This window comes from Brachionichthys hirsutus, unplaced genomic scaffold (assembly GCF_040956055.1).
Source record: "Brachionichthys hirsutus isolate HB-005 unplaced genomic scaffold, CSIRO-AGI_Bhir_v1 contig_283, whole genome shotgun sequence".
NCBI classification, from domain to species: Eukaryota; Metazoa; Chordata; class Actinopteri; order Lophiiformes; family Brachionichthyidae; genus Brachionichthys; species Brachionichthys hirsutus.
The window spans coordinates 1-57,777 of record NW_027180371.1 but is presented as its reverse complement, the minus strand read 5'-3'; the positions used below and the strand labels follow the sequence as shown (position 1 = coordinate 57,777).

Sequence of the window (57,777 nt, the reverse complement as noted above, 5' to 3'; positions counted from 1 at the left end):
ATTTGTGATTGTGCTTGAATGACAGAGTGACAGACACACTGTTTGAGTGATATTTCTCTTGGAGAGTACCTACCGGTAATAGCCCATTCCCTCCCTGTACTACTGCAGTTTTAACACAGTCAGGCATGAAATAGTGAGGTCATAAAAACGAACACTTCCTCAAACACTGACACAACAGAAACACTTCGGGTTTGTGTAACCGCACATGGCATTGCCCTTCACCTGAGTCTCAGGGGTCACCACAGGCTTGTTTCAGAAGCTCGCAGACTATACTTTCCAGAGCACTGGTGGTCCTGTAAGTATAACAACAGATGCGTCTTCCCTTTTTCTCTAATTCTCTGCCTTCCTTTTGAAGGAGCTGGACTCATTTGGATTCTGACTAATGTTTGATATGGTTGTTTTATCATTTATGTGGATAAGCATCCTAACCTGCTTGCATGCCTGCCATGAATTTGACATCACACACTCTAGCTCTCTCTTTCTGTCTTTCTCTCTCTCTCTCTCTCTCTCCTGGGGCAGAGGGGGGGGGGACTCTAGGCATTTCTGAGGTTTGGAAAGCAGAGATCTCTGAGTCAGTCAGGTCACGCCGTCTAGCTAAACGACCTGTATCTGCTTCAGATGGATACTGATTGGAAAGTGGTGAAGGAGTTCTCTTGCCGACGTGTCAGTGAAGGCATCGTCTTGAGACTGTTGATTCAATGCTTCAATTAAAGTTAGGTAACGGTATTATGTACTATAATGTTTAATGTCTGCAGACATTTCTGTCCACGTTTTGATACTATCTGTTTAAGCGTTGTGTCTGGTTATTAAATTTCTGAAAGTCAAAAAGATATTTTCCTCTTTTCAGTCTTAGTTTATCTCAAAGAGTTAAACTTCTTACAGGGTGTTTAAATACACTCACGGGAGCGTTTGAATTTTCCATGATTAAAAAAAATCATGGCTGAATGGTTTGCTCTGTCAGTGATGTATTAAATAGACTTTAAATACTGTAACATGTGCTTGGTTCTTTTCATTTGGCACAATAAAAAGACTGCATTAACTTTATTAACTTTAGTGTTGCCTACAGCTTTTCAAATATGAATATTAATCTAATAAATTACTCCATGTTGACAGAAGACCACATTGCACAGTTTAATTTAATGATGTCTGCTTTTTTTAAACCCCAAAAAGCTTCATTGTTGGTGGTGACAAAGGAGAAATGATGGGTCTGGGTTTATGAGGATTTCAGTCAGACATTAGAACAGGGAACCGACACCTCTGGAGGATGAAGAGGAAGAGCATTGTCTCATACTTGCGGGGCAACACTGCCACCTGTTGATCAACAGTACATCATGCATCATCTTCAAATTCTTTGCAGTATTTTTCAAAGGGAATATCGATTTGTAATTTAAAACACCAATCAAAAATAACCGTTGTTTAGTCAACTACAACAATTCATTTATAAATAGCTATCAAGTTTCTGAATTGCGCGTGTTGATATGTCATGGGAGCCACTTTAACTACTTCGCTGTGTCGTTGTGACCCTCTACACTGTGTCAGAAATACAATGTTTTTTATTTTATTTGTTTGTTCCGCTCATGGTGACTTCGGAAAAGATGGACAAAATGTATTTATTTCCTTGGAGGTTTCCTCCTTGTATCAGTTGCACTCCTGCTCGATAGGTGGCGATATTTTCAGTGCTTTCATTCTTCCTTGGTGATTTTGGACAGGAGCGAATTAAAAATGGCGGCCATCAGGATAGCATGTTTAGGGTTAAATACATTTTACGCTACTTTATGCGTCCCAAAGCAGGTATTTCGGTTACTATAACGTCATATATTCTGTATTAAGAGAGTGTATTATGAGCATGTTTCCGACTCAGTAGAAAATACGTAATCGAGAGCAACGTTTTCAGTTTTAGTGTGTATTTACTAGCTTTGTAGCTATAGCTTGTCTGCAATGTCACAAACGCTGTTTCGTAGCTAAATAGCTTCCTTGTTATACGCCGTAATAGTTTACAGCAAATGCTGGAACACTGTATGCAGGTGCTGAGGAGCTGCTGGGGAACAGTGGAGCAGGTGAGGGGTAACTATGTTAACTGGAGGATGGTGAGGGACCTCAAAAGAAGACAGATGGCCTTTGACTACGCAGATGAGAGGCTACGGATCAATGCACTGAGGAAGAACACCGTCCTGCCCAAAGAGCTTCAGGTAATAAGTAGTTGTTTTTCCCTCAACCTCATGTTGTCCTTTGTTAAATTTATGTTGTTCCAATCAATAATTCAGAAGGAGTTTAGGATTAGGGTATTTTTTTCTTTGAAATACAGTATTATCTCATACTTATGGTCATAAATTACACAGCAGAGTAACACAGTTGGATGTTTTGAGTATTTAATGTGATTGTTCTTTCTACATGTCAATTTTGAGTTCATTATTAGTTGGTTTTTATTGAATCTCAATCTTTTTTGTAAGTCTCTATATGGCTCTATATTTAAAAAAATATTATCCCCCTTTGTGTGTAAAGAAGCATTGTGCGAAGTGTATTTATTGTCCAACTTTTTTCAAGAAAATACAAATAAATACTGAATTCCTAAACATTGGTTACTTTTACAGGAGGTCGCGGATCAGGAAATTGCTGCATTGCCCAGGGACAGTTGCCCTGTCAGAATACGCAACAGATGTGTGATGACTTCCCGGCCCCGGGGGGTGAAGCGGAGGTGGAGACTGAGCCGCATCGTCTTCCGCGATTTGGCTGACCACAGCCAGCTGTCTGGGATTATGAGGGCAAGGTGGTGACTGTGGATTCATTGGATGTTGCAGTCAAATTCAATCATAAAGTTTAAGAGGAGCAGGATGTATACAGACTTGTGTTTTGTCTTTCGCCGAGTGTATTAACTGCATTAAAAATATTTCGTCAGAAAAGTCTTGTAAATGTTGATGTTGCAGTCCATTTAAATAGGAAATGTTAAGGTCTCCTTATGGTTGACTCATTCAGAAATGGATGAATAATTATTTCACTTTACCTTCATAAATATCTTTGTTGTTGCGAAAAACAGTCCTGTATCATAGATATTACAAGGGAACCTATATAGAAGCTGTAAGTGTTTTCATAGCTTTGCACAAGAAATTAATATTCCAATTCAGCAACTTTCCTTTAAATCTTAATATGTGTAATAGTCAACAGAAGTGCATTCAAAATCTGGCATATCCAGGAAACTGAGTTGTGAGTTGTTACCTGCTGCTAATTACAGGATGAGATTTTGTTCTTAAATTTAAACACTAACCTCACCATAATTCAAAGATTTTAATCATCTACATTCAATTTATTTGATCCCAATCCATGTACGCATAAAATTCATAATAAAACTTACTAAGTACATTGCAGCAAAAAATAACCATTTTAAATATTCCGACACTCCAGTCCAGTAGGTGGCGACGGTTCACCCTGGCTATCCCTAAAGAAGAAGGAAGTTACGTTATTCTGTCACCACTGAGCGTGCACGCATTTTAGGGAAGACAAACCCGTAACCTTTCTGAAACTCGCAACTTTAAAAAGATTCGGGCTAAATGGATGAACAGGTAAACACACTTTTATTAATTTTATTGTCGAAAGAATTTGTTTTTGTTGTGGCATTAGCGAGCTGGAGGTTGCTAACCACATGGTGCCACACAGCAATGCTGCTTCGGCTAGCATTCGTTAAACTAGCTTGGTTTGGTTCGATTTTCAGAGCAGTGTTGTTATATTTTAGTTCACGAAGTGATTGGATTCGCTTAACCAAAAGTAACACGCCTATTTGTGGAAGTTTACATCAATGCTTAGTCATGCGAGGTGGCAGGAGTCAATTAGCTTAGTTAGCTGTAGCGAGAGGCTGCATTTACGCTATTGTTTAATTTACTAATTTAGCTAGCTAGGTAACTAATAATTTATCAATGTCCTCATATTGAAGGCATCGATCAACATATGTTGTAAACATATGTTGATCGATCAACATATGTTGTAAACATATGTTGATCGATGACCGCTCTATTTTTTTCTATTCCAAGAGTTGCAGCTCCCTTACAGCAGTAAACAGAAAGAATGTTTACAACAAAAAACAATTATAATGACATAATAATATCCTGTTATAAGTAGTTAAAGAAATATTGTGACCAATGAAAATAGAAATCATGTCCGAGCTGAGGTGAAATTACTCCTTTTGATGCATTGCATATTTTTAGTTAATACTTGCTCTCTGATCTTTCTAACTAACTCAATGATGGACATCCATTAGTGATCTAATCCTTGCCCCCCAAATACAGATCAAACAGCTGGAGGCAGATTTGCAGGAGCTGGGATCACTCGCGGAGAAAGCGGAGAGGAAGCGAGTGCAGGAGCTGTTAAAGCAGGAGCAGAAACAGGTGGAGAAGGAGCTTTCTGTCAAAAAACAACAGAAAGAGCAACAAGCTAGGAGAGAGGCAGACCCAGCTGCTGTCTCTAAAGCCACGTACACAGTCAAAATCACCAACTATGGTATGGTTCTATTATTTCTTAAGACTACAACGTATTCACACATGTGCTGGAATAAAGAAGGTATTTGCAAATTGCCCACACTTCTCTTCTTCTCTGCAGCATGGGATCAATCTGAGAAATTTGTCAAGATATATCTTACATTGAAGGACGTGCACAAAATTCCATCGGAAAATGTTGAGGTCAACTTCACAGATGGGTAAGATGGTAATCGTATATGAACACGATGTTGATTAGTAATGGTGGTAATATAATACAATTGTGGCAATTGTTCATTTTTCTGCAGGTCATTGTCTGTGCTGGTGAAGGAACTAAACGGGAAAAACCATAATTTGGCGATTTCCAACCTGTTGCATCCAATCAATCAAAATGACAGCTGTAAAAAGGTAAGTGAATATAAATATTGGTTAGAATATTGCTCAGGCACTTAACAAGTACTGGCATATTTACTCACCTGCCTTAATATGTGATAACTAATACAGAACATCTTGTGTGACACACATACAAATGTAACGGTTGTAAAAGCAAAACTGTAAAATTTCCTGCCATTTATTCCTTAGGAAAAATAAGACATCAAGCCGAGCAACCTACATTAGGAAAATGAAATCAAGCCTTCAGCAAAACACTGAAGGCTACATTTCTTCTAAGATTTAATTGTTCAGTATATTTACACTACACACCTTGTTGGCAAACTTCCCAGACACTGTTAATAAAGGCAAATCAAATAATTATTTATTAGCATTCCTCAGTATGTATATTGGTTTATTCATTTGATTATTTTGTAGTCATATGACCGGCCCTAAATCTAGATTTCCTGTTGTGTCTGTCTGAATTTCTGTTCAACTATTTTTTTTTTATAGATCCATCAGAATTTCCAAAGAAACATGGGCATCTAATATTAGTACAGTTCTAGTAGTGTGGTTGTCCATGGTGATGCTAAGACTGGTGTTGAGTCTACCAACTTGAATGGAAAAATAGCAGAAGGTTTGAAAGACCTAACAATCTGCTCCTTTCAACAGATAAAAACAGACATGGTCTTGGTCATGTGCAAGAAGCAGACCTCAAATAACTGGGACTGCCTGACAAAGGTGGAAAAGCAGTCCAAGGAGAAAGCGTAAGTTTAAAGAAGAGAGAGACTGTAACTCTCTGCTCTTTAAACTGTAGCCTGTGTGAATATCAGTTATGCGTACAAACGTTTGACCTCCTGTCCCTCAACAGAAAACCAAATGTAGACGAGAGTGCAGACCCCGGCGATGGGCTGATGAACATGCTGAAGAAGATTTACTCGGAGGGAGACGACGAGATAAAGAGAACCATCAACAAAGCCTGGTCGGAGTCCCAAGAGAAGAAGACGCGAGGAGAGGGCACGATGGACTTCTGAACTGCTTTCTCACCGCAAGGCAGCTAACTTAGCTTGAATCTATTAGTCATGGTCTGAAGTCCAATACGTAAATCACATTACCACGAAATCTTGACATTCAGCAGACAGCTCAGCAGTCAGGTGTGCCCTCTTTTATTTTTGTACCTTGCTAATCTGATATTCACTCTTCGTTGCGCATGCTTTTCTCAGTTCCTCAGCAAACATCTGCTCAAATTTAATTCTTCTATCCAGCTGTCGCAGAGCAAGAATTTGCAATGATTACATTTTTTTTGTCACATTTAAGGGTTGAAGTTATTGTCAGTAATTCATCCAGTCCAGTGTGATTTACGTTCCTGTATGGGTCTGTATTTTAGTCACTCTTGCTGCATGGTGTGTAAAACATTCTAATCCCTTAATGTTTCGCTTGCCTATTGTGATCTTTGTGCAGGTGCATTATACAAAAGCTACTTTCCTCCATTTGTGTACATGTTGGAACATTTTACTTTGCTGTATTGTCATTGTTCATAAAATCCTCACAAATACAGATTGAACTGAACTGTCCTCAGTTGTCTCGTTTTTAAACGCACCTCTTATTTTTACTGTTTTAAATATTGACTGAGCATAATGCTGATTTCTCAAGTCATTGCAAGGTGGGGATTTTACCTGTGATCAGAAAATGAGAATCCAGCTACATAACATTTACAGACTTACATTTCACATCTTGTTTCCAGAGCATTAAAATCCAGTAAACCTAAATAATAACTGAGCATAGCCACACTGTACTCTATATCTTGTTGCCAGTTGCTATACAATAATATAACTGGACTAAGAATCACACATTATACCTCATTAAAAGTAATATGAGGCCAGAAAGGGATTATTATAGAGCTCACTCATACAGGAACCAAACAATTGGTGTTAGGATTCAGCATTACATTCTAGACTCAAATCCAGCTTTGTTTTTTTGCCTTAATGGAACTGCTTAATTACTGACATGAATTACTATTCGGACACCATAACGTTGTCCTTTGTTATTCTATTATTTACCTGATTATATTCTGGTTTTACAATCGCGGCAAATAAGCTATTTTTTAAAAAAGCACTAAACGTGCATTCTATTATTATTATTATATACGCCGTTAGTTAAAGAGTAAAGTTAAAAAGTATTTAAAAGATTTCATCGTGTGCATTGGCTGTCTTGTATCTGGGACGTGAACCCAGAGTTTACGTCAGCAGCACAGCAACCAATGGGCATCTGATCCGTCACTGACGCGCTCAGCAGCCAATGGTCGTCTGATCCGTCACTGACGTCACTGACGGATCAGACGACCATTGGCTGCTGAGCGGAGTGACGGATCAGATGACCATTGGCTGCTTATCCGTCACTCCGCTCAGCAGCCAATGGTCGTCTGATCCGTGTATGACGCGTAGAAGACGCACATCTTTCGCGTTTCTGTATAGTTCTGCTAACAGTTAAGCTAAGTCAGCTGCTGACAGTGTCGGAGATCGTAGTGTTTTGTTTTATCGCCTTTATGCTGTATTTTGTCTCGGCTAATACGTTCAATGAGCTGTCCCGAAGTTACACAGGTGTGTCCTTTGCTTAAATAGCAGCTTGGAAAGTTAGCTACACGACAGCAATCCGTCAATAAGTTTGCGAGGGTTTCAGTACTCGGTTAAGTTGGAGCTAGTTAGCTGAAAGCAGGATCATAGAACACCGTGAAGTGTTGTTCTTCCACGCTGCGTGGAGCTGAGTGAAGCTGCTCGTGATTTTGGTGCACCGCTAGCTTGTTAAGACGCTGTTTAGCTTCAGAACCTGTGTTCGAGTTCATTGACTCACTCAACAGTCCTAATAACCTTCACATTGTAAATGTGTTAGTCAAGGCTGAACGTTTTCAGAGCAGGTGAACACAAATAAATATAACTTAAATGAAGTTACCCAAATTTGTCTTCAATTTGCTGCTATTATGGTGTTGGGAAATGTATTAATGTTTGTGTTTGATTGTTGTTGTTGTGTTTTACTTTTGCAGTGTTGATGTTGCAGACGGTGTTTCCCAGAGTGACCCGGTGGAGGTGAAAAGATGCAGAAGGGGTTTGTTTAAAAAAAAAATAAAAAAAAATGTTGCTGTTAATTCCAAATAAAGACAGCCGTTGACATTTGTCTCCTGTGTTTCAGATGTAGTTCTAAGCTTTGTAAAGAAGACTGCGGTTGAGGTAGCAGCTCTGCTCATGCTCCGGAAACCGCTGACGACGATATCTGAAAAGCTCAGACATTATGAAGAGATGCAGGTTTATGCGCCATTCATAAATATATTGATTTTTACTCGCTTATGCCGTTAATCTGCCTGCAAAACAAACACGTTTTTGAATCCTATGTGTAAAACAAGACATATCAATTATTAATGGTGTTCATTTGCATTTTAGACTCATGATAACATGAGCAGTGACCAAGTGGATCAACATGTTTATCAGGACACGTCAATGTCACAGTCTGAATTGCAATCTTAAAGCAGCTTTGTCACGTTGATTGGGCATCTCATTTATTTTTGTATTTAACTTTCAGATCGTAGTATTTAGTTTTACCACTGTTGAAATAGTCCTGGCCCACGTCAAAGAGTTCGGTAGAATTTTATCGTGTGTGTCTGGGGATGTACGGATGGATAATTGACGGAATTTCGTCGCTATTTGAGCCCGTTCATGGGCAAAATCCCACCGAGTGGCCCAGGAAAGGTAACAGTAGCGACCTGGCGTGTTAGCGGGGGAACAGCAGCAACAGAACCACAACAGACCGGCTAAACAGAACTAGCAGAGGTCGGTTAATGCTTCAATCGGTCCCTGTGCTGTATTATGTTTAGGTTAATGGCTAACACGTTCAATGAACTGTCCCTAACCACCAGATGGCAGCTGCGATCAAACATTTATTTCACTTGAGCTTATCTCACACACTTGGATGAGCGAAATCTACCAGAATGCTTTATGGTAAAATCTTCATTTGAAAGAGTTTCCAGGATGTCATAGTAGACTTAACTCACGCGTGCCCATTCTAATTACGAGACCTGTAAGGATGCCAGACTAATTTATCCTGTAACTATTCTGGTCAAATGATAATACTTAAATATATTTCCATGTGAACGTGTCTGATTTCACTGAAATCAATATGTTCTCTAGTTTCCATCACAAGCTCGGGAGGTGATCATTTAATTTAACTTTATTTGCAACACGTGTTGATACCAGAGTCTCCTTCAACAACCTGGAAAAAAAAAAAAACATGACTGGAAGCTGGAAACTCGCCCCGGCGTGTCCGCGCAGCCACGCCGGGGCGAGTTCACCATCTTCACCATCCATTCATTCATATGTCTTCATCAGCTTTTGATTGCGTGTCCGTGCCCCCCCCCCCCCCAAACACACACACACACACACACACACACCAGTGCGCCGCCTCCCTCTCGCTCCGTCCTCCGTGACGTCGCCCACCGCCTATAAAGCCTCCGAGAGCAATGCCCAGACACGACAAATGGGTACGGGCGCTTGAGTGGACGCGTCGGTACAAGACTGACTACTGAGAATATAAACGAGGAGGATATATACGTATATTTAGGCTCCGCGAACTGACCGTTTACCCCGCCGTGCCCGATGGATACCGGCTGTTTCACCGCGGCGCAGCGTCTTTCCTGCCACACCATGAATGCGGATTTCTTTAAAGCTGCTCCGGAGCGTGGAACGTCCTTCGCCCCGGTGAAAAACGGCAGGAATAAACCCGAACAAGCCAAACCAGAACTGGCCCAAGTGGTGACGGACTCCAAGACGGGGAGATCCTACTGCAAAGGAAAGCTTTTGGGAAAGGTACGCTTTTTAATATAATGTGCGTCTGCTTCCGCTACGTGGATATTTCCAGGTGTTTCCGGGTCTTTTAGTCAAAGACTCGCTGGTTTTTAGGTCGATCCGGACATTGGCAGTGTTTTAATTAAAGATGCCCATTAGCTGATCTCCAGGTGTGTTAATGCGGCGCGTCTGTAATGACCTCATGGTGGCCAAACCGGCGCGTCGTTGAATGAATGGATCAGGCGCAAGGTGCGTCACGGCTCTCACGCGCGCACACGCAATTGACAACACCTTTATAAAACCCGGGGTGCGTATTTACAACGATCATCCCACGCGCTCACCCCCCGAGACGGCTGCTCTGTGGCTGTGAATCCCCGCTCCATGAAACGCGTATGAATGGAGCGGCTGCGTCAACGTGTTGCGCGTCACCGAGCAGCTTTGCTTTTGGGCAGCCGCCCAAGTCTCGTGGCTCTCTGTCTGTTGCCTGCCGCAGAGCTGGAAGCGTCTGTCCCCCCCCGTTCCGGTTCATGAATGCAGCAGCTCGGCCTGTCATGTCGTCAAGCCCGTGTGGCCCTGAATGCGTCTCGACTTGTGTCGCGATTGCACCAAAAAAACACGCTCGATGAGGTTTAATGCTAGATCCTGATGGATTATTACAAGGTATATTCAAAGATGGGTTTAAAACATATATATATATATATATATCCCCGTCCACACCAGCCTTTCAGTGTCGGCTGATTCAGTATAATGTTCATTGCTGTTCAGATGTTGATGGGATCAAATATCTGTCCTTGAGACCAGTTTTGTTAACCGGCTGTCTTGTTGGTTTCCCCCATAAGGGTGGCTTTGCTCGATGCTACGAGATGACGGACCTCTCCAGTAACAAAATGTATGCCGTGAAGGTGATTCCACAGAGCAGGGTGTCCAAGCCGCACCAGAGGGACAAGGTACGCAGTCCCCGGAGAGACGCTTCAGCATGGCCGTGTGTCGGTATCTGTGTTTTTAGGATTGCAGCATAATGCACACGCATACATTGACTTGTCTTTCTTTATTCTTCTTCCAGATAACAAATGAGATAGAACTCCACAAAACCATGTCCCACAAGCATGTGGTGAAATTCTCTCATTATTTTGAAGACCAAGAAAACATCTACATATTCCTCGAGCTCTGCAGTCGAAAGGTGAGACTGGAGGAATTGTCTAGAACAGTTTGTGCAGATTTCATTTCTCCGGGGCGGCGTCTTTTCAGCTTGCTTCGCCTCGTTGACGAAGTGGCTCAATCGAGACTCCACACACGGGGCTGATGGTTCATTCGTTGTCTTTGCAGTCCCTGGCGCACATTTGGAAGGCGAGAAACACGCTCACAGAACCAGAAGTGCGATATTACCTCAGACAGATCATATCCGGCCTCAAGTACCTCCACAACCGAGGGATCCTGCACAGAGATCTCAAACTAGGTATGAGGCATTCCCAGGAATCTGCCGTGACTATTGCCAGGCTCGCGCCTCCTGTGGAATGCTGACGGAAGCAAATGCTTTTCTCTTTCAGGCAACTTCTTTGTCAATGAGAACATGGAGGTACGGCTGGGAGACTTCGGCCTCGCTGCCAAGCTGGAGACGGTTGAGCAAAGGAAAAAGTGCGTATTCTTTTTTTTTTTTAGACTGGCGATCCAAAAATGTTAGATCAGAAGGGAACTATTATTTGAAACTTCCCCCCAAATGTCAACATTTATTATATAGGCTCATTTAAAAAAAAGAAATGTTTTTGCTTTTACAATTGCACAAGTCTCGAAGCACATACTTCCTCCCACATCTTTCCTTCAGCAAGCACCCAACTAAACGGGTTTCCAAGTGGCAGTTGAGTGTAGAGCGTAGTTTCAGTACCTGTTTGACACCTTCCTGTGGAATACCTGAAGGCTGACTGTCCCAGAAAGAGCTCTAACCGCTACTTCTTTGTTTGCAGACTTGCAGAGCATAACCTACTTTGACTAGGACTTGTCATTAACTCTGCTCTGTACTTGAACTTGTCTTTAGAACCATCTGTGGGACTCCAAACTACTTGGCCCCTGAGGTGCTCAACAGACAGGGCCACGGCACAGAGTCTGACATCTGGTCCCTCGGATGTGTCATGTGAGTAGGATTTCTGATTTCAACGACAGAATTGCTCTTTTACTCATGTCTTGGCATTAATTTGACTCATTATACTGAATCATGTTTTTTTTTTTTTTTTGTCTCTCGAAATAAATGGTTGTCTGTTTTTTCCATCCCATTCAGGTATACACTGATGTGTGGCAACCCTCCTTTTGAGACTCTTGACCTGAAGGAGACCTACAAGTGTATAAAGGAAGTTAGGTACCATTTGCCTTCCACACTGTCCCCCGCTGCCCAGAAACTCATCTCTGGCATCCTGCAGAAGAATCCCAGCGACAGACTCACACTGGATCAAATCCTCAACCATGATTTCTTCAGCAAAGTACGCAACAGTTCCGATTCATTCAGTTTAAAGTTGCAATGATAGTTCATCAATTTTTCACTCTGTAGCACAAGAAATACGCCTCAAAGTCTAAGAAAAATCAAGAAATGTGTGCATATAAATATATACATTCACACTTATTTGACTAAAATGAGAGAAATAAATGCTTTTGCCTTGTGGCTCAGAATGAGATGTGTGTAGGCTTCATTCCTCTCCCGTCTTTGTCACGCCCTTGTCTTTATTTTGCTCTAGGGCTTCACCCCGGATAAACTTCCCCCTAGCAGCTGTGTGATGGTGCCAGAGCTCCGTCCCCCCAGCCCTGCCAAGAAATTCTTCAGCAAGATGGCAAAGAGTCTCTTCGGTAAAAAGAAACCGAAAGGTTAGTGAGGCTGTCTTGACACAGTTCTTATGTGTTATGAAATATATTCAGCTAGCAACTATCTTTTTGTGTGTGTATTCAGCATTTGTCTGAAATATTTCAAATTAAGGTAATACTAAAAAGGATTCCTGTTTTTGCAGCGGAGAAGATTCCCTGTGAGGAAAAAGATGACAAAGACATTTCCAAACTGGTGTCGGGCATCGTTAAATGCTCCATCAACCGGCAAATCAGCTACAAGACAGTGGGACCAAATGAGGTGTGTGTGTGTGTGTTTGTCCTATTTATACAAGAAGGAGAATGTTAACCTTGTTTACTTGAAACAAAATGGGGGCATTCCAAGGGCTTAACACGTTTTTCAGCATGCTCGTTTAAACAGTAAGACAGTCTTCTAAATGGCACCGCGCTCGGGTTTGAGTGGATGGATTACTCATCATGAAGGAGCGTTGGTTTCCCCCCCACAGAACAGGATTGTGAATGACAGTCTTGGACTTTCTCTGGCAATGTAATGCTTGATGTATAAGATTCTTGTCGGCAGCTTGGCTCTGATTTTACTACAGATTCATTAAAGCAGGGCTACATCTACGTGTGACTGCAGTATTCAAAGAATTCCACTCATCCGACCGGTCCCATTGCTATTTATAGAGGCCGACGGTTATTGCATTCCACCATGATATGCACAAGAAATGTTCACTCTTTGTTGTGCATATCTTCATATTTTACATACTCAGAAACAAGGTTTTATTTGAGAGGCATTAGTTGTTGTTGTTTCCACCCCCCCCCCAGTGAGGAGAATGTTTTTTTTGAAATGCTAGCTTTCGATCAGTTTTGTCAAATGAAATCGGAGCACATTTGCAGAATGACTCATATTGCGCGTCTTTGTTTATGATTTGGCCGCTTGTCCTCACTTTTCAACGTGTTTAGATCATGTCTGTTTTGTTGCTGCTCAGGTGTCGTCTCCAGCTGGTCAGCTGGTCAACTCTGTGCCTCTGGAACAGACTCCCGCTGAGGACGAATCCAGGAAGTCAATCTCACGGTCCTTCAAGGGCACCATGGCCAGCAGCACTGAACGTAGGAACAATGATTCTTCCTCTGTCGATGTCTCTCTGCGTTCCATTTTCAGTTTGGTCTTTTGGACTAATTGAATTTTTTGCTTTTTCCGTCCAGCATGTGAGGATATCCTTACCCCTGCAGCTATTGCGGAATTATCCGTGAAAGTACTCAACAGCTGCCTGGCGGCCATGCCTGCAGGTACGAGATCATAAACTTGCACATTATAACTGTGGATTCCAAATCCTTTATCGTTGTTATTAGATTGACTAGACGCCCCTGGGATCTGCGTAAATCTCCCGTAGTCCAAAGCCTTCATAACATTTGGAGGATTTTACTATCATTTGTTTTTTATTTTACTGTATTCATGAGACCAGTATGTTCTTCGTCGAAATTGTTCCCTTATTAATAAAACCTTTTATCTCCAGCGACAAGAAACCCACCATGCCTGTCCAGGCCACGGTCCTTCCTGTGGGTGACTAAATGGGTCGACTACTCTAACAAATACGGGTTTGGCTACCAGCTCTCCAACCAAAGCATTGGCGTGCTCTTCAACGAGGGAACACATCTCAGTCTGTGTAACCAGCGCAAGTAAGTCGTTATAGAACCGCAATGCTCACTATCATGTAAACACTTGTAATGCTTAAGGATGAAACTCTGCAACGTTACTCATTTTTTCCTTCCAAACAGGACGGTCCATTACTGCTTGACCAACAACAAACATTTCACTTTCCCTGCCGCCTCCCTGCCTGAGCAGCTTCGCAGCCAGAAACAAATTGTAGAGCTTATGGCCAACTACATGGAGCAGAACCTCATGGAGGTAGGAGCGAGCTTTGAGCACCAACAACGCAGCGTTTCGTTTCGTTGAACACTCGGATTGCATTTTTATTTTACTTTGAAAAAAGGTTCCCTTTTTTACGAACTTTTCGTAGATTTTCCGAGTTTATTTAAATTAAGGGCACAATTACCAAAGGTGACATGCTGTTGCTGAAGCAAAATGTTCTGACCTTGACCCCTCAGGGCGGAGATCTGGTTTGTGAGGATCAATTTTCCGGCACCCCTCCTCTGCTGCTTCAGTGGGTCAAGACTGACCACGCTCTTGTTATGCTTTTCAACAATGGCACGCTACAGGTTTGTTGCCATCAATGTGATTTGTGTTGCCGCAGCACTTCAAACAAACCTGAAGTTGACCATATCCTATATACCCGTTTTATTAATACTAGTATTTGATCCATTCCAGGTGAACTTTTACACCGACCACACAAAGATCATCTTGTGCAAGTCGTCTGACGATTCCTACCTGCTCACCTACATCAGCCGCGATCGTGTCTCGTGCACTTACCTCCTTAGCATGCTGATCGAAATGGGCTGCACCGCCGAGCTAAGGCACCGACTGCGATATGTGGTGCAGCTGCTCCAACACCATACAGATTCCTGAGAGCACGGCTCTGTGCCTCCCAGGCTGGCTAACCTCTCCACTCAGGCAGCCTGAGTTGTTTGGTGTGATTTCTCAACTGTGTGGTGAGGAGCTGACTGCTTCCCCATTGCCAGATGGAAGGCTGCTCAGAGGAGTTTAGTAAATATTCTTGTCTGGACTGGTACTTATGCAGCTGATTTTCAAATAGATTGACCTTGATAAACATTAAGGTGTCAGGAAAGTTGCCCAATGCAGCATCGGCCCCAAGGGTGTGTGCCTGTCCAGCTTCAGCCTCAAATGTATCCACCTGGAAGGTATTGATGCCTGAAACTGGAGACTCCTTCTTGGCCGGGACCCCCCCCCCCCCACACACAAGTTGATGCTAAATTAACACCAAAACCTGCTTCATACCTTCCTTTCCTGAAAACCTCTGCTTCTTTGGCGGGATCATTCAGTCACCAACCCAGCCCTGCAGCTCACAGCCTTCTCCTGAAAGCCAATAACCCTGGCATGGTTTCTCAAAGGTACCTAAACACTACAATTGCAATTTTTGTGCTCGCAACAAGAATTATCTTGCAGCTGGAATCCTTTTTTTAGGCTCTATTTCAGCAGCAAGATATTTTGTGGTGTTGACTTGCACTTGTACTGTGATCTTGCAACAGATGTTTTGGGGAAGAACTATGATTTGATTAGAGAGAGAGAGACCCTCCTACCCTCGGTTGGTTTCTGTCCTCTTTGGACTACGGTGCGCACAGTCATTTATATATGTATTTTCCTTTAAGAAAAAAGTGAACCAGCCATAGGATCACACTACGATCTTGACCACACATGCACAAACAACATTCCAGGCCCTATTTGATGATGGTGGTGCTGTGGATTGGAGCGACTCATGGCTGCATCATTTCAGTCACATAAATTTCATTTCATTTTTTTCTTGGACATTAGAAACAAATCTCACTGGAAAACAACAGCAAAAATGGGCTATGGGAGCAACACGGTTCTGCACATGACTTTTTTGTAAATTCATCTGGAAAGCAATGTTTTACTGCCACTTGTTTTTTTATTTAGTTTTTAGCTCGATACCAAAAGGCATTTTTCCTTTTGTTGGTTTTAAATTGTTTTAAAGTCACATGCAGTAGGTGAATGTGTGTACCACAGTTTTACCGTAAGTTGGGGGGGGGGGGGGAAAGAGTAGGGATCAAAGTGCCTTTCTGAGGGATGTCTTCATAGTGCAATAACAGCCCTTTGTGAATGTCAAGCTGGATACAAACAAGAGTTGAGATGGATTTTACAGATGGAATTTACTTTTGTACTTGTAGCCAAGTTTAGAAGTAAGTCCAAAAGCACTACACTCACTACTTGGTGTAAGCATTTAGCGTATCCTATATATCCCATTAGTACCTACTATGGAGAACCATTGTACTCTGTTGTACTGTAATCTGTATATCAGTTTACATTGCTTTCTTTTCCAGACCCAGAGTTGTATCCTAAAAACTTTGACATGGAATGCAAGTATTACATGTTTTCAGAAAACCCAACATTGTGAAAGCCATCTGCCAAATCAGAAGAGTCTTGAATTTTCTTTTTTTGGCACATAATGTCCTGTTTATTTATTTATCTTTATTTATACATGTTTTTTATTTATTGTTTAAATGTTATGGTCTTGACAGAATGAAATGTTTAATTCCAATCACCTTTTTGTATGTAACTTTTTTGGGGGGGAAATGGGGTAAAAATAAAGATTATTCAAAACTGACTTCCCATATGCATTTGTTTCATCAGAAAATCAAAATTAAGCATTTCGTTATTTTTCTGACTAACTCCTGATTAATGGCAGCAGTGTGAAGATAAAACATTGCACCACATCAGCAATATATTCAGTTAGACATTTGGCAGAGGGTAAAACTTTAGAAAAGTTAACATATTTTTTTATTATGCAGATTGCCTTGCTTATCTCAGACATCTTTAAAATACATTGTCTATGATCATGTGTCATCTGAAACAGTCTCAGACTAATTCTAAAACTCTAAATTAATCATTAACACACTGATGCCTATTTCATGAAACTGGTACAAATAAATGAATATATTAGACAGAATGTTAAAGCAGTACGTACAGTCAGTCAGTACAAGCAGTCAAACAACCTGTCTGAGGAGTATTTAAAAAAAAAAAAAAAAAAAAAAAAAGCCCTTGCTGTCCCGTTTCCGTTGAAAGTCGTTCGTACGTAACTCAACTGAGGGACTCCTGCTGTCTTTTGATTGTATTCACCACATTTGCCTCAGTATTTCCATTTTAACTGTGCACTGCTGCTCTTCAGAGCTCTAACAGTCCCCATGTGATTCAATTAATCCTAAGATAAAGAAAACAGTACAGCGTGGCTGATATTGACGCTTTGTTCCTCCACTGAGCTGGGGCTGGGGTCATACCTTTGTAGCTGTTGGTTATTGTAGTCACCAATGGCAATGCTGAATAACAACCACCGTGGCTGGAACGACAGGCACCCGGACGATCACACAGGTTTGCATGGCCTGTAGTACACTGCTTATTCAAAGCTTTGGATTGCAAGTGAATGGAACAAAAGTCTTTGGATAATTTATCATCACGTGGGATAACATTCAAATTAAATGACTCAATTTGCTACAGAATTGAAAAATCTGCATTATAAGTTCTCTTTGTGCTTCTTTCATTTTGCATAATGTTACAATGGATTTTGCAGTGCAAATTATATTCATTTTCATATTCAGTCACAATATGTGGAAAAATAGTTATGTGACCTATCCCAGAGTGATGTTTTTGATTCTGACGTGAAAGCAGCATCATTGGCGATACAGTACTCGGCACTGTCACCCCACAGACAAAGGCTTTGGGTTCAAACCCGACTTTTGGCCTTCATGTGTTGAGTTTCCATGTTGTCTCCATATCAGAGTGGACTTTGGCTTCCTTCCACTCACTTGTTAGTTTCTCTATCGTTCCGATGATGACCCCAGAAGGAATCTGTGTCTTCAGTGTCAGTTTGAATAATGCCCCCCCACCCCCTCCCTGCCCTTACCCCTACTCCTACCCTGCCAAGAGTAGAAGCTTATAGATGTTAGATGGATGGATTTATAGAGCTAAACACCGTTATCAGCAATAAATATGTTGAGCATTCTTAAAGATAAGAGTCTATTTGAATTCTATTTTCTGAAGTGAGCTATTTGTAACTAGATTAGAATGTCCTTGTAACTTTTTCAGATGGTCAAACCTGGAAAGAGTTCACACCATATTGATTAACAGACTTAGGAGTGTCATCAATGATCACTGATGATTCACATTTCCAAATGTGCTTATTAAACAATGAGTTTGCTTTGTCACTGAAGAGGAATGCAGTTTCTTGGGGGGAGAGGCCTGTTCGGACATGTCCGGATGTGGCAACTGCTTCCCACAGATGCAAAGGTCGCCTACGCTGGGTGTTTCATAAGGTGTTAGTAGAGGTTAAATGCAGGGAATCCATTCAGCGCTGGACTGCTTTAAATGCAGTGTGAAGATATAAGATGATATTATGTTCTATATGAGCTCATTGTCTGGTGGTGAGGTCACCCACCCACTCCCTAAATTTGAAATAATTTCATGTGAAATGACCCGCCTGTGACGGCGGGGTTTGAAGTGCATAAATTCCAAACACAAGTCTCGATAAATGTCAACTCTTTCGCCTTCAGATTTTTACTGATTTTCTGCATTCCAAAACTGTCAATGGAAACCGACTCGGCAGTAATTTGATATCAAATCTTTGTAATAGGGGAAAAGAAAGCAAGGAAGAGTTGATATGAGATGAATAGAAGGAGGGGACATCCTTCCCGCTCTCTGTTACTATTTCACCGACCCTTGGCTTCGTCTTTTTCTGGCTCTGATGTGTGTGTGTGAGTGTTTGTGTTGGCTGTGCCTAAGTGGGATCCCGCCTCTGATGTCACACCCCCTCCCTGCTGAGGCTGCAACGGGAGCACTGCACACCATTATGTACGTCACAAACCAGCCTTACAGGAAATGTGTGTTTCCTTTTACAATCTTCCTTCTGTTTCCCATTATGACCACAAATGCCAACGTCATCCACGTGAATGTTACCAGGCAGGATTTTCCATGTATATTTCAGTTTTATCAGCCACACAGACTACAGCATGTCGGAGATTAAAATACTTGTGGGCCGTCATCCGGATTGTTTTAAACAAAAACAATTAAATTAATATAGTCAAAGTGCAGATTTTGTGAGCGATAGCAATATAGCGCAAGCTAATGCAATGCAGCTTGGCTGACGCCTCTGTCTCAGGCTGACGTTTTGATGGTTTCAACTTTTAACTGGTAAAATGAGAAATCTTATACATGCATTTTGTGCCAAATATAAGATGTGCGTTTTTTATATATGGTATATATATATAATGTAGACAAATGCATCATATTCCAGGCAAAAAGAATGTTTACCAATTGATGATTCATGCAGATGACATGAAAATAAGGGTCAAGCTAGCGCCACATAGCCCCTGTGTCACATCTCAATAGAAAAAGTGATCTATATTACTAATCCTAATGTTGTATTTTGTTAACGACAGGCAGCCTGCCTAGCAACATAATGATTTGATTTAGATTTTATCCTGTAGGCACTTTTTTTCTTTTTTTTTTAACTTTATTTTATTTTACCATTCAGTTGCTATTGCCGGTTGCAGTCATGCTATAAATGTAATAAGCACAAAGTCCTATCAGGATAGTGTGGTCCTATTTGGAAGCATTTTACGCCGATGCCTTTGGAATCATGCATATCCTGTAACTCCTGCGCTTGTCGGATGTAATTTGTCCTTTTTCTTTTGCGGTGCCTTTCTTCTCATTCCTTTCCAGCTGTGCTCATTATTCATCCACACTAATGATCGGCCTCAATATATCCTGCTGTGACAGCGGAACATGAAACAGCACTGAAACAAAGTCGCTGCATCAGGAAGTCAAACATCTGGAGGAGACAGATGAAGGGAAAGAGAGAGGGTAGGAATTCAGCCAGACAGCCATGTGCTACAGGACAATTTGATCTAATTAGTAACTTCTGTTTTCTCAGCAGCTCAACTCTCTTTCCCTGGCTCCTCTGTGTATAAAAGGCTATTGTGGGGGTTCCACGGAAGTCCACAAGCCAAGCCATGTGAGAGTGTGTGGGTATTTTGAGGCGGGGGGCTTTTGAAGGCTATAGTTAACACTCATTTCCTTTCAGGAACAAACATTTGTGAGTCATTTGCATCCTTTTCATCAGACCCTTCCCCTTCCCACATCTCAGCGTTCATACCGAGCGCATCGTAACATCACACAGCTCAGATCTCCACATTAAGTTTCCAGTTATGGCTTTCCCATCCACTTCCACATGCAATGATATCTCCCTGAGGAGGAATACGTTCACGTGATAGTTCTCAGTTCTTTCACAGCATCTCGGGTGTCACCTATACAACCTGTTCCCCGGTTTCCTTCTGTTGTCCTCATTTTAGATTTTTTTTTTACATTTTATTTGACTTCTTTTCTTACTTATCCTAAACCTCTGGAATCCCTGTGGAAGTTTGTACAACCAGTAGATATATGGAGAAAAGCGTTCTCGGGAATATGCACTTACCATGCAAGTGAAATGATGTATATTTATCACACAATTCAAATGATAGTCCTGAATGTTGGCAAAAAAAAGTTGGAAAACTTTACACCTTTGGATCAAACAGTTTGGCGGCAACAGAATGCAAATCTTAAATGGCAGTTTATCTATTTAGCATGTGATACAAATATGCTGCTAATGACATCCTCACTGTCCACGTGGCTTTCATTCATTTTAGCACAGAGTGAAGTTAAAACTGCGATCTCACTTGTGTGTGTGTGTGTATGTGTGCCTATGCGTAAACTTGGTAGGAATACACACCTAGACGCACAATCAGCTCAAGCATACACAATAGATGCAGATTTGTTTTTTTTTTTATTCATAGTTGTTGAAATTGAAAAGTCATGGGTGACTTCAGCGGGTGTGTTGCACTGCATGGAAAAATCAACAATGATAATCTGACATCCTGTGGTTGACTTGACACACATGCACACACCCACAGACGCACACAGGCACACACACACACACACTGCATCCTGTTTGTCAGAGGTTCAGAAGAAGTCAGCCGTGGTTGCCCATGCAATAATAAACTGAACTTAAATGAGGGTATTTATTGGCTTGGGACAGTGAGGTTTTTCCATCTATCAAAGATAAATTCAGTTGTGTCCTAGTTGTAGTTGAATGCACAGGTGTGACTCACACTCTCTCTCTCTCTGTTTGTGTGTGGGTGTGGCAGATTCCTGGTAGTGTGCTTGGCACCAGCGACACCTCCACTTCCTTCTCCAATCAGGCTCCAACTGTATTTAACCGTGCTCTTTAACCTGCACTCATCACCATATCATTCTGTACTCTGGTGGATGCTGTGCACCAGCCGCCCACCACCTCCAGAGCCTTCACCACCAACGACTGTCAGTGCTTACTTTCAACTGCTAAAACGTTTTCTTGTGTCTGATTCGTGGTTTTGGGACCAGTCTGAAGGCAAACCTTCACAGAAAGCGATGCCTCAAAAATCCATCCTGCTTTCTGCGACTCACCGGTGACGGACTTTCTGATGACGTGTTGATTTCCACTGGCTAATCCTGTATCCCATGGAAAGTGATGATACAAGATGGGAAAAGAAGATGTGAGATGATGCGTCTGTCTATATGTAAATTTACCCCCTTCAGCTTCCAATGAGACAGCTTTTTTTTTTGGAAACCATCCACAACCTTGAATAATCTAAAGCCACGTCCTGTGAGACACTGCTAATCCGCGAATGGCTCTGACTGAAAGAGACTCTGCTGACATGACAGAAATACACAGAGCCTGGAAATGAATGGACAGCGAGGCAAAAGACAAAGCAGCAGTATCTCAAAAAGACTTGCAATCATGTGATTGGTTGTTCCGCTCCATGACCACCATCACTTTTCTATTGAAAGAACAACAGAGCAACAGCATCATGTGACAGGAAGTGTGATGGGACTGACAACTCATCCGTGTTCTGAATCACATAATTGAGGATGGACACATCAGCAGCTCCTCCACTCATGTGACAATGTCAGTCCTTCAGCACCAGGTCAGCTGGTCACGTGACGGATATTATAACCCCCCCTGCAAGGAGAAAACAAATGCATTTTAAAGATTAACTGGAATTCAATACAAAAAAATCCTTTGGTTGCAGTGGGTTCAGTTAGATGCCTGATTCAGAATGCATTTACCTCATTTATGTTAAACCTTTTTTTGACAAAGAAAGCCAAAGAAAGGATCTCTTGCGCGTTCAGTAGCCAATAGAATTTAAAAAAAAATTAAGAATAGACTGGACTGAACAGCTCTCTCGTGTTTTGTGTTTTTAATTCTGTTTCCAGCGTCAAAAATAAACTTTGTTTATTTGGCTCAAAATAGATACTCCTACATGGTTCCTGAGAAAAACTACACATGTGTACCATGTGGTGCATTCACATGGAAAACATAGATGAAAGGTTCAACATAAAATGAGGCTTTTGAGTATGAATTTTAACAAAATTGGATGGATGACAAACATCAGATGGGAATTTTTGCAAGGTAAAAACAATTGAAAATCTAATCTTTGTAAGTGTGACTTATTTTTATCTGAGTAAAAAAAATCTTCATGCAATCCTTAGAAGCTCTTTCTTTTTTTATATGTTCTCCAAGGGCTACATTCTCTGTTTTACAATCATAACTCTGAAACACCCCTGAAGTAATTTTAAGCTCCTGTCCTTCTGTTGTGGGAAAACGCCCCCGGGCCTTTTTGCTCATGTCAATGGGACACTTTGTGCTATGTCTACTCCGATGTGCGGGGTGGAGCCTCCACTAAGTGGTTTTAGCTGCTAATTCAAAGTCAAGACTTGATAGTAAGATAACTGACAAAAGAGGAAAGATATATTTTTTAACGTTTTGAAGTAACACTGCTGAATACATCAGTTAAGAGGAAAGGTCAGGGGTGTAAGGTGATTCGCGCATACAGCATTTTCACTGTCTCTCTGGATTTCTCTTCACTTCTCTCTTTTCTCTCAGTTTCTCTTTCTGCTCCCCACAAACCCAAACAAACACGAGCACTGATGACAGATTCCAGACCAGATCAACTGATAGGAGGGGAATTCCCACTGTGGATTATTTCACACACACACACACACACACACTGATTTACCACGGCACAAAGTTCAGCTCAGATGAAAAGTTTGGTAAAACTCAAAGTTCAGGAAAGATTTATCTCTGCATTTAGCTTTCATTTTGGAAAATGTTTGATTTACAACACGGGAAGTACCTGCGTGTGATTCCCGACTGTACGTACGCAAGTAGTCTGAGAAGAAAGAGACATGTTTACGAGATACTCCTGCACAAAGAAATCCCCATTTTTTCTGTGAAGCCATGTCGAACCAAAAGTGGCGCCGGGACTCTCTTTTCTTAAGCTAAAGTAACATGATGTGTGTTTGTATTAGAAGGATCAAAAACGGGGTGGACAGGACAGCATGCTGTTATAAATCCAAGACAAGTTGACAACGATACACATAAACATAAAGAATTTAATCTAATCCATGAGGAATAAGGGTGAAACCTCAATCTGACTGACCAGCAGCAAACTCCCTCACTGGGCTGCAATAATGAGGTTATTGTGCTGTATTTTCATCTCGTGCTCACAGCGAGATTAGTTTTATAACTAGGTTTGGTACAGCAGAAGTTGGATCACATGAGCCTCAAGGGCTGAAACAAAGACAAATGAGTTTTATATCTACTGCACAAATTTGACCTTTTTCCGAGATTTGATATTTAATTCAATATACTCATTTATTATGTGTGTAATTGAGAAGGTCCCAGGGGGGAACAGTAAAGGAATATACGTAAATAAGGTAGAGGACTTCAAGTAGGGTTAACTGTGCAGAGTGATGGAGAATGTGGAAAGGAAGTGAAGAATTGTGTGCAGGCGGGCTGGAACGGGTGGAGGAAAGTATCAGGTGTGCTCTGTGATAGGAGAGTGTCAGTGAAGATGAAGGGAAAGGTCTACAAGACAGTGGCGAGGCCATCCATGATTGTCGGCTTAGAGACACTAGCTCTGAGGAAAACACAGGAGGCGGAGCTAGAAGTGGCGGATATGAAGATGCTGATGTTTTCCTTGGGAGTGACCAGGTTGGATAGGATTAGAAATGAGACAATAAGAGGGACAGTGACGGTTAGACGTTTCGGAGACAAGGTCAGAGAGACCAGACTTTGATGGTTTGGACATGTCCAGAGGAGAGACGGGGCCGTAGTGAGGAAAGACATGAGAGTGCTTGGTGTTGGGGAGGACGATGCAAAGGACAGGGTGAAGTTCAAAAAGTTGATTTGCTGTGCCGAAAGAGGAAGGAGATTATAGAGTTACAATGGATGCACGTTGAAAAGTTTAAAGTGCTAAGGAGTTCCACAGGTGGCTTAAGGGTCACTCACCCTGGCATTTAAGGCTAGTTTATTAAGGGTAGCAGATTAGTAGATCCTTGTGGAGGACAGGCACAATGTGGTCCCTCACATTCATTGTGGTTGATGCAGCAGCATTTTGAACCAGCTTCAGGCATTGAATGGATGACTGGTCTAAGCCCACAAACAAAGCATTGCAGCAGTGAAGTCGAGGCTTTATGAATGCTCCCATCACCCTCTCAAAGGAAGCTATGCCTTTACTTTAAATATAAGGCTGAGCTAGACTTAACAATGGAAGAAATCTGCTTGTTCAATTGAAAACATTGTATTTTTTCCACCTGCATTCAGTTTCTGGAACTTCTCAGAACTTTTGTTAAACTCTAACAGTGAAATAGGGAGATTCTGTGAAGGAACTGGATATGTCACTTTGTCATTTATGCTAAACAGTTGTCAAATAAAAAAAGAAAATTGAAAAGGGTGTGGGGGAGGACCAACAATAGTTCTTTTAGTCAGCATAACACCAACTCTGGATCCCCCATCACAGCCTCCAGTGCTTTTCTTGGCAGCGTTTGATGTATTTCAGTAAACTATGGGGTTGCCCCATAGCTGCCACGCTCATCCAAACAACCCACAACGTGTATTCATAATCAATCTTTAAACAATCAGATCTGAATTGCATCTGCGTGTTTGTGGAGGTGTACGTAATTGTGTGTGGGTGAAACATAAATGAGAAGTGAATTATTTTATTTTGAAAGTCCCAGAGGTTTCTCTGATCGATGTTCAAGAGTTTACCTCTTTCTCCGTGATCTTTTTACGGTTTAGAAGGGTGCATTTTCCTGTTTATATGGGTGACATGGAAACTGCTGCTAGATCAATTGCTGGAAATACCATTTGAAGTGTAACATTTGCATCACCACAATGAAAAACCCAACCTAAAGGCAATCGAAGCCATTCAAAGTAATGACCTTCAGATAAAATGGCATATGCAGTTGGCCGGAAATCCTCTTGATAAATAGTTGGCGCTCATATGTTACTGTCAAATAAGGAACCTAAAAAAAATACTCTTCTTCAATTTCATTCTCTGATTCCATGGAAGGAGAAAAGGGAAGTAAATGGGCAAAAGAACATTGAATTGGTTACACATAAAAACCATGGAAATTTCATGGTAACATGGACACCAGAAATCAAATCAGTGATTTAATAAAAAAAAATACAATGTTAAACTCAACAGAACATAATTCTATAAAATACTCTAATACTCCAAATCCAATGAGGTAATAAAAGAAAAGTCCAGTATACAATATCAGAGTATTTTGTAGATATTCTAGACCCCTAATAAACTAATTTAAATAACCTTTGATGACATTGTATTCTGTTCATGTTGGCTTAAAAAAAAAAGAAAGAAATTCAGCCCCCAAGATTGTGTGGTGCAGCATAAATCCATTCTAGTCTACTTACTTGTATCAAAACTCTAATTATAGAAGTGAAATCATTGACTCCAAATTGACTGCAGGTGTGAATGTTTAATTAAATTAGGGTGGGGCTCCAGCTCCCTCAAGTCAATATAAGTCACAGAGAAGGAATGAACGGAAACAGAAAGGATCAATAGAATAAATTCCACCTAGTAGTATTTATCAGACTTCTGAAGAGTTGGACCACATGGTTTCTTGTTTGCGCTTCACTTATCACTCCCTCCCATAATAGTGTTATAAATTGAGCATGTAACCCCGGGGCAAAGATAAGACCATCATGAAACACTTCTGTATTCAGATTTTATGTTTTTATTTTTTTGCTACGCCATGAACATTTGCTAATCTAATTTTATCAGTGCTTTGTATGACTTTGTATGGTACGCACAGATTACCTGGGAAATTGTAGCACCTATAATATGAATATTGACAACATCCACGGTTTGTCTCTCCTGATGTCTCAATCACCACCAACGTCACAGTGTCGGGCCCTCTGAGAGCTGATAGAGGAAGAAGTGATTGATCACAGGCAGCGTTCGAAACGGAAGGGCCATGTATTTGCATAGCTATCGATCAATTTAGCTACAGAAAAATAAAACGTAAAAAGACAGACCAGCTGTCAGAGTACTTGTAAGTCACGTTAAAGATGTAATAAGTCTACTTAAATAAGTCTGAACAGGAAAATAAGAAAATCACTCCAGTGTCCAGTCATTTACAGCGACACACACACACACACACAGAAAGGATACATTAGCATATCACAGGAAGTGTTGCCATGGCAATAATACGACAGCCCACAATCACACTGATAAGTCATCCAGTGTTTAATCGTTCTCAGTTCCTCTGAGATTGTATATCTCCTTTGTTTGTTTTCATGTGTAATCTTCTGGACTTGTGTTTGTTCAAAATGTATGACCAAGAATAATATTTATTCCTATTTCAAAAATATATTTACTGTCATCCCTGATTGGTTGGGGGGGTGCATTGCTTCATTGATAAGTGTCTAATGTTTCTTCTTTCATGCTGTGTCACTTTCTTTTCTCTATCTGATGTATTTCCCAGAATCTAGGTCCTATTTCACCCTGAGGATTTCCCCCTCGCTCACTCTGGTATATCCATATAGTTCCAGGAGGGAGCAAAACTATAAAAAAAAAAACTATTTTTCTAGTGCAAATATAAAACCTGCTTTGTGAACGTGTTCTCGAAATGTGTCAACCTAACCTAATGTTTTGAACACGTTGAACTCAAGTTTGCATTGAATGAGAAGTTCTTTTCTCATCAGTCCATGCACAGAGGAGCAGGATGCAGAAAGCTGTCTGCCGTTACCCAGTGAATGTCCTGTGCAGGGAGAGTTGGGTTTGGAAGGATGACCTTTTATTTAGGGTCCGTCTCGCTGCGGGAACAGCTCAACAGCTGTAATAACAGCCCTCTTCACCATCCTGTCTGACCGTGTAGCCTCTGTCTGCCACCTCCCCGGCACACCACAGCAAATATGAGAAACCTGGTAATGATTACTGATTGGTAGGGCATCAGCAGTTTTTTTGTTTTACCCTATTTCTCAGGAAATAGTGTTGAGTCTACCCTTTCCCACGTGTTTGCTGATAGGTTCGGTGCAGTTGCACCGCCATACACTCCTGTTTGTCATTAATTTATCTTAGCTAATTTTGCCTTCTCTAAACTGTCGGATATTTAAAATCCCGCATGAAATTTTTAATCTTTGTAAGTATAAATGTGTTTGCACGATTTACAATCTAAATGAACAATGAGCATGGTATCAAAAGTGATTTATTTGAGACCTGAATGCCTGCAGCCTTCAGAATGCACCGTAACCCACACTGTTTGCTCATTAAGGGGCGGGGTTAGCCTATGTGTGTGTGTGTGTGTGCAGTGGAGTTTCTCTTATCTGTATGTTTGTGTTGAATCATGAGCCCTGCCTCATGTAGGGCCGGTGATCTATGGGCGGCTGGTGTGAACTGTTCACAGCTACCCTTTGATGTTGGCAGTGGCGGACAGACGTCACACAAGTTGTGGTTCGGTGTTATAAATGTCATTCCTGAGTCAACACAGTTTAAGGGGCCGTTCACACGGTGAGTATTTCACCCAAAAACAACTTATTTTGCTGCAATTCAGCTGCCGCTGTCGCTCCGATGACGTTACTTTGCCCGGTTTTCTGACTATTTTTTATTTTTATTTACTTTTTTTTACATAATACTAAGAAATCCTTACAAAAACTTCACAAACACACAATGTTAATGAGATCCAGGAAAACGTTTTCCAGAATTCACTGTGGGGCTTTTGCCACACACACATTTGATTTGAAGTTGAATTAACTCTTCCTTGCCAAATAAAAATAAAATAAAATATATATTTTTGTGACAGTGTGCTGGTTAACAGACTGATAAACAAGGACAATGTAAACAAACAAACAAACAAACAAGATTCCAGATTTGATGCAGGTGTGTAATGAAGTGCATCATGCCTCTCTTGTCAAAGGGTGATAGTCAGGTTAAAATGAATCACGACTAAGCATTCCAATGCTGGAGACAGTGCAGCACAGAACACCTTGCAAAACATTCTCCTTGTTTTAGACAGTATGATCGGGTATTATATTATTCAATGCTATGCTGTGCTATTATTTAATGGATTGCAGTGATGGCCAATGTTCCCTCTAATTTTTCATGCGTCTGCACAAACACAGAAACTCCCTGAGCAATCTCTTGGACAACTTTGAGCAACGTCATAATAATACACTTTATTTTAAACGCACTTTACATTTGAAAGCAAATCTCAAAGTGCACAATAGTCATAAGTTCATATTGAATAAATGTTATCACGGAGTGAATGTGTGAAATATTTTCATAGAAATATGTGATGAATTTTTGTGCCTTTTGAGCTGAACTGATATGAGCCTTTATACGAAGGTCAAATCGTGCATCGCTGTGGTTCTGGTGTGCAAATTACTTATGATGGGGGAGTGAGCAAAAAGAAATGCATGAGTGACGGCGCAGGGCGGTATGACAGGGCACTTCAATCCTCTGGCAGCACAGAGGCTCTCATTTGCCAACGAGGGAGAACGAGGGAGACGCTCGAGAGAAGGGAAACATAACGGATGCCTTTGCAGCCAGCTGACTATCAATGCATGCATACAAAGATGGGCCAAACATCAGAGGCCAGGCTGTACTATTCTCTCTCTCTCTCTCTCTATCCATTTGTCTCCCTCACTTCTGTGCTTTGCTTCCTGTCTCGTGTCTCCTGTGTCCACGGCCGTCTGCTTGTCTCCTTCAATCTACTTCCTTCATCATTTGAGTGCCTTTTCCCCATTCGCCTCTCTTGCTGTAACTTATGCATCCCCCCCCCCCCCCCCCCCACACACACACATTTTCTTTCATTTCCGGATTTCCGCTTATTCTCCCTTTCTCCGTACATCCCTCGTTACCACTTAAAAGTGAGCTGGGAATAGAACAGTATCTCTCAGGGCAGGCGCAGCAGCTGAATACGAAGCAGAGGGCAAGATACGGAGACAGGAAAAGAGAGAGAGAGAGAGCTGCAGTGATGTCACCGCTCAGACGTGGTCTGCCTACATAATAGAGTAGCCATCACGGCTGTCGTCCTCACTTTCATCATCTTTTCCGGTTCTTAAATCAGTGTGTTCTTATATAAAGGAGTTGACTCGTCCAGGCTTGCATCATTCATGACTTGCAGAAAATAAGCACGAATCAGTTCAGGGTGGTTGTACTGCAGTCAGCCTTATTGCGTTCATGTGTGCATCCGCGTTTACCTCAGGGTCTGTTGTCTCTAATATTGATACATATTGTTATTGCTCTGATCCGGACTGTACATTCAGTATATTGTCCACCCTTTTGCATTTAAGCACACACCGAGTGTTCCTCGTTTTTCAAGATATCACATACTGTCATCATTTACCAACTTTGCACCTTCTCCCAAAGACATTTTCAGTCGCCTGCTTGTTAGATCTTCTGGTAACAAGGCGGCACGAAGAAAACATAATCAAAATGTTGCATCCCTCTCCTTTGCTCATGTAGAATATAGACAGAAATGGAACCGGGATTGGCCCCACTCCTCACCTCTGTTGTGAGCTCAGAGACAAAAGAACAATTGTCCACCATTACACCTTTCTAACATTTATAGAGCATTGCCTGGAACAAACTGTGCAAGGGGGACTTCTGACACAATTGCGCTTAAAAGGAATTTAAATATTTCATATCTTTAATTAAACCCACTCTGTTGCATGATTCCTCTGCAGCTGTGCCTCAATTCTCTCAACTACCAACAGCAAGGACGTGACTCATGTAATGTGAATGATTTTGCTCAAATTCTATGGTTGAGGAAGGACAACTGGTGATTAAACAGCCTTGCGTGTGTGTGTGTGTGTGTGTGTGTGTGTGTGTGTGCATGAAACAGAGGGCAACAATCACCTTGCATTTGGGAGGAGTGAAGGGCCGACCAGGCCACACAAATGTACAGCTAGTTTCTCTGTCATTTCATAAGAAAGCTGCAGTTAAGCCTTTGGCCAAAGCGAGTTCAAGCGGTTGCAGTACAGGAGCAGTAGATTTTGTAAAGTGAGCTAGAAGAGACACTATACCTCCACGTAGTGTCAACACAGGACAGTTGTCACAAGTTTCATGTGGGGGCAAGCATGGTGCTGCAGCCTATCCCAGCCGCCAGTTCATCGCAGGGCCACACATAAACAATCACTCACACACACACACACATGCCTACGGGCAATTTAATGTAATTTCGCTTAATTTGCATGTTCTTGGAGGTGGGAGGAAACCGGGTTACCCGGAGAGAACCGGGTAACCCGGTCATGTATTTAAAAATTCCCGGATCCATCATCAAAAGGTCCTAAATTGTTCTTGGTATCTTTATACACAAACCATGAAAAGTAAACGTGAATCGGAGTTGCTGTGTATTTTCAACAGATTTGGCTCTGCTAAACCCACACAAGAGACATTCATAGTTTTATTTAAGCTACATGTCTTTCTTTTATTTTTATAACTTGTGCTAAAATACATGTAGGTTGCAACTGCAACAGCATTGACTCAACATTTCCTGACACATATTGGAGCTGCTATTGGCTTGAGCAGACTGACTGTCTATCTAAGCAGGTGTTGCTGCTTCAAACTGCAAAGGCTTTGCAAATCCACAATTGGTATTGTAATGGAGAATGCATGTATTAATATTAATATGACCCCAGACAGACTGTGGCTCATATGTGTATTTGTTATGGTCACAGCCAAAAGAAAGGAGGAGCCTCTATGGCAGCAGCTTTGAGGTATTATGGCAAAGCTTTGTATGGTCGTCAGCAGGTGGGATCGACTAGAGTGGACCCCCCCCCCCCCAACCTTAGTTGCTTTATGTAGAGTACCTCAGAGTGCTGGATGACATATGAACGGTGAAATAAAGAGATACAAACAGTTAACTGGATGCACAGCAGGAACAGACATTAAGCTGAAAATAAAACGCAGCAGACAAAACTTCCATCCGCAGTGAAGAAAGCAGCGAACGCTGACATGACACATGACCTTAAGCCTCGACGGCTGCCATTCTTTCAGAATAACCGTCGCCACTCCTACTTTCCCTCCTCCTCCTCTTCCTCTGCTCCAAAGACTCTGGTGGTTGCCACAGCTAAAACCTTCATAAAACCCCACCAAGCGTCTCCTCCACCTCCTCCTCCGTGCTGAGTGATCCGGGGGGCCCCTCGGCTCAACACAATAACACTGCTGCTCATCTGTCAACTGGGGGGGGGGGGGGCACGGGACAGAGCGGGGCCCCTACCGGCTCCTATTCAGCGCCGGCTCAATGACATTATTGAAATCCAGATCCTGCTGTGTGCGTGTGTGGAAGCAATGGACTCACACCTGTCCTCTTAGCATGGCTGCATGAGAAGACAAGATCGGGATGGGGGGGGGAGGAATGCATTTACTATCAAACCAGCTGCTTTCACTGAGCGTTTTGCAAAATCATGCTTGTGTGTTTGCTCCAAGTGTGGTGCCCGTGCATTCACTGCAGTGCTTTCTTTAAAACCTACACAGCAAATTACATATTGTTTGACTACTGCTGCAGTTAATCTTTATTTTTTTTGACTGATCCAACTCTAAAAGCATGGACAGTCTCATTTTATTTTTTGTGAACTTGACCTTTGTGATTGCACTCAAATGTGTGTACAAAATATTTTACAGTTGGCTTATTTATGAAAAAATGGGGCAATAGTCAGAGTATATAGAGGTCCGACAAGGAAAACAAAAAAAAAGGAACATTCTGTTTTTAATCACCCCCACCCTCAAGATTGTGATTGGGAGAATGTCAATGTTCAAACCAGGTGAAAAGCCACCCGGTCCCGGGCTGAAGAATGTGAACAGTCTTGTGCTTTTGGGCTAATATGTTCTATAATTTAATTTCAGTGAGAAAATGTGATTAGTGAAATGAGTGGATGTTTAGCAGGTGACAGTTAAAGGCGATCATGGATCGGTGTTTGTGCAGAGAGACACCGCTTGAGAGAGAGTGTCTAACATTTGCTCCTCTGTACTTCCATGCCGAGACATTTATGTGTAATCATTTCCTTTCTTTGTTGTGTAGGACTCATACGTCACCTCAAAGACTCAATTTGCTCAATAAGCTGGGCAAGAAACCACCCGTTTAAATAAAAGACATTCCTGGGGGAATTTTTTTTTTCTTTTTTCCCCCATCTGTGCTGTCAGAATTTGCAGATTTTCAAAAAGTCCCTCTAATCACACGTGTACTATATCTGAGCGCTCCAATGGTAAATTGAAAGTTTATTGATTTGCAGGTTGGGACAAGCTTCATGAGGTTTACAAAGGAGACCCAGGAGACAAAGGAAAGCAACCTTCGCATGATAAAAATGTGGCATTCTTTTCAAAGTGATGATAGCACTACTGGAATAACCGATGAGATAAATACATATATATACTGTATAGTAAGGCAAAAAAAAAGTGATCAAAAAAATGAAATGAGCAGCCACTGAATTACAAAAATTTGTGTTCAGTGTAACTCAAAATGTTCTTACTGTTACATAACAGCAACAGTTTCTTTAAAGACAAAGCTGCTGCTAATGACTAGAATAAATTTATAGTGGATAATTTTTAAGTGTCTCATTTCTTTTCTCAGAACTGTCACCTTTTTTTTGTGTTCTTAATGAATTTAAGCTCTCATTTGTCTCACCACCTTTTTTTTTTTAATTAATAGTTATCCTTGGTGTTTTCTGTCAAACCTTAAAATTAAATTACATTTCTTTGGAAAGACATGCCTACAAAACACACACACATTTCAGAGAACATCATTTTGCTGTACAGACACATGCAAAGTTTGACCTCATTTTTCATTAAACACAGAAAGTCGAATATGAAACAACAGTGAAACTCCCTCAGGCCAACGCTCAGCATGGCTGTGTGCACTTAGAGGTGTGTTAACCACACTTCTTAGACAATACCGTCCTTTAAAAGGGTTTGATTTTTGTGAGGATGCATACATGTACCAAAACCACGATGAAACAACCAATGATTTAAGGCTTTTGTTATGCTTAAATACTGTAGTTTAAAATAACTCTGGAAGGTTTACAGTAAAGTCTTCCGAACAATTTAATTTGAGCTTTTGCTTTGCCTACTCTTTCTGAATGTTGGCTTGCATGTGTCTGTGTGTCCAGGACAGTGTTGCCCGATCAGGACATTCCAGTAAAAGTCAAACTAGGTTAAGGTTTTCTGTCCAAGGTTGCATGCCAGTGCATCGCCACAGTGGTTTCATTGAGCCAGATTCTAATGTCAGGCTAACCTCCACATAATCACAACAGACTGCTATACAATACACATTTCTTAGATAACTGTGCAATTAGGTAAGCAATTTTCTTTCTTTTTTTTAGTGCGGCAGGAATTTTCTCCCAAGTAATTGATTCCATTCTCTTCAATTTATTATTGTAGCAAGAATTCCAATGTAGGACGTAAAAGTCCTATATTTAAAATCATATTTTAATAAAAAACAAGATAACCTGAAATATAACCTATTTTAGGGGTTTCTTTCTGGAAAAACCTTTACTATAGAAACTTCAATTAGGCTTTAAATAACAAATAGGCTACATTCCTTCATCTTTCCCTCTGTTTCTTTACCTTACTCCCAAATGCACACACATGTCCATACTGGGAAGAAGGGAAAGCCCTACTACTCACAGTGGGCAAACACTGTGGAAATTGAATTGCAGGCCTGAGTTACATAATAAAACAAAAAAAGCATTTATGATACGGGTTATTGGAGTTATATAGTTTCAGAATCTGGGATATGTTCTATTTTTTCTAAACAAATGAAAAGGAGGACAAAAAATGTCCTTATTAGATATATATATATATATTATATAATGTGGGGCAATTAGGCAGGCAGATGGACAAACAGAGTGGCAGACAGATATCTATGAATATGGATGTCTGCATGAATGCAGGACGAGGCATGAGCTCCAGTCTGCCCACAAGTGTGGCACTTTGAATATGTCCATAGAAATATGTGCGTGTTCCAATTCTTTCTTTGGAGAATGTTTGGCCTTTGACTGTCTCCTTGCAGCCCCCCCACACATAGACCCAACATCATGTCCTTATATTCTGGACAGCTGTCTGCTGGGACCTGGCCAAAGAAAAAAAGACCCATCTGTCCCCTTCCTACAAAGGTCAGTGGGTGTGTGATAGAGGCTTCTTTTACACTTTTAATCTCCTTTGTTGTTCTCTCTGGCACACTTCTGAGGCTGTTTTAAATGCAGACACCCCCTTGCATAGACATGTCTGGTGCATTTACTGTGCATCTGTGTGGCTTTGCCTGTTTGAAAGTGTCCTAAAGTGTTTGTGCAACATGAAGCTGATATACCGCTCTGCTCTGTCACATGAACAATACAGCACTGATGCATATTCATATTCACTCTGACTGTGATTATAGCCTCTCAGCAAAGGCTGCATATATTTGACATACTTATCACATTTCGTACCATGTCTTGATGTCTGTCTGTTTCGATGCATACATGTTTGGTGTTCATTCCTATTGAACATGCACAATATTCATAAGTAACATTTCTTATATTTGACAGGAACTCAATAATTCAGTTTGGTAGTAACTATGAATTTATAGAGGTCGATTTTACCTATTTTTATTTATATGTTTCAGGTCAAATTTTAAACTTTTAACTGTGTGAAAATAAAAAAAATATTGACATTTTTAATGACACAAAATGCATCAGCAACAGATTTCATCAAAAACCCACTATGATATAAACTTGAAACAAACTTGAAACCAACTCAGGCCTGACTCTGACCCTGATCTTCAGCTGTCACAGCGCCTCCTGTTGGTTCATGTTGAAATTAGCAATCATATATAGAATTATCTTGAATAGAATCATCATAGACTAATTTTCCTGGTAATTGCTATAGTTCATAAATGTGTCCCTCTGAGAGGCTGTTTGTTCTTACATTAAATTTCAGGATGTGTAATTTTGAGCGGCCATACAGCAGAGTCAAGATTTTATAAAGGCAACAGGTCATGCTTCGAATTTTCGAGGGGGGGCTGTAGGCCGATAAAGTATGCTGACTGAAACTAGTTTACGGTGTGATAACAGAAAAGAGAGAACAAGAGAGAAAGAGGTTTAGACTAAATAGGACTTTAAGAAGAAAACAAAGGCACCCTGTGTGATTACAGGGATCATACGTAAATACCTAATCTACTGTGGCCGGCTCTATTAGAATTCACAGTTTGAAATAAAGACAAGTAATTAAAATCGTAATAGGTAAGCCGTAGAACAGGAGCTCAGCCCAAAATAATAATCATTATGAAATCGTCTTTACTTTTAGTGTAGATGCCTCAAATCAAAAAAAATATGACCGTTTTGTCTTTGTTTGGGTGAACATGTGTTTCACATGGGTTATAACGAGATGTTTCAGCAGTGAGAATGCATTGCCTGTTAATATATTACAAAGACGAGAATGTTGCAATGAGCTTTGTGTCAAAATGTGATGTCTTTGAGGATGTCAGATGAACTTTTAAAAAAGCTCAAAGGCTTCTTCCTCACACTGCCTCTAAAACACGCCCTCTGCCTGAACTCTAGGTGGATGCAGAACTAAATGTCGCTGAAATGGAAACCTTAATATTTCTTTCTACAACAGAAAATGTGCTGATCTGTTCCGTACATGTTAATGAGAATGTGAGGCATGCCACACATTTAGCAGTCATCATTGACACACCCAGAAAAAGCAACAAGACACACAGTGTTCTAACGAAGAATATGTTGGTACACGTTGATTAACAAAAAAAGAAGAGAACGAGCAGCCTTCGCCATTACGCTGCCAAAGCTTCCAATTGCAAGTTAGATGTGGTGCGGCCAAAGCAACTAATCTCTGCAAAACCAAAATGTTCCAGCCTGATGCTTTTCATGCAGCAATCTTGAAAATGAACATGATAATGAACATGAATGCATGCAAGTGAACCCCAAACCTTTAAATCTGTGCAAGATGTTTATCAAAATAAGTCAAGAAATAATAACAATGACACACACACACACACACACACACACACACACAATTATGTTTGACCTGTTAAAGCCTTCCTTACAATCACTAAAGATAACATTCTCAGACTGTGTTTTCATGCAGGACTATGAAGGTACAACGGTATAACATTCACCTCCCATTTTATCAATGTTTCATCTACAACCTGAAGGAGTATCTCTTATGCTGAAACTAAATGCCCGTCCCAGGTTTTAAAAAAAAAAAGAGAAGGGGGTTGATGGTTGGATAATTGTTTTGCTGATGACTGACCTCAGTGATATCTTGTTTCGAGAATATTTTTGTCACTTATCTCACCTGGAAATACTAGTGAGAGAGAGAGAAACTGTGAAAGTGATAGAACCATTGTATGACCTTTTTAACATCCTGCCTCTTCAACCACAGTAATGCATTTCACCTTTTAACAAACCAGAGAGGAAACTACCATAACCTTTCTCTCTGGAAAATGTATGACGTGACAGTGGCATTTCGTTGCTCGTCATCAACTCCTTTATGCCGGGCTCATTTGCGTAGTGGTGAGTGGTGACCCATTAAAAGTGATTTTCATCTATTTTTTGTGCCTTTCCAGCTTCTGAATCCTCCCACAGACTTTTGCGGTCTTTTATGCAAAGAGAAAATATTTCTATCTATTGCAGTGACATAGTGACTTTCTGTTCGTCTGTCTGTCTTTCTTTCTTTCTTTATGGCTGAAGAGGAGCCAGGCAGAGGAATAGAAGCTACAGTTGCTGAAGTGAGATTATTCTAGCGCTATTGGGGTGCAGCCAGACAAATGAGAGACCAGCAAGATGGCTGGAATGTGGAAAAGATCAGAGACACAATGACATTAGAAGGAAATAGAGAGAAACCGCCCCAAACTGAGCAGCAGTCACATAATTTCATCCTCCAAATCAAGAGTCCTGCCAAGCCTGTAAAACCACGTCAAGTTTATTTCAGTGAATTGCCATAATTGCAATCACAGATCGAGAGGAGAGCTGAATCTCTAATCAAGAAATAGCAACATTTCATTTGAGGTAGTTTGCAACAACAACAAAAACTTGAGTTAGTTTTAAATCAACCCTGCATTTTTCAAACTATAGATTATACCTTGTATGGGTTTAGTTATAACAAAATAAAATTATATTCTCCGGCTGAGTGTGTGAGTGAAGGCCAACACACCGTTTAAGTGCCATGTGAATGCAGTATTACATAGATGTGATGTCATTTCCATTCATACAACAAGGCTATTTGTTTTATTGTTGAGACCGTGGCATCAACACAACTGATAGATGATAGATGGATGGAGAATGGCTTCGCTTCAGGGCAAATGGGCATCTGGTTTGTAGACCGGCAGAAGAGGCTCAAATTGATTATGTTTCATTATTTAACTTGCCAAAATGAGATTTTACAGCAGATTGCTGGATGCGTTATTTACGGACTTGTGTATTGTGTGTCAGTATACTGGTGTGTGTGTGTGTGTGGTTGTGTGAGGGCTTTATTACAAAAACAGTTTGAGAGGCTAATGGGTTTTTATATTATTTATAGCTTCAGCTGGATTAAAGCAACAGAGCTACCACAGACACAGTCACACCTTACACAAGCATTACAAGAACAGACGTCAAATCAGCGCGTTTGCATGTCATCACTGCCATAGAGCGTTTGTCTTCAGTGAAGAACTTCCCAGAAAAGGAATCTTGTAAAAGTAAATCACCACATTTGTTTCACAGCAAATTTTCTAATCCGTTTTATTTTGGATCGTAAGTCCCACCTTTTTTTCTTTTTCACCTCAGGGAAAGCGCCTTATGACCCGTGATGTCTTTATAGAGAGATGAAAGAATGAGGAAGAGGGGAATTTCCAAGGAGTGACATTTGTTTTTGGGAAGCACCGTGACATTATTTTTGATTACACTTTATAAACGGCATTTGGTTTAAGCACTACATGTGCTGTGAGGGAGATTGTCAATGTCAAACTATGCAACATTAAGAACTGATTTTACCACAAACAGAAAAGGACAGCAGATGGTTATGGCACATTGTCATGCTTACACAATTCTGGCAAGTTGGCCAACATGTCGATCCCAGGGAATTATACAAAAGTCCTTTAATAGACTGTGATAAAGGCCTCTAATAAAACAACATGATGCCATATTATATAATCACACTTTAGACTAGGAACAAAATGAAGTGAATTTCATGCATGGGACCAGTGCAGCCTGTTTTTTTTCTTCCTCTAGCAAAAATCCCATTGTCTCTGTTTAGTGTAATCCACAAATGTTACCCAATAAGGATTTGGATTTGGCAGTAATGTCTTCAAACAAGCAAATCGGAGATGTTGTAACCTCTCCTTCAGTAGATTCACCGCTGACGTTTTGTAAAAGCGTCCAGGACGTTGTTGTTTGACGATAGGAAAGCGTCACAATATGTTGATCTTCTGGATGAATGCGTTGAACAGTGAACAGCTCAATCACGCTGCGTTACGGTCCATCCCGAGAATTGTCACTGTTGCACCACTGCAGCTGATGGATGATAGAGAAGAGGGTGAGCTGGAGCCCAGCCGATCGAGAGATCAATCTATTACAACTGCAGCATGACTGCAGTGTGTGCTTGCTGCACAAAGAGAGCGCGTGTGTGTGTGTAGGGATGTTTAGTACGACACAGCCTACACCGCACACAGAGAAGCAGGTTTATTCTGGGAGGTAATGAAGGAAGATGCAGTGTTGTGCTATATAGGAGAGAAACATTTATTCATCTTTTATGCTCAAAAAGAAAGAGACAAAGAAGTGACGAAAACATGTGACTGCAGAGGAGGAATAAAATGCCTCAAAGGCACAAAGTAACCATGGCAGACAATAAATTGAAAGCCCTAAAGCAGGGAAACTTCCAGACAGCATATCACAGCGTTGACTTCCTGTTTGTTTTTGTACCATTTCATGCAGCAGCAGCTGCTGCATCCGGTTGATAGAGAACAAACAGATACTGGCTTCATGATACTTAGTTTAAACTACACTCTTCGTGTAATCGTTATTTATTTATGCTTCTTTATTCGTGCTTTGGTAATTTGTCAGAATTAACTCTCTTTGGCAGTACATAAAGCAAAATATGATCAAATGTTGTATGATTGAAACAGAAGTTATCTAAGCAATTCAAAATGTCTACTTTGTACCTGCATTCACCTGCTGCCATGTCTGCCCTTTGGCATGAACACAGGAGAATATACAAGCTTTGCCACGCCAACAGTGAGCTCCTGGTTCTAGTTCATAGCTCTGCCCTTATGACTTATCTAAAGGAGAAGTGACCTGCACTATTGAGATCCACTAAAATGTGCATTTAATCTGCATTTGAGAATTAAAAATGGTAAATTTGCACATGAGTCGATTGTTCAGAAACAGACAAACTTACAGCACATCCACGTTATTCTTCACGCAGCAACGCAATGAAGGAAAACGCACTTGTCTTTATTTAGAAGTCCAGCTTTGTGATGCTCACCTGAAAACAGTCCGTGAGCACCTGTGAAGAAAAGCCTCCCCAGCAATAAAGCATCCTCCCTCCCTTCCTTTTTTCTATTCTTGCCAGAAACCTCTTTTGTGCCGGCCTCTGCGAGTGTTGTTGCTTATCTCTGTTTGAATCCCTTGTCGGCTGAGTACCAGAATAGAGCAATTCATAACTAAAAGTAGGACGTAGACACAGGACATGACGACCTGAAAATAAATGCAAATTATGCACGCAAATATCTGATTAAAACTGTCAGAAACATGAGACCACATGACTCATGACGTCTCCGTGTGACACAGTTGGCTTTGCTTATCAATCTAGCACATCTGACCCAAAATTATTCCATTTTAATCTTCAGATGTTTCTAAATCTTCCCACACATCAGAATTTAGTTTGTGATAATGAGAACAACAAGGCTTTGTTTTCATCACTAACAAAGCTAGGCAGGCATATTCCTGCACCATGGCAGCTGAGAAAGAAAGTGTGTATGTCTGTGTCTGTGTTTGACAGACTGAATGCTGCTATTTTAGCTTTGCACTGCACTGCAGGTCACAATAATGAGAAGGACAAGGGTTATTACTGTATTTGCACGTGCAAAGAAAAGGTGCATTATACACCAGCGTGTGATTCTTCAGAGGTAAACCGAGCAAGAGAGAGAGAAAGAGGTCACGCGCTTGGCACAAGTGGATCTCATGTCGAGGGCAGAACAAACGAGGACTGAAATTGCTGCAACGATCTTTTTATCGCGCACTCGGTGTTTCACGCCACCTGTTTTGCTTCATTCTGTGTTATGATTACATGAAAAGCTTTGATTTAAAACCAGATTTTAACCATCTAATATATCATGTAGTCATAACCATGGATTTTTTTTCGTGTTTCACAATCTGCACAAAGAAAAGGCTTCATGTCTACGTGCATGTTTTGCTGTTTGTCAGTGAACTATTTAATATTAATATCCCGAGAGTGATTAAGCAAGCAGAGCAAACTGCATGTAGGCCAGTTTCCCCCAGCAATATCTGTTACGCGCGCATTAAAACAAGAAGAAGAAGAAGACAAATGAGAGTGATGGAGTAGGAATTTTAACTGATGATGTCATGCCATACTGTATGTGCTTCAAGGCTGGTTGTCTTTGAGTTGACTCAGGCTTTATGAGTAGGGCTGCGTACACACTTTGCATCAGGTCGGCTTACTCTCACTTCAACACAGAAGGAGTGAGACAGAAAGCAGATGGAGGGTGATGCCAAGGCAGCTCAGAGCTCAGAGGACTTGCTCAATGGTTCCCTCTAAATGGAGAGAAGCGGCGTGTTGTTCCATGCAGAGAGGATGGGCAGACAACATTTTCATGATCAACAAAAAAGCAAAAAGCCTGAAGCACAAGCCTTTCCTCTCGTAATAAATCAAACCTAAGTACATGTTGGTTTCCTCTGTACCGTCCCACTGTGCAGCCTTGTAGAATTTGGGTTTCACATCGAAGTCCACATTTAGAAGAGCGGGGCTGCTTGACCTAAATTCTTTCAGACAACACAGAAGATGTTTTATATCATGTGACTTTCATTTTTATAAAATGTGTGCATTTAAACAACTGATTCTAAGTCCTTTTTAAAGACAATGGAAATGTGTTTCTTCTGACCCTTGAGTTCATACAATATTCAAGGCAGACTTGGAATGTCATTTAGCAACTAAGAATCATTCAAGAGCTCCAGTTGTTGAGCTGTTTTGTTTTTTTGTGCTGAAGAGGAATATAATTACATGTGAATAAAACAATTTTATTACTATTTATAAAAACTGAATGTTGTTACTGAAATGTGACACGTTGGCTTTCACGGTAGAGGAACGTTTATCTCTTAGTAGATACCACGTCACCATATTATATGACGTGGTCAGCAGTGATCTGTGTGAAGAATGTTTCTTTATTGGTGTTTTGCTGACATCTACTGGACAAATGTAAAAATGCACATTGAAATTGGCCTTTATATTGTCTGGAGTTTCATCTTGGTTTGGTTTCAACTTTGAGCAAGATATGAATTGGTTAAATGGTTATAACCATGGTTTTAGTGTTCTTCATTTAATGTCATTTCTATTTAGAAATGAGACATTGCCTATGGCCATTTCTTGTCATGGTGAGCTGACCCAGCTGTGTGATCAACCCTCCCACAGCTGACCCACATTAAATAAAATGATGCCTCAGCAGGTTTATGACACATGACTATATGAACTATTTCAACAAAGTGACACACAACCCTTACAAACAAGGCAATCCCCTGGCAACACGATGCAAAATGAGTCATACTCAACTTCAATTAATGTCAGTCAGTAGGAAATGGGGTTGTAAGTAAAAGTAGCTAAGTATAATGAGAAAGTTTTAAGGCAGTAATGATAGTTGATTTAATCAAGAATGCCCCTCTTTTAGCGTGTCATCCAGAATCTGAAAGAATGCAGCAAACATTGGCTTGGAGAAAACGGCAGCCTATCAAATCATCACGGAAAAATCTTCACATTATTTAATTTAACTACAATTCTGGATACGAAGCTTCAAAAATATATTTTTCATGTAACAGATTAAGAAAGCGTATGCAATTTACACCTTGGGTTTGTAGCTCAGCTGAATACGATTATCTTTAATGTAGGCATTGGTTATAAATGTAGTGTTACTGTCATGATAAAAGAAACCCACGGCACTCTACAGAACCAAAAAAATAAAGAAACGCTTTGACGGTAACAATGTTTTGATGATACAGACACAACATTAATAACTGTAAGAAAATGAAAGAAAAACATTTTCTATAGTTTTGCTACCCGCCTCATTTGTCACTAAACTGTGGGCCCATACAAAGGCGCACGGCCACACACACAAACACACGCAAGGCACACACAAAGGAGGAGGCAAATGCTCGCTGAAAGCTAAATTGAAACATCTTGCAGTCATGATGCCATGACTTGCCATTGTTTCGCCGCCCAAAGAGTTGTAGCAGGAGAAAAGGAGAAGTGAGAGGAGATGAAGGAACAAGGAGAAGAAGGAGGACCTTGCCACCCATTGGCAGGAGAATGCGAGAGGAAAGCGATATTAGGCGGTCTGTTTTGAAACCCACCAGACACCCCTTTGCATACACAAACTCTCTCCCTCTCGGCCTCATTCTCTCCAGCACGCTCGCCCTCCTTCCACCAGCCGCCGCCCCCACTCCTCCGCCTCCCGCTCCTTCCTCCTGCATCCCCCCTCCCTGGGAAAACAGGGACAACAAATTAGCCTTCTTTTCTCTGCTGGGCTTGGGGAGGAGGACACTTGGACAGCCCTCAGAGTGTCCGCCTGGAGTTCCCATGGACCCTTCTTGCCCCTTCCCCTTTCAGCCAGCGAGGAAGCAGTCATTGTGCCAGCACCTGTCTCTGAGGAAATTGGTAAAAGTGATGGCTTTGTTAGCCATCTCCATGACAACCAGGAGAAAAGAGTGGGGCCAGCTAGCAGGGATTGGGCAGAGAAGAGAGAGTGGGAGAGGGAGGAATGGAGTTAAGGGGTTTGACAATGGCGGCGGGGCATGTTTGGCTTTGCCAGGGATCTATGCGAGGATGTTGTGAGTGTGTCTGAGGTAAAGGATGTTTTGTGTAAATAAAAACAGAACTTGTTCATAGTATCCAATGCAGTCTGTCCACTGGACATCTCTCTCATGGATTGCACATTGTGACATGAACCAGTGAAGCAAGGCAGGAATGTGAAATAGTTGACACCGACAAGGTCAGCCACATCACGTCCAGAGAAAAAATCTACTGGAGCAGACGGAAGACATTTACAGTACTAAGAAAGGTCCTTAATGCGATCCAGTTCAAATATTCAAGACAGGGATTGAAAAAAAAAAAACTTTAAATGTGGTTCATGAACATTTGGAGCCAACACTTTTCAGAAAAGAACAATGGTTTAAAAAAAAAATCTGTTCTTTTAGAGCTGCATCGTGGCTTTATATGAAAACTGAAAAAGAAATGCTGTGTTCTAAAAAGTGTCCGCAAAGAAAAGTATCTGATGCAAAATGAGAGGAACAAAACACCAATGTCTACTAACAGAGCAGTGCCAAACGACACAATACTTCCATCAGACCGGCAGAGGGTGGTCGTTTACCGTTTCTTTAAGATTCTGAGGCCAATAGCTGTGATTCTGACCCACATTATAAATGACACAAGGAGTTGCCAGTATTTAATCAAGTCAGTGTTCCCTCTAATATTTGATATTGATATTTGATATTCTTAAAGGCCTCCTAAAAAGTAATGGGAGGAATGAGAAATAAATATCACTCTGCCTTCAATCCATTGTCATAAAAATGTGAATTATTTTTCATGCCACTTTCATTCTAGAAAGTAAGTGTGTGTGTGTCCATCAGTGTGCGTGAGAGAGACTGGCCCTCTGTTCAAAAAAGGCTGCATATCAAGATGAGAGGAGAAGGGACTGTTTAAGTGGTCAGAGCCAGAAACTGCTGTCACTCACACAACCACAATGGTGACTTTGGAGGCAGCCTGAGCATCTTGTCTTTTATATGTCGCAAATTTCCTATTTGATCTCATCCGGGACAGAAAATAAAATCTGGCCTTCCACACACAGCCTTCTGCTCTGTATGCGAGGTGTCATTTCAAGCAGCATCTGTGACTGTAACCATATGGGAAGCAAATGAATGCGGCGGGTTTATGAGCACCTCTAAAAGCGTCTTCACAGCTGTCCAGCGGAGGTGCTTCAACCACTCCCCCAACGTGAGGCGTCACTACCTTCACTGAACAAAATGCTCCCAACATCTGGAGCAGACACAGCAGATATTGGAAAATGCACAACAATAAACTCCAATCCCCAAAGTCATTTAATTGTATGATGTTCTCTAAGTGCAAATTTTGTTTCCATTTATTTTATAGTACCTCACATTACAGGTCTTTGGGGAAATAATAAAGAGATTTCTACAATTCCAGGAGGGCATGCTGGGCTATTTGATACTGAATGGATTTACTGTTTCTGGGCTTTTAGGGTTTTACAGCATGATGTTTGTTTCATACCTAAATAAATGCATGGACAGTGTTTCATTCTTCAGGTTCGAACATTATTTATATGCATTTAATGTATTTATTACTTCGCTTCATGCCAGCTTGTGGGGCGATGACACCAGATATTCAGCTGTGAATGTCTACACTCCCATGACTCAGAAACCACCGTCTACCGTTATTAGAACTGCATTGTTTCCAAATAAGTGCAATTGTAAGATTAACCTTGGCAACTGGTTGCATTAGTGTGTGTGTGTGTGTGTGTGTGTGTGTGTGTGTGTGTCCATAGACTGCCACACACACAGAGGCCAGATTTTGTAGTCCCACTGGGGCCATTGTCACTGCTGCAGCTGTACGTTTGAATGTTGTTAAATTTTTAAAAAGCTCCAATCTGTATTTGTCCAAATTGTTTTCTGAAATGTGTACACGAGGCCAGCCATGCAGAGACCTCTTAGACAATCCTTCACAAATTATCCATGTTATATTTGAATGCTCCTGTAGGCAAGGCTATTAGTGCTAGACCAAATGGGCCGTGCCAATATTGATATTTATTAAAGAAAGGATTTAAGGTAGACTGGTGGGTTGGCAGGATGACACTTCATAGGAACTTGACATCAGACACAAAATTCATCCAGTCTCAATGGAAATGAGCTGGTTACCTCACCATCATATTATCTCAAGTTATTTCTCTCTCTCTCTCTCTCGCTCACGCACATTCATAACTGACATGCACAAACATCTTAACTTCAAACCTCATGCTAGGTACAGACAGGACCACACATACTGTCTGATGCATAAAATGTTTGGAATGCTATAAACATTTATTTCAGATGAAGGGAAGAGGTGTATGTGTGTGTGTGTGTGTGTGTGTGTGTGTGTTTGATCAAAGACAAGGAGAGTTTAACTACACATGTAGTCAGCTGGATAGATGAGATCAAATATGACCGGATGATGCAAGTAAAAAGCAAGGAGGTTAGGATAAAACACAGATAGGGGGGGGGATAATACACACTTAGAAAGTCAGACAGACACACAGCTTTCACAGAAAGGTGCCAGCACCTTGCAGCAGGGAGCCGCCTCAGCTTTTCCCACTCTGGCTCTTCAAATCCCAGCCCAAATATTTCCTGGTTCTGACATCAGCTTGGCTCGTGGACCATTCTTGCATGTGACGAGAAACAAGAGAAGAATTTCCAGTCAAAGAGAGTGTATTTCAAGGCATTGGGTTGGAGGCTGTTGACCTCCACAAAAAATGTATACTCCATTGTTAAGTAGCAGCGGAGTGAGACATCTTTATCTGTGATTTATGTGTGTTCATATCCAACGTTGGTTGAACAGATCTGTTTTGGGCACATAGTGCACCGGCCCTGAATGTGGTGCAAGCACAAACCACAATATACGGTAAGTATGTATGTACGTATGTGAGGAGAGACCACATCATGTGCTGCAGACGCCATGTCTAAACTCAGAGGGATGCTGCTCTCTCTCTCTCTCTCACACACACATACACACATTCACATTTAAACCCGTGCAATACACATTCTCAACACACATTGGCTTCGGCTCTGCTTTCTCCCTGGGTGGTCTGCCCTGCAAATGTTTATGATCCAAACCAAGCTAATCCGACTGGCTTGTTTCAGTGAATTGAGAATGATTTGCAAGAGGCAGCAGCCACAGGGCCGAGGAGCGAGGAGGAAATCAGGGGAAATCTTTGAGCTCCATTTGAAGTCACTCTGTGACTAGACCTTGAACACTTGTTTGTTCTCATGCTTATCTCCATCTGTTTCTGTCTCGGAGCTGTGGTCCTTCTGTGTTTGTGTCTCTTTTACCCAAAATCACTGCTTCGATGGATGTCTTTATTTGACAGATCACCCAAACTTTGAAGTGCTCATCTCAACCCCCCCTTCTAACTTTCCAAAGAAAAAGGAGAAAGGCAATATACAATATCTCCCCATCTTTCACACACAATCCGCCTCTGATAATGAAAATGCCATATGAAGAACAAAATAATGCAATAGCAGTGTACGTCTGATGAATAAAACAGGTTTGACTGTAACAGCGTTTGCTGGCAAGGCAATTAAAAAGGATGCCGCTGTCCACCTTCTCTGACTTCCACAACCACATTTGCATGTCGTTATGCGGGTTTTCAGGGACACCAGTAAACTTCTGTTCACGTCTCCAGTTTTGTTGAAAGTGGAATGTCTTGTAACATCAGTGCTTTGTGGTAAATCAGGCCAGCAGTAAACCATGTGAGTGTCAGTAGTTTGGGTTGACTTTTATAGCAAGCCAAACTTTTACCAGATCCCCCCATTTATGAAGAGAGAGGGATGACACCTTCACACTGACAACACCAATTAAACCAGGTGGGCAAGGAGGAGAAGCAGAAAACATAAAGGAGATTTTATAGGTTGAACTGAGTGGAAAGTATAATTGCAGTTACACAAGAAATGATTCAATCTCAGTCTACTTAAATTTATAAACGTTACAATAAATCAGAAAAATCATTTCATTCAAGTTTTGCTTTATTATTAAAATTAAGTGTAAGAATTACACATAAAAAATAATACTAATTATAATCCTAATAATAATTACAAGAAGGAGAAGAATGTAAAATCAGATCATAAATGAATGCAAACTTGATAATAGTATTAACTCTTTGAGTGCCATTCACGGCTGAAGACCCTTTTTGAAACCCAAACATTCCCTGCCAACCCTAACATTGAAATCTGCCTCTCTTTAACGGCAAACGTCAGAACAAAAAATGGTAGGAGTGATGTCGGGGTAATTCCCTGACACCCTGTGTTAAAATGATTAAATGCACATAAAATAAATCAGGCAGACAAGCTTCGATACTTTACCGGTTGGAAGGGACTCTCACTAATAACACAAATCTTTAATTTACACCAGTTAGTTGTAGGATTATATATTTTCCAATGTATATTTTTTTCAAAGTTAATATACATTTCCATAATGCATGTGTGTTTCCTCCTGCTCCTCGTCTATCTTTTGTGTGCAGGTAAAGAAATGAAATATAAAACTGACCTGACTGACTTCACTGTAATGTCAGTCATGCATTATAGTGATGATGCAGCTGTAACTTATCTGAATGTCTCCTTAAAAAAAAGCAGGACAGATGTTCATTTAATTTACGGTGGAGTTACATCAGTTTTTCACACACAAAATATTTGTGACACTACACGAGAATCAACTCTCTCTTTGTCTTTTTTTTTTTATCTGTCTCAATGGCTGTCTCTTCTTTTTTTTCTTTTCCCTCTTGTTGAGCTCTTTCTTCTCTTTATATTATAAATCTTCTCCTCATTACTTAACGACCCCCTTTCCAGGAAACTGTCCTTCTGATTTTTACTTCCTTTCTCTTCATCTTCCAACATTTTCAACCCACCAGGCTTCCTCCTTCAATCATTTTCTATTATTCAGGCGACAACAGTGTGATACCCTTTCTCTCTCTCTCCCTCTTTCTTTTCTCACTCCCTCCTCATTTTCTCCTTGCTCTCAGTCGACTGGGGTCGAGCAAGCAGAAACAAGCAGTCAAGCTCATCTCCTGGCCAGAGCAAACAAAACCAAAGCCACATTCCCCAAGCTCAATTTGCTGTTACGTCTCAGCTCTGTGAATTGGGACTTTTCAAGCTTGAAGTCTGGAGGAGTAGCTGGGTGGCTTCTTGCTGCTTAACAGCTCACACATCTTTAGTCTGTGTGTAAACCCTAGGAATTACTTCTATTGTGGTGTAAAGAAGAAGGGAAAAAAGTGTGTGTTTTTCACGTTAAAGTGTTTCTGAAATCAAAACACAACTTGTAACTATAATCAGATGGATGAGGAGTTACTTTTTTTTCATACAGTCAAACTGCTAAATGCTAATAATTTATAAGGTGACGTCTTACTTGCATTACAGTATATTATATAGTGGTGATACTTCAAAAACAACCACAGATAACTGGGTAAAAGTGGTTGTGCTTGCACTTCATGGTTTATTTAATCATCATCAGTGTCATCATTGGGAAAGATTCCATACATGTGTCAGTCCTAACTCGATCCCTGAGGGAATAAAAAGTGAATATAAACACTTTTGTTGGTTAAATAAAGTGAAAATTCTGTTCAACAAAATATTTGGTTGAATTTTACTATTGTCCCTTTTGTCTATACAGTATCTGCTACAGTCAGATAAATCTTCACGACCAAAACGCTTAATCATATCGCCCATTAAAAATGCGGTAGGAACCTTTCTTTACGGAGGAAGTTCGTTCCTACACGGACGTATTTCAGCGAAGGCACATAGGTGTCATCATACAACGCAAGCTGTTAGCTTCGTTCAAAAGCTATTTTTAAGAATTGAGCCCAGACTTGAACTTTAGTCGTCACCGTTTATTTGAGCTACTACTTAATTTCCAAGGGACGTGTCCAGTTGCTTATAAACTGTCGCTGGTGCCGCGGTGGAATTTGCTGCTTTGTGTTCATCGTTAGCAAAGTGCTAACAACAGTGACTAACTTACTTGCACGCTACCGCTGTTGCAGTCTTTACAAGTGACAGTAGATCGTCAGGGATCCCGGGACAGGTACATTCATCTAAATCGCGACTGCTAGTCTTTGTGTGTCAGTGCACCGTTACATTAGATGACGTTAGATGAGCGCCGTGTCAGTGCTGTGTGATCAATTCTCACACACTGATGAATGAATGAATGCATTTTATTCCGGTTCAGTTTTCAATGAGACAAAGGATAATATTTCAAAGGCTTTGTGACCTTGATGAACCGAACTGTGTCCTTGACGTAGAAATGACCGTGACGTGAAACTACAGCATGCCCACTGCACGACTTTTATAACATTGAAATTTACAATGCAATTGTAGAAATGCAATGTTGCAAAAATCTTCTTGTACTTCATGATGACACAGCAGAATAAGATAGCTGTAGGAGAACAACGTGGTGCCGATTGGATATTTTAAACTGAAGGCACAGTACAGGTTATATTTATGAATAAGAAAAAAAAAAAGAGTGAATAGCGCAAGGCTCCAATAGCAGACTTGAAAGAATACTTTTGAACATGCTGAATCTTTATTCCATTGTTCAACAGTAATTTAAATGAACTTTTAAATGATGCATTTAAGTGTCTATGCATCATGCCGTGTTTAAAACAAATCTACATTGTGATGTTTGTATCACTCTGTTAATCTATTTGTATCTTTTTCAGGCCTTCCCATCATGGAGCTCCAGGCGGTGTTGATGGCGGCCGGTGGGGGTTCTCGTATGACGGATCTGACCTACAACACCCCCAAAGCAATGCTGCCTGTAGGCAACAGGCCCCTTATGTGGTACCCGCTGAACCTGCTGGAGAGGGTCGGCTTTGAAGGTGAGAACTTTATTGAAACACTTCTACCATTTCGGTTACATTTGCCTTAATTACTGCTTCCAATATTACTAAATCATTTCATAATTATTAGTCAATCGTTCAGCCTACAGAATATAATCATTTATCCAAACTGAAATATGCTCCATGATAAAAATTATTCCTGTAATGACTTGGGCATGATTGAAAGTCGAGCAGTGATCATCCAAATCGCCGATGACCTGCTGCAACAGAGACTGCGAAGTTGGGACTTAAAAACGTTGCACCCATTCTTTGAAATGTTAAACCAAATTGTATTTCCCCATTCGATTCAAGGGTAGTGTTTCTCGGTCCTGAAAAATACAGACAAGGACACTTACAAAATATCTTCACCACCAGATGCTAGCTCCTTTTGCCACATGAAAACACTGAGTTTATAACTGATGAAGAGATTTTCATCAGATCAGCAGCCATTGTCAGGTGTGCATTTCCTGTCTTAGATTTACAGCCCAGATTTTGCACAAATTGGTGCTGCAACATGCAGGAGGTCCAGAAACTCTTGGCTTATAAAGGAATTTGTTGCACTATGCTGTTCTTTTCCAGCAAACAGTGCTGTTTGTTGTAAAAGCATGTAGGTCTTCACTAGCCTAAATAAAACTAGCTTTCAATACGTAATCATCTTGTGCGGCCCGAAAGTTTACTGTGTACAATCGGATAGCCAAAGCCCTGCGATTTGATTGTACTGGGCTGACACAGCTATAGTGAACAAATGCCCAGTAAAGAACATTTTATCCAGACAAAGCCTTTGGAAGCAGACACTCTGTAATGTACTAATTTAGACTTCATACATGTGTTTTTATTAATAGCAAAGCAGTGATTTTAACATAACATTAGAATTTCACAGTTGTCATAATCAAAATAATATTGTGTTTTGGTGTAAAATCTGACTTATACAGGTCATTGTTACAATAACTACAACCATAGAGTGTGTTATAGGCTGCAATTTACTGGTGATCATATTTTGTGCGGAAATGCAGCTGTGAGTTATGACTTTTTTTTTTTTGTCTCCTTTTAATAAAGGATTTATTTGTGTTGTGTCTAATATATTTTTGTCCTTGACTTGGCTTGTCAGAGGTGATTGTGATCACCACCAAAGAGGTCCAGAGGATGATGAGCACAGACAGTAAATTGAAATCGGATGTGAAGATGAAACTTGATGTGTTTTGTATTCAAGAAGATGCCGACATGGGCACTGCCGATGCTCTCAGACACATCCAGCGAAAGATAAAGGTGTGTGTGGTTATTTTCTTGATCTTTGCTTTGGGTATATGTAGGAAAGACCAGACTTTAAATCTTAATGCCTCCCTGCCTAGATGTATTCTCAATAATACTGAATTCAAACACAATTAAACAAAGTGAGAAGGTGAGTCAAATATGAATACAAATATATTTATTTTACAGTTGCCAATGAATAAAATTGATTTATTTTCTTTCTTCTCCTCATTGCTTCAATTTAAAAAGGAATCGATGTCATAAAATGAAAACCGTTATATATTCATAAATCAAATTGGGCATTGAAGAATCAGAATCCACATATCAATGAAAATATTCTCATATATGTCTTTATTGCTATGGCTAATAAATAAAAGTGGTGAAAGATAGAATTTCATTCATATTAATCAGTAGGTTATAATAACATTTGGTAATATTAGGACAATAAATTATATTCCCAATAATTATTATATCAGCATTTTAATATTACTGGATATTCTGTGATTGTGCCCATTTTCATCCGATTCACTCTGACCTTTATTATGTACACAGAAACCAGACTGTTGAGATTTAATTAAAAAGTGACTATAATACATTTCTGATGCCAAATGCGAAAAGTTTGTTACCATAAAAATTCAATTGAAAACAGAGCTGATGACATGAAGCCAGGTTGCTTTCATTTACGGTACTTAACTCGACATATTTAGACTTGTTTGAAGGTTGAATGTTGGGTTTCTCGTGTGTGTGTGCGTTTGCGTGCATACATGACGTAGTATGGTCTAGCTGCATTTCCTCAACAACCGCTCGACAGAAATGAAATGAATGTTCTTTGCAAGGGCCTTTATGGCGTTCATTATTTTATGCAATTGTGTGTGAATAGTTGTGTATGTGTGTGGCCCCTCACTGGCGACACATTAGGGGTGTACCATCTCTCGCCCATTGCAAGCTGGGATTGGCTCCAGCAACTCCCGTGACCTGCAAAGCAGAAAAGAATTGATGGATGGACTAATAACTTGGGGTGTTTCCCTGTTGTGAATTATTAACGCATGACACACCACAACTGTTTCAATCAATTGCATTTAAATTAATCCAGCTTATTAGTTTATCACCCACCTTTTCATCCATTTTTGCCCTTCTATTTATGAATTCATAATAATTTCTGTTCCTTAATATAGATCGAGTTTTTTTCCTTCCACCATCCACCCTTGCAGACCTAATGTTTATGATGAAAGCTTTATATTAATATTAATAGAATACAGAATATTAATGTAACGCAGCGAAGGAGACGACCACAACAGTAGAAGGATATGCCTATGATCGGGATTCTGACACACAGAAGGAATGTTTTCTAGTGTAACGTCAGTCTCAGAGAAAACGGTAGAGACGGGAGGGTCGAGAGAAAAACGACGGAGCGTAGGGGAGGTTGACGTGGGCGCTGAGTGCAATGCCGAGTGATCACTGATCCACATCCTTCCTCTGAATAGTCAAGGCTGCTAAAAGTGCCTTTTTAAAATACACACAAATATGCACATGCATAGCCCCAACCTCAATTTCCAGACCCCCTCTGGATCCTCCCGTCATCCAACTCTCTTTAAACAGATGAGGTCACGGTTAAGACTCAAACTCCCTGTGCTGCCAGTTTACCCGGTGCACCATTTATCCTCATCCTGGAGTCGAGCACATCTGTGCAACATTTGTGTCTGGGGCGCCCCTCCGACCCTCAAGACATGACTGTATGAAACAATACTATAATTTCAAGTCCTTGATTTATTTTTCAAGCAATTTCTCATATGTATTTGTTAAAGAGCAGCAATTTCAGGGTAGACTTACTATTTCTTTTGAGAGAGGTTTATTGTAGCTATTTATTTAACTTTTATTCCCGCTAAGTATTTTTGATTCTGTACCATATGGGTTTGATGGAAATGTTGTTTTACTTAATAAGCTGTGGTTGTTACACAATAATGTTGACTATATCTTCATCTCAAGAATAAAGAAGTAGTAATAAAATGTTAAAGGAGTCCTATTCATAACAGTGTTATTTGCCTTTATTTAGAGCATGAGATTAGAGCGCTTAAACCGTGAGTTAGGAGGGATTAGTCAGACGCAGAATAAACTACACAAACCGCTGATATTCCTGTTGAAACTGGAATATCAGCGAAACAAAAAAATGAAGTTCTAATGATAATGGGCCCAACCCTGCCTTTGAGGTCACATGACAGCGGGAATGCATTTATTGTGACAGCTCGAAGCGTAACGCATCAGTCTAACTTCTGAAGACCTGCACGTCCTGCCGCTGCACCTCATTACATTCATCCCAATGAAATCGGTCGGGTTGCCCTTGCAAGAAGGATTTATCGGGGGATTTAAGATGCTGAAATGTGAATGACGAGTAGGTTTAATGTGTTTGTTTTCCTTCTGACATCTGAATGTGTCGTTACAGCTTCTTAATATTTTTCTTGCTCAAGAGATTTTTTAATACATGAATATTACAAGCACACACTCGCGCTTAAAACAGAACTAGCTCCAGCTTGCTGCCATTGCGAATAGTGGAGTTCCTAATCCTTTGAGCAAGCCAAGCTAGATTAGAGGCATTGAGTTACACACGCTTGCCCACTGGAGGCTGATGATTGAGGAACTGTAACCATGCCTTGCCAAATCCCGACACAGAAATCACTCAGACTGTCAAAGTGATGCATGGATACGGCATAGACATGCTCACACTCACTCATCTCTTCACACAAACACACTCCCATGAGGGGATTTGGTGTAACTATACAAACAACATACTTACAGGAAACAGGGTTACACTCGAGGTGAGCAGAGGCGGTCATTCCTCTTGATTATTGAAAAGGGAGCTTTTTTTTTTATTTTAGTCGCTCTTCAAACTGCCAAGTTACACAATAGAGGAGAGATAGACCTGATAATTACTCTGTTCCTTTCACAAGAGGCCAAACTAGTGAAAGGAGTACTTAGCATGTACTTTCGGCTTTGTATGCTTAAAACTGTCTTTGGTTATTATTATTTTTATAATGGCCTGGCAGACAGAGTGGATTCAGGCTGGTAAAATGTATATGATTCAAAGGTTCACATTTTATATGTGTTTGTCGTTTGTCGGGGGGGGGGGGGGGAGTGATGACGAGAGAGACCTTTTTTCTCTCCTCTTGGTGCCGTACAATAGTTTAAGATTTAGTTTAGGAGAACATACAAACTCCGCACAGAAAGGAATCCAACTCGGAGGTTCCGAGTCGGAACCTTCTAAATTAAATTAATTTACCTGAATTTAATTCTTCCAAAACTCAGCTAAAATATGTAGGCCAAACCACCGAAATAAAAATTCTTTGAATGCAACACAAATATGTGACATTTTGGTATAAATGTAATTGCATAATTATTTTCATTTCTCATTAACACAAAAATATTTGTTTAATATTTAACTTGTAATTTTCAGATTGTCAACCACCACAAGGGTGTGTGTGTGTGTGTGTGTGTGTGTGTGTGTGTGTGTGGTCCTGACCTGTCCAGAGGTCCTGGCTGTTGAAAGGCAAGAGTGTCTGTGTCTCTCCAGCTGACTCCACTCTGCGCTCGCCTGAGTGTGTGTCTGTGTGTGGCGATTCTGTATGCCCCCCACACACACACACACACACTCCCCTTATGCCTTTATGTGGCGCATACTTGCATGCTCTGCTCCTGAACATGTGTGTGATAGAGTGAGAGCAGAGTTGAAAGGTCTCTGAGCCTCTGTCAGTAGATCTCCTGCAGACACCTCCGGCTTGGTCGCAGCTGCTTCCTGTCGCCAGGTCCAGACCAGGTTGTACTGGGCGTTTCCTTCAGGCCAACCTCGTGACCTTTGACCCCCCCACTGATACCAGTCCTCCCCACACACACCGACACAGAGCCCAGTTCATCTTTTAACACTGGTGCTCTCCACCAGTTTGTTTGTTCTGTTTTTTTATTTTTATAAGTTACAAATAAGTTGACAGTTTAAACATGTCTTTATTTATTGTTTATTTTGTGTTTCTGAAACCAAATCAGATTTATCTTTTACCTCTCTCACCCTTTCTTTCTGTTCTTTGCTGCGTCACATACAGACTAAAGATGTCTCTGTCGTTACGCTTACGGTGACTGGCGCTAATGGTGGGCTTAGTTCTCATGCTGACAGCCTTCATCACTGGACAGGCAGATGGATACCGCACACACAGGCACACCTACATATAAACACGCATTCAGACATGTTGCATCAGTGGGGGGAGGTTTTAAAATGACTGTCATTGGTGGTAGAGTAAGTGATATGTCTGTGGAATTCACAAGCGGTAAATTGCTATCCAGTTTCTAACATGCATTGGTTAACATATATTATATATCTGAAAATAGATTTAGTTTGTGATGGAAATAATCTCTGGAGGATGACATTGCAGCAACTTTATTTCAGCATTTCCAGAAGTCACCTATACATTCATTCGTGTCAAAACATGTCATTTTCATTGATTTTTGTGCATTAGGTGTGATGGTTTACATGTCATGATATTTATGCAGCTGGATGGTGATAAGGTCGCTCGTATTCCAACACTTTTCTACAACAGATTTGCTGAGGAGAAACACTGCCTTAACAAAATAGAGCAGGATTTATTACCTGCTATCATCAGAGTTTAGGTTGCTTTAACACAGGCTCCACTGTTCTTTGTGTGTTTGGATTATGCTGCTGACCGTGTGATTCCTCTTTTCTCCTTTCTCTCTCCTCTATACGTCTCCCTCTAGAATCATTGTCATTGTGTAACTTTCTCTCTTGACCGTTGATGCTCTTGTGGCCTGTCGTTTATTGCGTCCGCACGTGCAGGGCGATATTTTAAATCAGAAGATCTGTTGTGTTCTTTGGGTGAGCATTTTCTCAATTTGCTCTTATTTTCTCTTCAGACGGACATCTTGGTGGTGAGCTGTGACCTCATAACGGACGTGGCGCTTCATGAGGTGGTCGATCTGTTCAGAGCTCACAATGCAACTCTGGCAATGCTAATGAGCAAAGCTTATGAAGTCACAGAAATAGTCCCAGGGCAGTATGGCAAGAAAATGGCAGGTAACAGTCACACACACAATAAGAAAAAATTGCAGTGGCAATGAGGTTGCTATTTAGCTGTGGGTATTACTCATTGTATTACACAATTCTGATAATATTTCACACAAGTTTTCTTATATTCATTTTTTATTTTAGTGAATCTGGTTTGGCTTGCTCTTGTATTATGAATATTCCTCAAATATTAAAGAAAGATTTTGGGATCCCGTAAATGTGTGTCATTAATAGTCGACCACTTTATTTTGCATTTACTGTAAATTCAGTATGTGTTTTTTTATTATTTTTTTGCCAGCTGAGCAGAGAGATTTTGTAGGAGTGGATCAGTCCGGGAAGAGGCTGCTGTTCATGGCCAACGAGGCTGATCTGAGTGAGGAGCTAACCATTAGGAAGTCAATCACAAGGAAGTAAGTTATTTGGAAAGCCTGAAAGTTCATCCAATTTGCAAAAAACTAAATATGTTGTTTCTGTTGCTATACGCCCATGCTAATAGGTTTTTGTTTAATGTGCATTGAAGGTGAGTGGAATTGTCTTTACGGTGCTCGCGGAATTCGAGATGCTGACTAACAATCTATGTCTCCGTAATGAGTCACCATCTTCTAAAATGATTCTGGAAGCTTTGTTTAGGGAGATCAGATTCTGTTTTCTGGTGTTCTGTTCCAGGCTTAAAGGTTCTGTGGGAGATGTTTGTTTCAAGAAGAGGACTTCACACCACACAACTTCATGCATTACATTGAAAAAAAATTTCACGAACAATTTAGATGCAAAATACATTTCATGTATACCCTCAAAATGTTCAGTGTCCTGTCCTGGATCTTTGATGTTATATTTGAAGTGTCGTTATTATAAAAATGTACTACACATTATGAGCCTTAAACTTGTGTAAAATCTTTCCAGTCATGCAGAGTTTTTTTTGTTGCTTTGGTAATGAGACACAGACCTTTCAACAGTTTGGTTTGAGAACTCCAAAAATCCAAGTCAGTGCAGCATGCTTTTCGAAAACCTTTAGCAATAATGTAGGGTGCGTGTGATTTGTAGTAAATAGGTTAAAGCATGTAAACGCAGATGTATGGTTCTTTTGGGAATGATGCACCCTGCAGTTTGTTTTATGTAGTTATGGAAAAGGGCAGATAAAGAGGA

The 57,777-nt window shown here is 40.8% G+C and overlaps 4 protein-coding genes and 1 long non-coding RNA gene across 5 annotated transcripts; all 5 read left to right on the top strand.

The window, feature by feature from the left end:
* The first annotated feature begins 1,704 nt into the window (after window positions 1-1,704).
* Window positions 1,705-2,890, top strand: LOC137914169 (small ribosomal subunit protein uS14m-like). Its single transcript, XM_068757775.1, has 3 exons — window positions 1,705-1,791; window positions 2,025-2,189; window positions 2,592-2,890. Exons 1-3 carry the CDS (start codon window positions 1,723-1,725, stop codon window positions 2,772-2,774), a joined length of 417 nt encoding a protein of 138 aa, XP_068613876.1. The 5' UTR covers window positions 1,705-1,722; the 3' UTR covers window positions 2,775-2,890.
* A 547-nt stretch (window positions 2,891-3,437) lies between these two features.
* On the top strand, window positions 3,438-6,396 carry cacybp (calcyclin binding protein). The gene is made up of 6 exons (XM_068757773.1): window positions 3,438-3,557; window positions 4,278-4,488; window positions 4,588-4,684; window positions 4,772-4,871; window positions 5,505-5,599; window positions 5,704-6,396. The coding sequence occupies exons 1-6, from the start codon at window positions 3,546-3,548 to the stop codon at window positions 5,864-5,866; spliced, it is 678 nt and encodes a 225-aa protein (XP_068613874.1). The 5' UTR covers window positions 3,438-3,545; the 3' UTR covers window positions 5,867-6,396.
* Window positions 6,397-7,313: 917 nt separating this feature from the next.
* Window positions 7,314-8,359, top strand: LOC137914170 (uncharacterized). The gene is made up of 3 exons (XR_011106414.1): window positions 7,314-7,432; window positions 7,873-7,934; window positions 8,019-8,359. It is a non-coding gene; the product is annotated as an uncharacterized lncRNA (long non-coding RNA).
* Window positions 8,360-9,425: 1,066 nt separating this feature from the next.
* plk3 (polo-like kinase 3 (Drosophila)) lies at window positions 9,426-14,999 on the top strand. The gene is made up of 15 exons (XM_068757771.1): window positions 9,426-9,685; window positions 10,504-10,611; window positions 10,728-10,844; window positions 10,991-11,120; window positions 11,212-11,299; window positions 11,697-11,792; window positions 11,937-12,135; window positions 12,388-12,514; window positions 12,655-12,770; window positions 13,462-13,582; window positions 13,679-13,762; window positions 13,990-14,152; window positions 14,252-14,381; window positions 14,582-14,692; window positions 14,802-14,999. Exons 1-15 carry the CDS (start codon window positions 9,476-9,478, stop codon window positions 14,997-14,999), a joined length of 1,998 nt encoding a protein of 665 aa, XP_068613872.1. The 5' UTR covers window positions 9,426-9,475.
* A 35,177-nt stretch (window positions 15,000-50,176) lies between these two features.
* Window positions 50,177-57,044, top strand: LOC137914156 (translation initiation factor eIF2B subunit gamma-like; the record flags this gene model as incomplete). Its single annotated transcript, XM_068757762.1, has 4 exons — window positions 50,177-50,324; window positions 51,433-51,590; window positions 56,484-56,643; window positions 56,933-57,044. Coding segments are annotated over exons 1-4 (578 nt in total), but the record flags the coding sequence as incomplete, so codon positions are not given.
* Between the last annotated feature and the right edge of the window lie 733 nt (window positions 57,045-57,777).

Bases quoted from the DNA above. Each gene is read 5' to 3' on its own strand.
- LOC137914169 (XM_068757775.1), top strand. From the start codon at position 1,723: ATGGCGGCCATCAGGATAGCATGTTTAGGGTTAAATACATTTTACGCT. The intron at 1,792-2,024 runs GTATTTCGGTTA...CACTGTATGCAG, and splicing joins CTTTATGCGTCCCAAAGCAG to GTGCTGAGGAGCTGCTGGGG. The intron at 2,190-2,591 runs GTAATAAGTAGT...TTACTTTTACAG, and splicing joins TCCTGCCCAAAGAGCTTCAG to GAGGTCGCGGATCAGGAAAT.
- cacybp (XM_068757773.1), top strand. The intron at 4,685-4,771 runs GTAAGATGGTAA...ATTTTTCTGCAG, and splicing joins GAGGTCAACTTCACAGATGG to GTCATTGTCTGTGCTGGTGA. The intron at 5,600-5,703 runs GTAAGTTTAAAG...GTCCCTCAACAG, and splicing joins AAGCAGTCCAAGGAGAAAGC to AAAACCAAATGTAGACGAGA.
- plk3 (XM_068757771.1), top strand. From the start codon at position 9,476: ATGGATACCGGCTGTTTCACCGCGGCGCAGCGTCTTTCCTGCCACACC. The intron at 13,583-13,678 runs GTAGGAACAATG...TTTTCCGTCCAG, and splicing joins CATGGCCAGCAGCACTGAAC to CATGTGAGGATATCCTTACC. The intron at 14,382-14,581 runs GTAGGAGCGAGC...TTGACCCCTCAG, and splicing joins TGGAGCAGAACCTCATGGAG to GGCGGAGATCTGGTTTGTGA.